At 42.8% G+C, this 60,948-nt stretch overlaps 1 protein-coding gene across 1 annotated transcript; it reads right to left on the reverse strand.

Annotated features, from left to right (window-relative positions):
* Positions 1–10,257: 10,257 nt before the first annotated feature.
* LOC124553894 (immunoglobulin domain-containing protein oig-4-like) lies at positions 10,258–45,394 on the reverse strand. The gene is made up of 4 exons (XM_047127910.1): positions 45,237–45,394; positions 23,851–24,043; positions 12,865–13,014; positions 10,258–10,710 (listed from the first exon to the last, which is right to left on the reverse strand). The coding sequence occupies exons 2-4, from the start codon at positions 24,025–24,027 to the stop codon at positions 10,552–10,554; spliced, it is 486 nt and encodes a 161-aa protein (XP_046983866.1). The 5' UTR covers positions 24,028–24,043; positions 45,237–45,394; the 3' UTR covers positions 10,258–10,551.
* Between the last annotated feature and the right edge of the window lie 15,554 nt (positions 45,395–60,948).

Genomic DNA, 60,948 nt, shown 5'->3' on the forward strand with positions numbered 1-60,948 from the left:
ACAACAGATGTAAATCGAAATTTGTCAAAAGAAAGAAAAGTTACTCTTCATCTGTACGTTATACAAAAATCTGATCATAGTTATTGCTTTTCTGGCTCAAACGTGGCAAACAAGTCGTATCGATATCAGAACATTAAACAGTTTTTACCACTTACGGAAAATAAGAGACAAGACTCGCATTACTCCCTGCACATTCTTTTGTCTTCTTCGCTTCGAAGGCGGAGACGATGCCAGAGAAGTTATTTCTGGTTCGTCATGGAGAAGAGAAAGACTTTTTTGCTGGCAGGTCCGCCATTATCTGATGCCCAACATTACAATGCGTCATAATCAACATAATGTGACGTACTTAACATTAATATGAAAGAATGAAATATAATGCATTTTATTACCAGAACACATTCGCCATACTTCAAAGGACAGTAAACAAACAAAAGGTATTATCATCTTATGGATGTTGTAGCTCTTGTTATGTTTGTGCTTGCTAAGAAAAACTGTACAAGATTTCTGTCTTATGTAAGACACAGTTTTAGCTTTGTTTTAGTCAGACATGTTTCAGCTCTATATGTGCTGCCTTAAGTGTGATTAGTGTTCATTTTCTTTCTCACATGACGGTGTTACTTTTGTATGAGGGGAGCTTTAATTCTACAACACATTCTGTCACGCTTTTCGGTATTGAGGTGTTTCACTTGCTTGTGTTGTGTTGAAGTACTTATTTCTTCCTGTAACACATGCATTATGTATAGTTTGCCAGTCAAGCGCAAAGTATCCGCCACGATTTCACATGTTGTTGTCAGCAACACGGTACATAATCGCTAAATTTTATACGGGACAGAAGAGGAAAAAGAAGTACATTAAAAAGGCGTAAGAAAATGAAACGCTCATAAGGAAAACCTTAAGAAATGCTTCAGCTGGTGGTCTTTGCGAAAGGACTTGTAACTGTCGGTGAAAGGGGAGAATAATTTTTAGTTATTTGAAGTATATATGTGCAAATAATAGTGAAATAAGTCAACCATTGTTATATATTTTGTTAAATGAACCATACTGACCCGGACGAGATAAGGAATACTATATTATGTTGCTAGTAGGAGCTTTATGTCTTCAACAAGATCGAGACATAGTGTAATGAAGGCATAAAATCGTAGGATTAATTTATGTTGCCGTATGCTCAAATATTTACAAGTGCTGGATAAATTCCGTAGCGCGAGAGTTTTTTTTTTTTTTCACTATGGGACTTAACTGCCGAGGTCATCAGTCTCCTAGAACTTAGAACTACTTAAACCTAAATAACCTAAGGACATCAACACATCCATGCCCGAGGCAGGATTCGAACCTGCGATCGTAGCGGTCACGCGGTTCCAGACTGTAGCACCTAGAACCGCTCGGCCACTCCGGCCGGCTAGCGCGAAAGTGTACTTCCGATCGACACACTGGACACATACAAATCCCGAGCAGTGTTCGCCTATAAAGTTCTTATACAGTGCCCTGAGTCATTTCCTTCGTATTATGCAATTCTCCAAGGCACTGCGCTTTTATTTTACAATGGTCATAAAGTTCAGTGTGACTGACATTTTAGTTTCCCTAAGGATGAACAAATATTGTGCTAGAAAGTAAAAGCGGGAGAATTTCGTCTGTAAAAATATTTCAGGGTGTGGCCGATTTCCTACACGTTGCAGCTCCAAATTGGATTCGTATTTTTCGGGACACTTCCACTTTGGCGCGCCAGGAGACCATTTCGCAATGACGGAGCAGCATAGTTTGTGAATACAGAGACTTGGAAATGCGATCAAGTGTAGTACAAAACGCAAACAATAATGGTGGTCATTTTTACTTTTCTTGTAACGAGCAATACTGGGTAATTCTACAATGAAAGATTCCCAGTAGTGGACTGGACTCTTCCAAACCAGCTATACGCCGGCAATACCTCGTCTGCAAGAAATTGATAAGAGAAGTGTCAGAATTTCTTGTGATATAGTAGGGTCTTAAAAAAGCACTGCTTTCAAAACGGTGTTCCAGCGTAGCAGGTAAATTGTATGGCTGCTTTGTTAAGGTTGTCGGTTCGAATCGTGTTGGGTGCATTTTCTGTCTTTATCGAAACGACTATGTTCATTATTATTATTATTAATTATTATTATTAAATTAACTGGTTTGAAGATTCTTCTGACTGTTTTGATGCGTGTCGCCACGAATTCCCCACTTCTGCCAACCTCTTCATCTCAGAGTAGCACATGAAACATACGTCCTCAATTATTTGCTAGACGTATTCAACTCTCTGTGTTCCTCTACAGTTTTTGCCCTCTACAGCTCCCTCTATTACCATGGAAGTCATTCCCTGATTCTTAACAGATGTCCTGTTATCCTGTCCCTTGTCAGTGTCTTCCATATATTCCTTTTTTCTCCGATTCTGCGCAGAACCTCCTCATTCCTTACCCTATCAGTCTAGCTAATTTTGAACATTTGTCTGTAGTACCACGTCTGCAGTGCTTCGATTCTCTTCTGTTCCGGTTTTCCCACAATCCATGTTTCGCTACCATTCAAAACTGTGCTCCAGACGTACATTGTCAGAAATTTTTTCCTCAAATGTCCTTTTTGTCAGGCCTAGTCTGCTTTTGATGTTCTCCCTGCTCCGCCAGTTATGGGTCATTTTGCTGCCTATCTAGTAGAATTCCTTAACTTCATCTACTTCATAACCATCAATCCTGATGTTAAGTTTCTCGCTGTTTTCATTTCTGCTACTTCTCATTACTTTCGTCTTCCTTCGTTTTACTCCCAATCCATAATTCTTCTTCACTTTCACCCAGGATAGCAATGTCATCAGTGAATCGTATCATTGATATCTTTTCGTCCTGCATTTTAAGATTTGCTTTGATTTAATTTCTTCTTTTTCTTCATTTTATATTATTGTCCATGGTATTGTAATTTTGATTCCTACTGTTCATTTGTGTTACGACGATGCATAAATTTTTGGCACCTCTGCACAGCCAAAACAGACTATTTCGTATTTTGTTTTTTATAGATAGATCGGTACTTTCACCAACTGCGACATAATCGCGTGTACAAACAGTGATCCAATACTGTAAAATGCTTTTTTATTCCAGTCTCTGATCACAAATGAATTCTTTAGACGATGACAGGTTTCAGTCTGTAATGACCATCTTCAGATCTTTTTTACACCTTGTCCTAAAGTGATACGGTCATAATGCCATCGTCAAAACATATAAATATAATCAGCATAGTATGAATCTATGCGACGTTGCTATGCTGATTATATTTATATGTTTTGACAATGCCATTATGGCCGTATCACTTTAGGACATGGTGTAAAAAGATCCGAAGATGGTCATTACAGATTGAAACCGGTTATCGTCTAAAGAATTCATTTGTGATCAGACACTGGAATAAAAACGCAGATCGGTCGGTACTTGTTTGAAATTACATGGATAAAAATTTCAAATAAAAAAGGTTAATACCATGGTTAAAATAACATATGCAGTATGCACTCCGTCTTCAGGCTAGAAATGGCCCATCGGAACCATCCGACCGCCGTGTCATCCTTAGTTGAGGATGCGGATAGGAGGGGCTTGGGGTCAGAACACTGCTCTCCCGGTCATTATGATGGTTTTCTTTGACCGGAGCCGCTACTATTCGGTCGAGTAGCTCCTCAATTGGCATCGCGAGGCTGAGTACACCCCGAAAAATGGCAACAGCGCATGGCGGCCCGGATGGTCACCCATCCAAGTACCGACCACGCCCGACAGCGCTTAACTTCGGTGATCTCTCGGGAACCGGTGCATCTACTGGCCGTTGCGCACAAAATAACATAGCAAAGAATTTAAAAAAAAATTAAACCAGTTAGTTGGATAAATATAAAGACCGCAGATACTTCGGTAAAGATGTAAAAACCGATTTCTATCACGCGATTCGAATTCACAAGCCTCAGCATATCAGTGGAATTCCTTGACCACTGCACTATAACGCGATTGTAATACCGGTACTATTTTCAAGGCTTTAGCGTATCAGAAGAAATTCCGAATTTCTGATCGATTACTTGCAAATGAGGACCTACCACGGTGAATGGTTGCATGATTTGATACCTGGGACCTTCAACAACGCTACCGTATAGTCGATTTTAAAAAGGCAATCCCACCCTTGAAGACCTCACCTTGTTAGGAGGGAGACCTATCACATATGAGCGAAATGCCCTCACGTTTATGCCTTCCAAGCCTTACACCAGTCTCAAAGCGGAAATAGAGTGCAGTTCGATTAGACACCTATAAAAGTTGCAGCAGAAAGTAAAAACGGAATAATACAGTCTGTAACAACTTCTCAATGTGTGTTAAATCCTGATGTACTGAACGACGTAGACCCAAATTCCAATTTTTCAGAATATTTTCACTTTGCTGTACTAGGAAGCAATTTCTAAATACAGGGCTATTACAAATGACTGAAGCGATTTCATAAATTCACTGTAGCTCCATTCATTGACATATGGTCACAACACACTACAGATAACATAGAAAAACTCATAAAGTTTTGTTCGGCTGAAGCCGCACTTCAGGTTTCGGCCGCCAGAGCGCTCGAGAGCGCAGTGGGACAAAATGGCGACAGGAGCTGAGAAAGCGTATGTCGTGCTTGAAATGCACTCACATCAGTCAGTCATAACAGTGCAACGACACTTCAGGACGAAGTTCAGCAAAGATCCACCAACTGCCAACTCCATTCGGCGATGGTATGCGCAGTTTAAAGCTTCTGGATGCCTCTGTAAGGGGAAATCAACGGGTCGGCCTGCAGTGAGCGAAGAAACGGTTGAACGCGTGCGGGCAAGTTTCACACGTAGCCCGCGGAAGTCGACGAATAAATCAAGCAGGGAGCTAAACGTACCACAGCCGACGGTTTGGAAAATCTTACGGAAAAGGCTTAAGCAGAAGCCCTACCGTTTACAATTGCTACAAGCCCTGACACCCGATGACAAAGTCAAACGCTTTGAATTTTCGGCGCGGTTGCAACAGCTCGTGGAAGAGGATGCGTTCAGCGCGAAACTTGTTTTCAGTGATGAAGCAACATTTTTTCTTAATGGTGAAGTGAACAGACACAATGTGCGAATCTGGGCGGTAGAGAATCCTCACGCATTCGTGCAGCAAATTCGCAATTCACCAAAAGTTAGCGTGTTTTTGTGCGATCTCACGGTTTAAAGTTTACGGCCCCTTTTTTTTCTGCGAAAAAAAACGTTACAGGACACGTGTATCTGGACATGCTGGAAAATTGGCTCTTGCCACAACTGGAGACCGACAGCGCCGACTTCATCTTTCAACAGGATGGTGCTCCACCGCACTTCCATCGTGATGTTCGGCATTTCTTAAACAGGAGATTGGAAAACCGATGGATCGGTTGTGGTGGAGATCATGATCAGCAATTCATGTCATGGCCTCCACGTTCTCCCGACTTAACCCCATGCGATTTCTTTCTGTGGGGTTATGTGAAAGATTCAGTGTTTAAACCTCCTCTACCAAGAAACGTGCCAGAACTGCGAGCTCGCATCAACGATGCTTTCGAACTCATTGATGGGGACATACTGCGCCGAGTGTGGGAGGGACTTGATTATCGGCTTGATGTCTGCCGAATCACTAAAGGGGCACATATCGAACATTTGTGAATGCCTAAAATAACTTTTTGAGTTTTTGTATGTGTGTGCAAAGCATTGTGAAAATATCTCAAATAATAAAGTTATTGTAGAGCTGTGAAATCGCTACAATCATTTGTAATAACCCTGTATTGCTGTAGAATAATTTATAAAAACTCGAGCTCAAAAATAAAACAGATGTAGGATAAAACCTTAAAGAATAGTGGTGGTTGTTCTTTCTTCTCCCTACAAGATGTGACGCTTGTCGCAAGCAAATGAAACGCCTCTGCGTTTATCTCTCCAAAGTTTTCAGCTACATCCAGTCCAGATCTCCAACACAATTTAAGCTTTTTTTATGAATCAGGTGTACAAAATCCACTCTACTTTTGCGCAGGATCTGTTTGTACTGTCGACAGTCACATTCAGAATCTGCAGGGTTTTCTGGATAAACCTTTCTCTGCGGCATATTCACGTAACTTTTGGAGTTGATGTCTATTGACATCAGAAGTTATTTTCTGTGCATCCTAATGCTTGCTCCATGGTAATTCCTACGCTATGTTAATGGCTGTCAAAGAAAACTCACCGTCAGCTATCTGTTCTGTGATAGGCTGATGGAAGCAAACGGTGCAGTCGCCGATTTGGATTAAATATTAGTCGAACAAAAGTGCAGTATTTGGTGGTTTCAACGTGATTGCAACGTAAATACAGTCAATACCGTTTATAGCGATATCGGTTATAACGAGATACTGGCTATAACAGCGAAATCTAACGGTCCCATATAAATCCTACGTAAATACTGTATCTAAAAAAAATCGCTTAGTACGGCATCGCATATTGCACATTTATTTTCAGAAAAATATATCGGCTATAGCGTCCAGTGTTCGTTTTTGTTTCTTATGTATTACCAACTACAATGGAACGCTTATTTTCAAAATTGTGTTTTCTGTAGATTGTTGGTTTGAAATTAATATGCATATTAAACAGATATCGATGTTTCAAAGGTGGGAAGTATTTAATATTGAAGAAAATATGGCGATTAGGAAATGGGGAAGCAAACGATACCATCGCGGAGGAATTGGATGCCTCACAGTCAACGATTTCTACGATCTGGCAGGACAGAGGGGAAATGCGGTTTCTTTTCAAACACAATTCCTTGGAAATCAAGCGGGTGAGGTCATCTGCGCACAATGGTATAATAGAAAAATACTGTAATATTTTACAGAGCTGCTGTGGATCGTCAGCAAGTGTGTTACTTCAGACATGCATAAGGATCGTTGTATAATGTGGATTGTAAACATAGAGTAAATATATCTGGAGTGAGCGATGGGTTCTGCGCATGTTGTAAACATTAAACCAGGATTGTCACGTGTTTTCGGGACTTCGCTGCGCGTGTGTGCTTTCCGCAGAGTTTGAAGTTAATAATACCAAGAGTTTTTGTTGTCTTTCACCGTTTGTTGAGTCGTTTTGCAAGACTATCACCGCAAAAATGTACATCAGGCTCTGTAATACTATAACGGAGGACATCGAAAGGGTGCAAAAAAGGGCAGCTCGTTTTGTATTATCACGTAATAGGGCAGATATGATACGCGAATTGGGATGGAAGTCATTAATGCAAAGACGTTTTTCGTCGCGGCGAGATCTGTTTATGAAATTTCAGTCACCAACTCTCTCTTCCGAATGCGAAAATATTTTGTTGAGCCCAACCTACATAGGTAGGAATGATGACCAAAATAAAATAAGAGAAATCAGAGCTCGAACAGAAAGGTTTAGGTGTTCGTTTTTCCCGCGCGCTGTTCGGGATTGGAATGGTAGAGAGATACACTATGATTGTGGTTCGATGAACCCTCTGCCATGCACTTAAATGTGAATTGCAGAGTAGTCATGTAGATGTAGATGTAGATGTAGTATAATAGCGATGGTGAATTACTGTTGTTGCTACGGATGCAAAGAAAAATATGTGAAAGGAGGGATAGTAACTTTTCATGGGTACTATGTTTAAAAATTTCGAGACCCATTATAATTAAGGCTTGGTTCTGTAGACCTATTTTTCTACGATTTTATGACTATATAATAGATGTTACGGCTCGTACAAAAGGTTACAAACAATCGCTTCCTCTCGTAAATTTGCTAGTGGAACAGGAAAGGGAATGGTTAGTTATTTCAGCAAATACTGTCCTCCATGCATTTATCAGTGACTTGTCGATTATGTATATAGATTTGAAAGATGGGAGACAGATAAATTCAACAGAGTGGGAGTCTGTAATTGTCTTCGTATAATATGTGTGTCCAAACCTTTTTGTTTACTGTAAAGTTACTGTAGGAGACCGTGTATAGTGTGTCTAGGCCATGGAGAGTGATTATGTGTGATTTATATTTTAGTTTCCTGGAGGATGAACAAGGAGTAAAGATATGGCTCCAGAAAATAAGGAGGAGTAATTTTGTCCCCATAAAATATTCCGAAGTATGTTCAAAACACTTTGAAGAGGAATGTTTAGACAGAGAAAAATTTGCACGTGTGTGGCTGAAGGTAGATGCTTTATACCAACCATTTCTCATTTTCCACAGCAACTACTACCAATTTCTGCATCACCTTAAATACATTTCCTGCACAAATCAAATAAAAAAACACAATAATGTAGCTAATCAAAGTACACATTCATCTTCTTTGGTGTATTTTGCCTTCAATTTATTTTCTTCACCATTTGATTAAGAAGCGTAAAATATTAGTAAACATGTCCCCAAACTCTTTCAGTTGTGTCGCTCTCCACCTCCCTTAAGGGTGTTATATGGGTTGACTGTTAGATGAGCAACTGTATTTGCTTTACAGTACATTTATTCTCTGATCATCTTTTTTTCCCCTTCTTACTCAGTCTACTATTTATTTAATAAACTGGGAGCAAGTATGTAAAATGCGTTAAACAAACACTTCAAAGTGTCACCAGTAAGAAAAATTGTGTTTTAGGTCGCAAAAACGAGAAAATAAATACGCAGAAACAGCAAAAAAAAGGACGAATTAGCAGGGATATAATCGCTAATGTGTGGCAAATTCGGTGTTTTTCGGACACTTGCAAAAGTACTAGCGTACTGTCAAGTCTTTTTGCAAGACTATCACTGCAAAAATGTACGTCAGGCTCTGTAATACTACAAAGTGCCGTATCATACCGAAAACTACAAAAAATCGAGTGCATCCGAACTGTGACACCTATCGCAAAGAAGCACAATGAAAGATCACTTGCCCTTAAAAGATACGTAGCTGGTTTATTCCCGATATCAAATGGATACTGTTAAAATGTCTGCGCAACGTATATAAATAATCCACGACAATTACGAAAAGAATCCGTCTGTACTAGGGATGTAGTGACATTTCTAAATGTACAGGGCGCTATACGGACAAACACACGACGTCCCGAGATCACGTGACCAGGCCGGCAATGTATGTTGACAACATAAAATATGTTCTGCGCATGTGAATGCTCACTCCAGAGATATTTACTCTATAATTGTAAACAGAGACATTGTACAATAAAACAATAAGGGACGAAGTTGTCATTCACTACTATTACACTAAACAGCAGTTACAGTAAGTTTTAAACATGCTTAATATTTTATCTCATTCATTATCCAAGGCTATGTTCGACATTATTGAACAGTTTACATCGTTGCCACTTATTTCTCCATTTATTGGCTGTTTTTACATTTTGCTGGAATGTTATTGCTGCATGTATCCTAAGAAAAGTTCCTCTTCTGTGCCTCTCCATAAATACTCAATTGTTAATACCGTAGGTGCAGTGTATTTCTACTACTTTTTGATGTTCTAACTATATAGCAGCCTAAAATTTACAGATACGAAATTTTTATTAAAAAACAAAACAAAAATCTGGTTTGCGCGAGATTCTGCAATAAAGAGCGTAAATCGCAGGTCCCTTTGACGACGTTGTAAGCGGTTTCGACTTAACCCTGTTCGTTGCAGTGGCGCACTAACGTGTAGCCAGAAACTAGTGTTTTTTTTTTTTTTTTTGCAGGAATTGCTGTACAAAAGTGTCATAAGCTGATGAAATTATTACTGCGTAATTCTTGAGAATGTGAGAAGAAACTCAGATTTCGATTACTCTCAACTTCACGCATATTTTGCACAATGGTGTAAGTAGGCTGTTTAGGTTTTTATGTTGGTAACCCCACGTAGTGCTCTGTATGAAAATCACTGACTGTGCTGTGTGCATTCTGTGGCTGGTTGGCATTGTTGTAATAGTCACTATTGTAGTGTTGGGCAGTTGGCTGTTAACAGCGCGTAGCATTGCGCAGTTGGAGGTGAGCCGCCAGCAGTGGTGGATGTGGGGAGAGAGATGGCGGAGTTATATATATATATAATGTCTTTTGAACACTATTGAGGTAAATACATTGTTTGTTCTCTACTAAAATCTTTCATTTGCTAACTATGCCTATCAGTAGTTAGTGCCTTCTGTAGTTTGAATCTTTTATTTAGCTGGCAGTAGTGGCGCTCGCTGTATTGCAGTAGTTCGAGTAACGAAGATTTTTGTGAGGTAAGTGATTTGTGAAACGTATAGGTTAATGTTAGTGAGGGCCATTCTTTTGTAGGGATTTTTGAAAGTCAGATTGCGTTGCGCAAAAAATATTGTGTGTCAGTTTAAGCACAGTCATGTATAATTGTTCTAAGGGGACGTTTCAATGGTTACACTTGTTGACATTGAAGGACAGCATTCTGCCGTACTGATTAGTATTACGTGACCGTTGAAGGAAAAAATTACACTTTGTACTTGCGGTAATTGCTCTCGTGCGCTAACAACGCTTTTTCAGCGCAGTGTTGTTGTTGTTTTTTTTTAAGGAAAACAAATGCTTAACAGCTTGTCGGGAGGCTGTATCGCGACAAAAGCGCTACTTCCGGGCATCGACCCCTTTTGCACGTGGAGGCGTGGCTAGTCGAAGGCGATGCTGAAGTCGGTCTTGAAGCTCCGCCGGTCTATGGAGTACATGTTGTCGGCTGAACACTCGTACACGCCCGCGTCCATCTGCGTTGCGGGATCGATCTCCAGTTTCGACTTTATCTGGTCCTTGCCGATTGCCCACTCGTGAACCTGCGAAAAAAAATTAAATACGGCAGTCGTAAGAAGAAATTGTCATTAAAATCTACATCTACATCCATACTCTGCAAGCCACGGTGTGTGGCGGAGGGTACCTTGAGTACCTCTATCGGTTCTCCCTTCTACTCCAGTGTCGTATTGTTCGTGGAAGGAAGGATTGTCGGTATGCTTCTGTGTGGGCTCTAATCTCTCTTCACGAGATATACGTAGGAGGGAGCAATATACTGGTCGACTCTTCGGTGAAGGTATGTTCTCGAAACTTTAACAAAAGCCCGTACCGAGCTACTGAGCGTCTCTCCTGCAGAGTCTTCCACTGGAGTTTATCTATCATCTCCGTTCCGCTTTCCCGATTGCTAAATGACCCTGTAACGAAGCGCGCTGCTCTCCGTTGGATCTTCTCTATCTCTTCTATCAACCCTATCCGGAACAGATCCCACACCGGTTAGCAGTATTCGAGCAGTGGGCGAACAAGTCTACTGTAACCTACTTCCTTTGTTTTCAGACTGCATTTCCTTAGGATTCTTCCAGTGAATCTCAGTCTGGCATCTGCTTTACCGACGGTTAATTTTATATGATCATTCCATTTTAAATCACTCCTAATGCCTACTCCCAGATAATTTATGGAATTAACTGCTTCTAGCTGCTGACCTGCTATATTGTAGCTAAATGATAAAGGATCTTTCTTTGAGATTCAATTGTCATCCCCTGCACCATACGTCAATTCGCTACAGATCCTCCTGCATTTCAGTACAATTTTCCATTGTTACAACCTCTCGATACACCACAGCATCATCCGCAAAAAGCCTCAGTGAACTTCCGATGTTATCCACAACGTCATTTATGTATATTGTGAATAGCAACGGTCCTACGACACTCCCCTGCGGCACACCTGAAATCACTCTTACTTCGGAAGACTTCTCTCCATTGAGAATGACATGCTGCGTTCTGTTATTTAGGAACTCTTCAATCCAATCGCACAATTGCTCTGATAGTCCATATGCTCTTACTTTGTTAATTAAACGACTGTAGGGAACTGTATCGAACGCCTTGCGGAAGTCCAGAAACACGGCATCTACCTGGGAACCCGTGTCTATGGCCCTCTGAGTCTCGTGGACGAATAGCGCGAGCTGGGTTTCACACGATCGTCTTTTTCGAAACCCATGCTGATTCCTACAGAGTAGATTTCTAGACTCCTGCACATCTGTTCGACGTCCCTTCTTGAAAACGAGGATGACCTGTGCACTTTTCCAATCTTTTCGAACGCTACGCTCTTCTAGAGACCTACAGTACACCGTTGCAAGAAGGGGGTAAGTTCCTTCGCGTACTCTGTGCAAAATCGAACTGGTATCCCATCAGGTCCAGCGGCCTTTCCTCTTTTGAGCGATTTTGTCTTTCTATCCCTCTGTCATCTATTTCGATATCTACCATTTTGTCATCTGTGCGACAATCTAGAGAAGGAACTACAGTGCAGTCTTCCTCTGTGATACAGCTTTGGAAAAAGACATTTAGTATTTCGGACTTTAGTTTGTCATCCTCTGTTTCAGTACCATTTTGGTCACAGAGTGTCTCGACGTTTTGTTTCGATCCACCTACCGCTTTGACATAATACCAAAATTTCTTAGAATTTTCTGCCAAGTCAGTACATAGAACTTTACTTTCGTATTCGTTGAACGCCTCTCGCATAGCCCTCCTCACACTACATTTCGCTTCGTGTAATTTTTGTTCGCCTGCAAGACTGGCTATGTTTATGTTTGCTGCGAAGTGCCCTTTGCTTCCGTAGCAGTTTTGTAACTCATCTTCAACTTTTGTAGTCCTGTCTTCCACAATTGTGAGTAAAATTACGGTAGATTGATAATTTTTACTTTTGGACCGTCTAGCTAAAACTGAAAGAAGCACAATTTTCGTGGCATAGACGTTTCGCCATTATTCTCTGCAAGTGCTCTTCAGTGGCCTGGAATATTTACTTAGTTTTACTATTTAGTTTACATTTTGGGGCAGTGTATTTATAGATTATAAACAGTTCTGGTTTTCTATGGCGTAGTAATATTTTAAATTGTGTGTGTGTGTTTGTGTGAGTGAGGTAACTGTATGTGAAAGAAACACCTTTTATGAGGAAGCTGTCGGTTACGTGTGGGGTTGGCTACTCACATGCAGGTAGGTGTGCGCGTACAACTCTGTCCCGTCCTTGAACCACGTGATGGCGGGCCTGGGGTTGCCCTTGGCGACGCACATGAAGACGATCTTCTGGCCCAGTGTGTACTCATAGTCAAAGTGCGACCAGTTCACGATCTTGGCGCCCTGCAAACACAAAAGGCCACAGCCTGTGAGCAGCACCATCATCATCATCATCACCACCACCACCATCATCATTATCATCATCATCATCAACATCACCATCACAGTCATAATCATCATACAGAGGCTGCGAAAACGTTTGGCACTCCTAGCTGTGTGAGATGTCCAAAGCCTGTGACATGCTACCTATCGTTTGTACCTTTTTTTTTTTTTACACTACTGGCCATTAAAATTGCTACATTAAAATGAAATGCACATGATAAACGGATATTCAGTGGACAAATATATAATACTAGAACTGACATGTGATTACATTTTCACGCAATTTGGGTGCATAGATCCTGAGAAATCAGTAACCAGAACAACCACCTCTGGCCGTAAAAACGGCCTCGATACGCCTGGGCATTGAGTCAAACAGAGCTCGGATGGCGTGTACAGGTACAGCTGCCCGTGCAGTTTCAACACGATACCACAGTTCATCGAGAGTAGTGACTGGCGTATTGTGACGAGCCAGTTGCTCGGCCACCATTGACTAGACGTTTTCAATTGGTGAGAGATCTGGAGAATGTGCTGGCCATGGCAGCAGTCGAACATTTTCTGTATCCAGAGAGGCCCGTACAGGACCTGCAACATGCGGTCGTGCATTATCCTGCTGAAATGTATGGTTTCGCAGGGATCGAATGAAGGGTAGAGCCACGGGTCGTAACACACCTGAAATGTAACGTCCGCTGTTCAAAGTGCCGTCAATGCGAACAAGAGGTGACCGAGACGTGTAACCAATGGCATCCCATACCATCACGCCGGGTGATACGCCAGTATCGCGATGACGAATACACGCTTCCAATCTGTGTTCGCCGCGATGTCGCCAGACTCGGATGCGACCATCGTGATGCTGTAAACAGAACCTGGATTCATCCGAAAAAATGATGGTTCCCCATTCGTGCACCCAGATTCATCGTCGAGTACACCATCGCAGGCGCTCCTGTCTGTTATGCAGCGTCAAGGGTAACCGCAGCAACAGTCTCCGAGCTGATAGTCCGTGCTGCTGCAAACGTCGTCGAACTGTTGTAAGTAGGCTGTTTACGTTTTCTTATTGGCAACGTTACGTAGCGCTCTGTATGAAAATCACTGGCTGTTCTGTGTGCAGTCTGTGGCTGGTTGGCATTGTTGAAATATCCGCTATTGTAGTGTTGGGCAGCTGGATGTGAACAGCGCATAGCATTGCGCAGTTGGAGGTGAGCCGCCAGCAGTGGTGGATGTGGGGAGAGAGATGGCGGAGTTTGGACATTTGTAAGACTGGATGTCATGAACTGATATATATAATATGACTTTTGAATAATATTAAGGTAAATACATTTTTTGTTAGCTATCTAAATCTTTCTTTTTCTAACTGTGCCTATCAGTAGTTAGTGCCTTCAGTAGTTTGAATCTTTTATTTAGCTGGCAGTAGTGTGCTCGCTGTATTGCAGTAGTTCGAATAACGAAGATTTTTGTAAGGTAAGTGATTTGTGAAACGTATAGGTTAATTTAGTCAGGGCCGTTCTCTTGTAGGGATTACTGAAAGTCAGGTTGCGTTGCGCTAAAAAGAATATTGTGTGTCAGTTTAAGGACAGTCATGTATAATTGTTCTAAGGGGACGTTTCATATGGGGGAAAAATAACATAGACATTAACCTTGAGAAAAATTTTGGCATTCCTTACCAACGTATGCAACATGATAATTGCTTTGAAGCTGAAACTCTGCGCACTAGAAAGGGTAAAAGATTGCACCACATTTCACATGTAAAACCGTTTATTGAAAGATAATCTGCTTTTTAACTTAGTCTTTGCCATATAATTTTTCACTTCATGCTACTAGTTCAATTTGTCACACTTAGAAACTGTTAACATGCCACAATGTTTGAAGTTAAATATCCAGTCAAGAACCAAGAGAACTTATTTGAACAGAAATTACAAATGCATTGTTATAGTGAACAGACGACACAGTGTTGTTATTTGTACATTCTTGCTTGTTAGCTGCTCGATCACATAACGACTATAAGGCTCACATTCTTAGAACATATACCGGCACTGCTAATGAGATTTTCATGCAACATTTTGGTTTACTTGAAAAGATATTCTTTATTTGAGGTACATTCTGTGGGATTAAAGATGACTTAGCATTTGGTGTCTTTGACAGTTACTCGATTGTATCACGCTACTAATGTGTGACATAATTTACATTGTTGCTTTTGTGCTGTATCTGCTTTATATCTGCACAGTTTTTCTGAATTCTTCTGGAAAGTAAAACATGTTTTAGTAGTAACTTTGTGGTATAGCTACAATAAGACAGCTTTTATTGTAGCACAACAATACGTTACAGTGTAGTACTTTCTTGATCACGGTACTGTATGTAATAACTACAATATCTATACGCATAGCATTTCGCTTTTGTTTATTACGAGGTAAGTACATTGACTTCCACAGACCTTTGCTTACGGACGACGATAATTACGACACTTGGCACATTTTTACCCTTAAGTAATGACAGAGATTATGTTACAACATGACGCACAATTTATCACTACAGGACACGCATTTGAGTGATTAATCTTGTACTTAAAACACTTATCTTTAAAGATTTTTAAATTACAAAGAAAGTTTTCCGTGATACATTTTATTCCATTGCTGTAATCTGTAACACCTGAGGGTATAATTACATTAATCCTCAGGAGGGTACATGCTTACTTTGTGTACCATGTGTTTGGCAAGCACAAGTAGCCCTAGCTAGTATGGTATTTGCTTATACAACTTTACACATCAGTACCATATTTCTGTAACACAGAATTACACAGCTATCTGATCATTTAACTGAGAGATAAACATTTTTTTTACTACATCAGTGACACATGTTTACGCAATTACACAGTTGGGTAACTTCACACTTATGAAATTGTATTTTGTCTGTACTTTGTGAACTGTTCATATTTTTTCGGAACCATTGTGATACTATGAGAGCTTTGAATGATGTATTTGGTAATGGAGCGTGATTTTAAAGTACGTTTGAGGTAGATGACACTATTGAAATGAGCAGAGAATTTTTTTTAGGTTTTGACATTATTGCAGAAAACTACGCGTTTTTGAGATTTGACTGAGGTGTTATGATGTTATTTTTACGACGATGTGTATTATGCTGTTGAGGTGTATTTATGATCAACAAGCAGATGTTATATGAGGAATTTGATTATGCTACGTATTTATTAAGATGAAATATTGAAGAAGTGTCGACGAATATGTATATGTGTGATAAGGTAAGGGATAATGAGTAGTGGTTAGGGACTCTGATTTGTGGAAAAGGATGTTGGAAACCAAGAATCGTACTTTAAGAGTTATGAATTGTGTGCAAATGCGCAAATGTATCACAATGGCGATGAAAACTTTTTGAACACTGTTATATTCATAGGATTTTGTTTCTACACATTTGCAACGCAAATTCTCGACCTGTGAAATTTTTTATATGGGACTGTCACTGTAGTGCAAACTAGTGTCGTAAATATTTCGGTAAGAAAGTTAAGTGACCACCTGCACGTAATGCGTCGTGGGCACCCACCTGCGTGACAGTCGCTTGGAAAAAAAGCCATTAGTGTGTGCCTTTCAGAGGCACAGGTGAAAAAAAAGGAGGCCATTATCCTCACTATTGACATTCCTTTGTAGAAAGAATCGCAAATACGACACGCTCGTACTTGAAAACATATGATAACACTGTGGAGCTCTTAATTTATGAAATTTACTAAAATGCCTAATGAAATGACGAGAAATATTTTTATGTCGATACACCTGACTATGACTACTGTCTTTCTAGTTGAGAGATTTTTTTACCATCTTATGAAATGTCATATTGCTAATGAATGATGTTTCATGCCTTCCTTTGTACATATTTGCTCATTTTCTGAAATATCTAGTTTCTAGCTGCACTGCAGCATTGGTTATTATAAAATTTAATAGATGTACTAATATCACTATTTTCTGTCTACAGACCCAGTAAAGAATACGTTTATGATGCACTTTCTTAGAAAATAGAGCACAAATAGACATTTCTCTTCACAGGAATTGCATAAATAATTTTTTTAATGACTTGGTAACTTTCTTGCAGAGTAAGTTTTTGTGATGAATCACTCTAGTGTTAAGATGTGACATAGGTATTAAACATGGCCATTTTTACTGTAATATTTTTTCTGCTTGAGCTATGTCATGTTTAGATATAAGTTATTGCATTTGCTGCTGCTGTTTGCCAGGCATAGTGCTACTAAATTTCACTTTACATTACTCTGTTAAGCCAGTTTTACTACTGATTTATTTTTCTTGTTTGCTGCCCATTGCCTTATATTAGTTGTAATATTGCTGCTTGCTTCGCCAATTTGCATTTTTTTGTCATTGCTGTTTGTGTTAATTGTTTTGTGTTGCTGCATTGCCTCGTCCCTTAGTTTAGCATCTGAGCTCAGTAGATTTAAGTTAGCTTAAGATGGGGTAGGCCATATAAGAGAACAAGTTGTGATGAATCGGAAGAAATGAATTGAGAAGCTATAAGAAAATGGTTTGGCCAAAAAAGTATTTTGAAAGAGGATATGAACCAAAAAAGTAGGGTTTAGGGACAACAGGTTTAGGTAGGATTTTCTTGGAAATAAATGATGAGGTAAGATAATGGAAAATAAATAATGAGGTAAGGAATGTGTGAACATATAAATACAGAAAGCATGCTTGGATAGAATTTTTTTGGTGAAAATAAATGTTGAAATAAGAGGAAAGATATATGGAATGAAGTTTTGGGGTGGACTGCAGTACCAAATGTCACACTGAAAACAAACCCTGTCCTGTATTTTTGTGTTATTACACTATGTGAATTTGTGTTTTTCCTGTCTTTATGTGTTTAGCTAATAAGAGTTATGTTGTAGAATTTTTCTAATACTATATTATTTACTTTGTAAAGATGTTTATACATTATTTATGTGTTCTGTTTTGTTACTCATGTGTGAAGTTGATGTTTCATAAGTTAGTCTGATCTTTATGTATGTACTTATGTCACAATTCTTGTAACACTGATGTATATGTTTATTTCTATTCTTTTGTAAAGCCTGTTTTACTACAAATGTTATCTATATTATTATGTTTTTAATGATGTTTTCTGTACCTTTGTAATTGTATTCTTATGTAAAAAATTGTAATTGACACCAGTTCATCATATTATTAACTAGTAAGTTCCGTTTCACTGCACACGTTTCTGTTGATCATAGTATATGGACAATGTGTGGGACATAGGGACTGTTAGTGTTTGCACGTGTGTTAATAATTCAGCAAGGGACTGGATAACAGCATTGCTGGTTCTAAGGACAATCCCAAAAACTTTGTGAGTGCACAAGTGGTGGTTATGGACTTGCTATATTATCCGCAAGACTCTTCAATGGTGATTGTGCACCTGCACAGTCACAACAGATGGCTGCTGGCCATCTCTACAAAGATGACAGTGGGTCTACACCTTCGCTGACTCACCAGTACCATTATTTCTACAAGGACTACAGTGGGTCTGCACCTCTGGTGGCCTACCAATACCATAATCTCTACCAGGACTACAGTTGATCTGCTCTGTGATGACCTACCTACCAACATTCTTCAAAACTTCGACTGACTCTGCTGTGGGTTTGCTCTGTTGTGGCCCATTACCTGTCTGCATGTGAAGAGTCAGCACTGTCTTTCCGTTGGAACGACAACACTACTTCTTCAAGACTGCATGGAAATCCACTACTTCCGTGTGCATTCTCTTTTACTGCTCAGACATTCAGAAAAACACTGCAATTTTACTGTGATGAATGATCAGGACTGTCTTTATGGACTGTGTGAAAATTTTAGCTTATGACCAACATTGTATCAATAAGTGTGTGCATTTGAAATCTTTGTTATTGTAATTATGAAAAATTTTATCAAATCATTATTGACCACTGCCCAAGACAATTTGTAAAATTTTTTGTGGGGAGCATGGGGGCTATGTAAGTAGGCTGTTTATGTTTTCTTATTGGCAACGTTACGTAGCGCTCTGTATGAAAATCACTGGCTGTGCTGTGTGCAGTCTGTGGATAATTTGCATTGTTGTCTGACGTAGTGTTGGGCAGCTGGATGTGAACAGCGCGTAGCGTTGCGCGGTTGGAGGTGAGCCGCCAGCAGTGGTGGATGTGGGGAGAGAGATGGCGGAGTTTGGACATTTGTAAGACTGGATGTCATGAATTGATATGTATAATATGACTTTTGAACAATATTAAGGTAAATACATTGTTTGTTCTCTATCTAAATCTTTCTTTTTCTAACTGTGCCTATTGCAATCCAAACGCCTATTTTCACACAATGCGATGGTTCCTCATGAATACACAATGGATTTGAAGTACTCCAAATAAGAAAATTTTGCGAGTTCATGTACCCGGATAAATGAAACCATGCCTCATCAATGAAAAACGTTTCATTAATAATATCCCTTCCATTTTGTTGAACGAAACAATAATGCAGTCTCTTGCCATGATCAGTATTTTTCAGTTCTTGCACGACTGTCATTTTGTATGGGAAAAGTTCAAATATTTTTCCTTACAGCTGTGTGGGACGTTCCGACACTAACATCGATTTCCTGGGCGAGTTTTCTTACTGACTTGTTCGGACTCGTGGACATTTTATCGGAAATATCGAGTAGTTTATCCTCAGACAAAACGCTAGGACGACCACTTCTCGGTGCATCTATCACTGAACTCGTACTTCCAAATCTGTAATCAAATCTCGCTCAGTATCGCGATGTGGGAGTGTTGTCTCGGGGAAAACTGAATTAAATGTTTGACGAACTGAAACTGTGTCTTTACCGCCAGCTTTGAACACTTGTTCGACTAAAAATACCCGTTTTTCAAAGGTTAGCATTTTAACAGTGACGAAAACGAAACAAACGAACAAAGGAACTAAACTTAAACGTTCACGTCAACACGTAACGACACACACCAACGATACTACTGACGCTGGCTGAGATAAGCGAAACAGTGGAATGTTGGGAGAGTCCACTTGAAGGGAAGTAACCCAGGCAGGCGAACAACCGTACGGGACTGCGGAGAGACTTTTTGAACACCCCGTACTACAAATTAAATGAACATACAGTGTGTCCGAAAAGTCTTTCCCTGATTACATAAATTGATAACTCAGGCTAGAAGAAAGATACAAATATGAAACTTGTGTCGGATTGCTTACAACTATCTATTATTATTATATTATTATAGAAGGGTTTTGTGGGCGCACGACAGCAAGGTCTTCAGCGTCCGTTCAGGATCATAGTGAGACGGGTCTCAAGAAAAAAACTCAGAACATTTACATATAACGGAACAGAGTTTTTTATGTTTTAGGTTCGCAGTAGGTGAGTAGTGGATAAGGTGCATTGCCCAAGAAGCCATGTTAACCAATCAGGAGAAGGCACAGTGTGTCCTGTGGTACCATGAGACACCATCACCGACCACAGTGCAGAGACACTTCCAGACAACATTTGGAAGGAATCCACCTCATGTCAAGAGCATAAAAGCCTGGTATGAGAAGTTCAAGAACAGAGGATTGGTTGCTGACCTTCCGACGTCTGGTCGACCGAGAACCTCAGCAGACTGGGTGGAAGCTGTAAGGCAGTCTTTTCTGCAAAGTCCGAAGAAATGGGTGCGCAGGGCCTCATGTAAATTACAGATGCCAAAAAGCTCTCTCCGTGACATTTTACACAAACGTTTATTGTTTCGTGCATACAAAGTGCAAATCGTTCAGGCGTTGTTGCCCAATGACAGTAGGTGTTGATATGACTTTGCGGTCAAAATGGTATCACTTATTGAGGATGGTGATGGTTATCTCAGACGAATTGCCTTTTCCGACTAAGCGACCTTTTTTGTCAGTGGAGTAGTCAATCGCCATAATGTGCGCATTTGGGGTTCACAACCCCCTGGCGAGGTCACTGAGTGCACCAGAGGCAGTCCAAAGGTGAATGTTTGGTGCGCGCTATTGCACGATCGAATTATCGGGCCATTCTTCTTCGCTGAGGCTACCATCACATCTGCAGTGTACGTGTTGAAACTGTATGCTGTTCCTCAGCTGCTTCAGTATCACCCCGATGTCTCGTTTCAGCAAAACGGTGCACCGCCTCATTGGGGTTTGGACGTCCGTGCCTATCTCGATACGACCTTTCCTGGGCGATGGATTGGTCGTGATGGGGCAACGGTTTGGCCTCCACGCTCTCCTGATGTAACCCCATTAGACTTCTTTTTGTGGGGTTATGTCAAGGACGAGGTCTACTGAACATGTGTACCAGATCTTGAAACCCTGCGGCAACGGATAACCACAGTCGTCGAATCGATCCCTCCAGTGATGTTGGCTAATGTGTGGACAGAAACTGAATATCGCCTAGATGTGCTACGTACTACCGAGGGTGCTCAAGTGGAAGTTTACTGATGTGTGAAAAAAACTTTGATGGTTTGTAAGCAATTAGACACCAGTTTCATATTTGTATCTTTCTTCTAGCCTTACCAATTTATTTAATCAGGGAAAGACTTCACACCCTGTATATTTGTACACACACAGTAGTGACTCATACAGAATACTCGTATTGCCCATAAACATAGTAATTACATCATGATATGTTTAACTGGTAAAAATTCGTATGTATACTTTTAGAGTGACACATGTGTTAAGAGCAGTGTCTTCATTCTGGTAGAGAGTTGTAATCTTCACAGTAGTGAACACTTCAGAAAATTGGTTCTCACGTGATATCACAGTGCGGGATGTGGTAGTTGTTCTCCATGCCATGATAACATAGGGATGTGTCAGTGAGTTCCACCTGATTAAGCTGCTGGCAGTACCATCTGTGGTTAAAGCAGAAGTCGAGTGTTTTGTGACCAGAGGAGGCGATAAAGTGGATCCTTGCGGCAAACTTTTGTTTGTGTAGCGAGGTTCTGTGTGTCCCTTGACTGGATTTACAGTATAATTAATGCTCCTATATTCAATAAACGTTATAGATTACAGATAAATATATACGGGTGGGTAAGTTAACTTTTCACTTGGTTTAAATTCAGTGTTCAGCATACCACCATCAAAAGGATATTGGTGACACTGCTCAGAGAAGAGACGATGATACTCCATTAACTGCAAGGAAAAAAGTTGTGGTCGCACTCATGTTGTTACTGTTCTAGTAAACACATTGGTCTTGTTCTGCAAGTCCCCATTTTTGTAATACTCCTGTTGTTGTTGTACTCATGTTGTCATTGCTGTAGTGCTCATGTGTTTTTCAAAGTGCTTATGTTGTTGTTCTTGTTCTGTTCTTGTGGCGTTGTTGCTGTTGTGTTCAAGTTGCTGCAGTACTCATGTTCTAGTATTTTTGCTGTTATTGTTGTTGTGCTCATCTTGTTATTGTAGTTATTCTTGTCATAATTGTGTTCATATTGTTATTGCTGCAGTTTTCATGTTGTTCTTGGTGTTTCCCCACATTGTTGTTGTACTGATCATTTTGTTGTTGTTGTTGGGCTTGTTTTGTTAATGTACTTATTCTTCTCATCACTGTCTTGATATTGCTATTGTAGTTTTCTTGTTGTTGCAGTACCTATGTTGTCGTTGTGTCCATGTTGTTGGTGGTGTTCCTCAAAATTGTTATTGTACTGATCATGTTGTTACTGTTGTTGCTGCAGTACTGATGTTGTAGTGATGTATTAATAATACTTGTTGTTGCAGTGCTCATCCTATTTTTGCATTATTGTGGTCGTTGTTGTCATTGATGTCCATGTTGTTATTACTGTAGTTTTCCTGTCATTGCATTGTTGTTGTACTGATGTAGTTGTTGTTGTTGGGCTCGTTTTGTTAATGTACTTATTCTTCTCATCACTGTCTTCATATTGCTATTATAGTTTTCTTGTTGTTGCAGTACCTATGTTGTCGTTGTGTCCATGTTGTTGGTGGTGTTCCTCAAAATTGTTATTGTACTGATCATGTTGTTACTGTTGTTGCTGCAGTACTGATGTTGTAGTGATGTATTAATAATACTTGTTGTTGCAGTGCTCATCTTATTTTTGCATTATTGTGGTTGTTGTCGTCATTGATGTCTATGTTGTTATTACTGTAGTTCTCCTGTCATTGCATTGTTGTTGTACTGATCATTTTGTTGTTGTTGTTGATTGGCTCATTTTGTTCTTGTAGTTATTCTTCTCATCACTGTCTTCGTATTGTTATTGTAGTTTTCTTGTTGTTGCAGTACCTATGTTGTTGTTCTGTCCATGTTGTTGGTGGTGTTCCTCAAAATTGTCATTGTACTGATCATGTTGTTACTGTTGTTGCTGCAGTATTGATGTTGTAGTGATGTATTAATAATACTTGTTGTTGCAGTGCTCATCTTATTTTTGCATTATTGTGGTCGTTGTTGTCATTGATGTCCATGTTGTTATTACTGTAGTTTTCCTGTCATTGCATTGTTGTTGTACTGATCATGTTGTTGTTCTTGTTGACGGGCTCATTTTGTTCCTGTAGTTATTCTTCTCATCACTGTCTTCGTATTGTTATTGTAGTTTTTTTGTTGTTGCAGTACCTAAGTTGTTGTTCTGTCCATGTTGTTGGTGGTGTTCCTCAAAATTGTTATTGTACTGATCACGTTGTTACTGTTGTTGCTGCGGTACTGATGTTGTAATGACGTATTAATAATACTTGTTGTTGCAGTGCTCATCTTATTTTTGCATTATTGCGGTCGTTGTCGTCCTTATCGTTCATGTTGTTATTGTTGTAGTTTTCTTGTTGTTGCAGTACAACATGTTGTTGTTGCTGTTCTACTCACGTTGTTGTTGTTGTAGTACTTGTCGGTCTCGGCGTCGCGGTACTGGCCGGTGACTGGGAGGCCGATCTGCGCGCGGGACTTGGTCCGCCCCCGCGTGCGCATCCGCCGCCCCTCCGCCCCCGGGGGCGGCGCCAGAGCCACCAGCAGCAGCAGCACGGCCGCGCCTGTCACTCGCATCCCCTGACCGACGGCTCTGCGGCAAACGTCAGGCGCATCAAATGAAATTAAATAACACAGCACAAGTAAACAACATTCAAACGAAACTGTAGGCTTCCAGAGACCATTTCAAGCCTAAAATATCTACGATGTATATATGCAGACTGAAGTGACGAATCCAAATTTGTAACGGGGCTGGGATGGGAGTTTGGAATGAGGTGGGAAGCCCGCTACGGTAGTCCGCGCAGTCGTGCAAAGCCACTGTGACTGGAGAGCAGGAAGGCGCAGATTCGAAACCCAGCACTGGTGCAAATTTTCTTTGTCGCTGCACTCTGCATGCATACATCATACTGGCAAATAATATTTGGCGGCGACATTTCTAACCCAATCATAAATATACACGGTGGTCCATTGACCGTCAAACGAAAAAAACTGCGAAGAACGAAACTTGTCTACCTTGAAGGGAGAAACCAGATGGCGCTATGGTTGTTGCACTAGATGGCCTTGCCATAGGTCCAACGGATATCACGTGCGTATTTTATAATAGGAACCCCCATTTTTATTACATATTCTTGTAGTACGTAAAGAAATAATTGGACCAATTTTTTCGCTTTGTGATAGATGGCACTGTAAGAGTCACAAACATATGGCTCATAATTTCAGATGAACAGTTGGTAACATGTAGGTTTTTTTAAATTAAAATACACAACTTAGGTACGTTTGAACATTTTATTTCGGTTGTTACAATGTGATACATGTACCTTTGTGAACTTATCATTTCTGAGAACGCATGCTGTTACGCGTTATTACCTGTAAATACCACATTAACGCAATAAATGCTCAAAATGATGTCCGTCAACCTCAATGCATTTGGCAATACGTGTAACGACATTCCTCTCAACAGCGAGTAGTTCGCCTTCCGTAATGTTCGCACATGCAGTGACAGTGCGCTGACGCATGTTGTCAGGCGTTGTCGGTGGATCACGATAGCAAATATCCTTCAACTTTCCCCACAGAAAGAAATCCGGGGACGTCAGATCCGGTGAACGTGCGGGCCACAGTATGGTGCTTCGACGACCAATCCACCTGTCATGAAATATGCTATTCAATACCGTTTCAACCGCACACGAGCTATGTGCCGGACATCCATCATGTTGGAAGTGCATCGCCATTCTGTCATGCAGGGAAACATCTTGTAGTAACATCGGCACAACATTACGTAGGAAATCGGCATACATTGCACCATTTAGATTGCCATCGATAAAATGGGGGCCAATTATCCTTCGTCCCATAACGCCGCACCATACATTAACCCGCCAAGGTCGCTGATGTTCCACTTGTCGCAGCCATCGTAGATTTTCCTTTGCCCAATAGTCGATATTATGCCGGTTTACGTTACCGCTGTTGGTGAATGCCGCTTCGTCGCTAAATAGAACGCGTGCAAAAAATCTGTCACCGTCCCGTAATTCCTCTTGTGCCCAGCGGCAGAACTGTACACGACGTTCAAAGTCGTCGCCATGCAGTTCCTGGTGCATAGAAATATGGTACGGGTGCAATCGATGGTGATGTAGCATTCTCAACACCGACGTTTTTGAGATTACCGATTCTCACGCAATTTGTCTGCTACTGATGTGCGAATTAGCCGCGACAGCAGCTAAAACACCTACTTGGGCATCATCATTTGTTGCAGGTCACGTAACTATCCGGCGAACGGTCCGGACACTTGGATGATGTCGTCCAGGATACCGAGCAGCATACATAGCACACGCCCGTTGGGCATTTTGATCACAATAGCCATACATCAACACGATATCGACCTTTTCCGCAGTTCGTAAACGGTCCATTTTAACACGGGTAATGCACCACGAAGCAAATACTGGTCGCACTGGCGGAATGTTGCGTGATAACGTGTACTTATACGTTTGTGACTATTACAGTGCCATCTGTCACAAAGCGAAAAAATTGATCCAACTAAAACACTCATATTTCTTTACGTACTACACGAATATGTAATAAAAAATGGGGGTTCTTATTTTAATAAACGCAGTTGATATCCGTTTGACCTGTCGCAGCGCCATATAGCGGGCCAACCACAGCGCCATCTGGTTTCACCTTTGAAGCTAGACAAGTTTCGTTCTTTGTAGTGTTTTCGTTCGACGCTTATTTCGTGAGATATTTGGGCCAGTTACGATCAATGGACCACCCTGCATAATAGTTTCGATCTGGGAATATTAGCAGAGGATGATACGACAGGCGTAAAATTGATAAGAACTATCAAAGAATGCTCTGAAAGAGCAATATTCTTCAAGAAAGCCGAATACAACTACTCTAAACAGCCTACTCAAAAAGTGACTGCAAGATATCGACAAACCCCCCCCCTCCTTCCCTCCTCTTTTTTCCCCACCTCCCCCCTCTCTGCCCCCTTCTCTCCCCCGAGTCCTTTTGCATTTCCCTCCTCTGCCTCTTCTCATTCCATCTTGCGTCTGCCCTGCCCCTCCCCACCCCCTTTATTAGTCCTCTCCCTCCTTGATTCCTCCACCCCCTTTTTCGTTGTTTCCTCTCCTCCCTCTTTGTTTTTCCCCCTCCTCCAGGTCCCCCCCCCCCATCTGCCTTGGCTCAGGAGTGCCACATTTGTGCCGCCATTTTCGTGCAGTGTTTTACACTGTGTGTTTTTCCAGTGAGTGTTCCGTGTTGTGTCTTTTGGGAAGTGTAGCGAACAGCCATCATACTGTCGCGGGGTGTGATTTTTTTATCTCTTGCGAACAGAAACCAGACTGTCGCCATGTTTTTTAATTGTGTGTCTACTATGTTACTTGTCTGATTCCTCTGTAGTTTATCAACATTGCCAACCCCTTTTGATTTCTGTTTTAACTTTCCGCACTTTTACGCCATTTTACACTATAAGTCACCATTTTATCTGTGGTGTCACCGCCAGACACCACACTTGCTAGGTGGTAGCTTAAATCGGCCGCGGTCCATTTAGTACATGTCGGACCCGCGTGTCGCCACTGTGTCATCGCAGACCGAGCACCACCACAAGGCAGGTCTCGAGATACGGACTAGCACTCGCCCCAGTTGTACGACGACTTTGCTAGCGACTACACTGACGAAGCCTTTCTCTCATTTGCCGAGAGACAGTTAGAATAGCCTTCAGCTCAGTCAATGGCTACGACCTAGCAAGGCGCCATTAGCCTTACATAGTTTGATAGTTATCGTATGAAATGTCTCATCAAGAATGCTGTATTCACAACAAGGATAAATAAAAGTTAAGTATTCGAGGAGCTGGATACTTTTCTTATTAGCATTCAATACTTATCCTGTTCCAGAATTCACGCCCGTCTGCATTAGATAGCGTGCATTTCGGCCTCCTCCATCTACAAGGTGTTGGCACATCTGCCAACACATCATTATCGCCTGTTTTTCCTTGTTTCTTTCTCCTTCCTATTTTTTTTTTTTAAAGTCTGTATGCTGTAGAGCAGCGTACCATGCTGCTGCCAGCCCGACCCCTTCGGGGGGAATTGAAAATAAATAAAGAAAAAAAAATCGACAAATTGAGAGAGTTCAATGCTTCAGGTATTTTGCCGAAATCCTTGAATCAAAAGGGGAAGACAAAATGGCACAGAAAATTTGGATGTAAGAACTTAGGACAGTTTACTGGTAGTTCTACAAAATCTACAAGGAAAATCGCATTTCCACACACCAAAATCAGGCACTAAAACATAAATTTCACGTCTGGAGGCTAGTAGCGAAACGCTTAAATTCGCAGAAAAGGTGATGTGGAACATATCCTAAACGCAAAAATCTGAGCAAGATACTTGGCCCAAGAAAATGGATGCAGACTAGAATTCTGAAAAACTATCGACTCTGGCATATTCACTCAATGAACTGCCTAGCAAACTAGTAAAGTTTTTCAGGAAAGAAACGATAAATTTAGCAAACCCCAATTAATATTAGTGGCATGTGATTTGTGATGTAATTCGTTAATTCATTGTGTCGTAAATTTCAGCAAGCTTAATTAGTTTTTACTTTACATTTTTATCGAAGTCTTTTCTTCTGTCTGTAGTCTTATGTTGAACGTTAATAAGTGTCATCTTTGACAGCCAGTTGAGACGTTCTTCGGATGGACCTAGTCTAAGAATCCTCGGTCTGACTAAATCGACAACAAAACATACTTGTCTTTGTACCGATTGTTGTCCTAAAAGACGAAAACCAGTTAATCAAATATTAACTATTCTAGAATGTTACACAAGTGCTATTTATTTTCATCCGTATTGTATCCTGTCGTCAAAGTCGCATAACATCTCTATCATAAAAGACGCTAACTGAGGATTTTTCAATGTAATTTATTACATCTTACTGATTAAAGTACTTACGTGCACGCTTTTAAATTTTGTTTACATATGTCAGTACTCCGTGAATAGTTAGTTTTTAGCCCACCAGGAGATCAGTTTAATACACAGACCCATCGTCATGTGTCTTCATGGACAATGTGGTTTTATAAGTGGATGAACTATGGCGCCAATCTCATAGTATGACATAACTTTATTTTACTGTAGTTTAATTCTGACGTAAATTGCCTAAGTTAACTTTTTAAGTAAGAAACTAATTTGTCTTGTTAATATGAAAATCGTCGGTGGCAGACAAAACCGGCAATTCCGTGCAGAAAGTACGTGTGATTTTGCCGAAAATAAATTATTCGCAAAACAAGCATTTCAACAACGGCTGTCGACACCGTTGCGGACTGAAATGTAATTCTTTCGTAAATTAGCTCCGGTTAATGGGGTGGGGCTTCGCTCCACGCGGATTGATTCAACAGGAATACTAAACATTTTAGGAGGCGCTAGCATAGACTAATTGGGCACAAAAGATTCCACACAGCACGTGTCCAGTTTTTATTCCTTGCAGAGATATTGTAGAGTACAGATCTATGTTCTAATTTCGCGTGTTTGGTACCCCAGTTGCTGTGGGATTTTTCATCGACTGTAATTTTTGTTTTCAATTTCAAGCTGCGAAGTTATGACTGCAGTTTAGGTAACTGAGCTTTTACCTCTGATGTTAATTTGTTGGCCAATTCTATGGTATCGTTTGATACTTTCAGAACTGAATTTTTTTCTAGAGAAAGGAAAGTTTTTTTCTTTCTGTTGTAATGCTCTTAGGTGACTTTTTTTTAATGATTTTAGACGCAAAATTTATACAAACACTTGGCTTCTTCTTCTTCTTCTTCTTCTTCTTCTTCTTCTTCTTCTCAGCGATCACAGGCCCTGTAGATCACGCGCTGAATCAACGATCTGCTTCCACCGCTTTCTACCTCTCGCCCTCTCCAACCTGCGGAAATTTCTAATCCTTCGATGTCCTCCTCTATGTCATCTTTCCATCTTGTACGAGGTCGACTCAATGGTCTTGTTGCCTGAAGAGTTCTGGTGATTCTGTTGTTTTCCATTCTAGCCACATGTCCAGCCCATCGCAGTCTCCTACTTTTTAACTTCTGGATGACAGTGGGTTGCTTCATTAACCGATAAATTTCATTGTTCTTTCGAATTCTCCATACGCCATTCTCCAACACAGGTACCCCGATTTTTCTCATTGCTTTCCTTTCGAAAAAATTCAGTTTTTCTCTTTCATTCTTTGTAAGCGTCCAGCTTTCTGAACCGTACAGTACTGTGGGGCAGATGATAGTGTTGTATATCTTCATCTTTGTGGTGATTGACAAAGCTTTACTTTTGAGTCGGTTGCTCAGTGGACTTCGAAGAGACCGTTCCACAACTGATAATTTGTTTACTATACGACAGATTTTTGAAAAATACTGGGAATTTAACAAAAACATCCACTGTCTCTTCATTGACTTCCAACGAGCCTATGACAGCATCCACAGAAGTAGCCTCTACAACACATTATGAGAAGTTAGTATACCCAGTAAAATCATTAGGATGATACAACTGTGCATTGATGCCTCCCAGCCGGCCGCTGTAACCGAACGGTTCTAGGCACTTCAGTCTGGAACCGCGTGACTGCTACGGTCGCAGGTTCGAATCCTGCCTCGGGCATGGATGTGTGTGGTGTGCTTAGGTTAGTTAGGTTTAAGTAGTTCTGAGTTCTAGGGGACTGATGACCTCAGATGTTAAGTCGCATAGTGCTCAGAGCCATTTGAACCATTTTGAGTGAAGTTCAGAGGAACCATATCCCTCACCCTCCCAATTAAAACAGGATTACGACAAGGAGACGCTCTTTCATGTTTCCTATCCAGTCCTGCATTAGAGAAAGTTATTCGGGAGAGTAATTTACATATATACAATAGTCCCCGATGCGAACACAGTGAAGTAAAACTCCTGGCTTGTGCAGATTATATAGCGTTGCTGGGTGAAACTGAAGAAGAACTGAAAGACATGTACAGACCTCTCAGGCACAGTGACAGCAATATGGGGCTTTTGATTGTCGAAGAGAAAACAGAACATATGGAAATATGTGGAGTCGTACACCCAAATCCTTACTTTGAAATCGTCCAACATTCTAAATTCAGAAAAGTTCTTCTGGTTAAATATCTTAGATCACGCTTTGACCAACATTCTAAATTCAGAAAAGTTCTTCTGGTTAAATACCTTAGATCACGCTTCAACGGTAAAAATATCATAACAATGGATATAAATGAAAGAATAGCCCTCACGGTCAAAATGTCTCGCCTTTTTTATGGTCTAAAACAACTAATTCTGAAATATTCACTATCGTAATAAACGAACTTTTCATTCAATAATTACAGCGCAATACAACAATAATAATGGTATTGATTTACACAGAGGGATTTAACTAACCAACCACTTCTGTGCTTCCTCGCTGTCACAAAATGCTTCTCACTGGCGCACTGACTATTGATATTTTCATAGTGAAACCTAACAGTACTTGTACACGATAAAAAGGCGGAACAGTCACAAATATGTACGGGGTTATTACAAATGATTGAAGCGATTTCACAGCTCTACAATAACTTTATTATTTGAGATATTTTCACAATGCTTTGCACACACATACAAAAACTCAAGAAGTTCTTTTAGGCATTCACAAATGTTCGATATGTGCCCTTTAGTGATTCAGCAATCAAGCCGACAATCAAATTCCTCCCACACTCGGCGCAGCATGTCCCCATCAATGAGTTCGAAAGCATCGTTGATGCGAGCTCGCAGTTCTGGCACGTTTCTTGGTAGAGGAGGTTTAAACACTGAATCTTTCACATAACCCCACAGAAAGAAATCGCACGGGGTTAAGTCGGAAGAGCGTGGAGGCCATGACATGAATTGCTGATCATGATCTCCACCACGACCGATCCATCGGTTTTCCAATCTCCTGTTTAAGAAATGCCGAACATCGTGATGGAAGTGCGTTGGAGCACCATCCTTTTGAAGGATGAAGTCGGCGCTGTCGGTCTCCAGTTGTGGCATGAGCCAATTTATTCGTCGACTTCCGTGGGCTACGCGTGAAACTTGCCCGCACGCGTTCAATCGTTTCTTCGCTCACTGCAGGCCGACCCGTTGATTTCCCCTTACAGAGGCATCCAGAAGCTTTAAACTGCGCATACCATCGCCGAATGGAGTTGGCAGTTGGTGGATCTTTGTTGAACTTCGTCCTGAAGTGTCGTTGCACTGTTATGACTGACTGATGTGAGTGCATTTCAAGCACGACATACGCTTTCTCGGCTCCTGTCGCCATTTTGTCTCACTGCGCTCTCGAGCGCTCTGGCGGCAGAAACCTGAAGTGCGGCTTCAGCCGAACAAAACTTTATGAGTTTTTCTACGTATCTGTAGTGTGTCGTGACCATATGCCAATGAATGGAGCTACAGTGAATTTATGAAATCGCTTCAATCATTTGTAATAGCCCTGTACATGAGGTTCCCACTGGGGAAAAATACTTCTGTTCCAACTAAGAGACAATAGAATTTAATGTACACATTTGTAGCCGATGGGACTGGAAGGGTCAAACATCCCACACTGAACAAGAGTCGTTCAATAAGTAATGCAACAGATTTTTTTTTCCTCAGCCGGTTTGGGTAAAAAAAAAAATGCAGAATTTGTTGCGGCACATCGTGGAATACTCATGCTTCAGCCCCTATCCTCTCATGTAATTCTTATGGATACTGGTGCTATACGCAGCCGTCGAAAAGGCGTCTGTAACGCAGGTGTGTTCCAGGGAGAGAGCTACACTGAAGAGCCAAAGAAACTGGTAGTCCAGCCTAATATCAAGCGAACGGAGAAGTGCCGCAACACGACATGGTATGGACTCGACTGATGTCTGAAGTAGCGCTGGAAGGAACTGACACCATGAATCCTGCAGGGCTGTCCATAAATCCGGAAGAGTGGGAGGGCATTGAGATGCCTTCTGAACAGCACGTTGCAAGGCATCCCAGATATGGTCAACAATGTTCATGTCTGGGGAGCTTGGTGGCCAGCGGAAGTGTTTAAACTTGGGAGAGTGTTCCTGGAGCTACTCTGTAGCCATTCTGGACGTGTGGGGTGTCGCATTGTCCTGCTGGAATTGCCCAAGTCCTTCGCAATGCACAATGGACACGAATGGATGCAGGCGATGAGACAGGATGCGTAGGTACGTGTCACCTGTCACAGTCGTATCTAGGCGTATCAAGGGTCCCATATCACTCCAACTGCACACGCCCCACACCATTACAGAGCCTCCACCAGCTTGAACAGTCCCCTGCTGACATGCAGGGTGGATGCCTTCAGGAAGTTGTCTCCATACCTGTACACATCCATCCGCTCGATATAATTTACAACGAGACCTGTCCGAGCAGGCAACACATTTCGAGTCATCAATGTCGGTGTCGACAGGCCCAGGCGAGGCGTAAGTCTTTGTATCATGCAATCATGAAGCGTACTTGAATGGGCCTCCGGCTCCGAAAGCCAATATCGATGATGGTTTATTGAATGATTCGCATGCTGACACTTGTTGATGGCTTTGAAATCTGCAGCAATTTGAAGAAGGGCTGCTCTTCTGTCACGTTGATCGATTCCCTTCAGTTGTAGTTGGTCCGTTCTCACGGTATCTTTTTCCGGCCACAGCGGTGTCAGAGATTTGATGTTTTAGCAGATTCCTCACATTCACGGTACACTCGTGAAATGGTACCATACTGGAAAATCTCCACTTCATTGCTACCTCGGAGATGCTGTGTCCCATCGGTCGTGCGCCCACTATAACACGTTCAAACTCACTCGATAACCTGCCATTGTAGCAGCGGTAGCCTATCTAACAACTGTGCCAGAGACTTGTTGTCTTATATACGCGTTGCCGATCGCAGCGCCATATTCTGCCTGGTTACATAACTCTGTATTTCAATACGCATGCCTGTACCAGTTTCTTTGGTGGCAACAAGGTCGGGCAAGTCTGTGGAGACCTGGGAGTGAACAAAAGCACGGCGAGTCGTTGGGCAAGACGTCGGAAATCCTGGCAACAAGGGGGGGCAAACCTGTCCAATCTGCCGCCTGCCGCACACAGCTGTGTTGCAGTGTTGGAACGTGCAGACACTCTCATTCGAGGTGATCGACAGATCGCAATGAAACACCTGGCTGTCCAGCTGGACATCCTGTTGTTAGTGCTGACTCATCCACCAGATGACGTACTGAAAGGTGTGTTCCTGCCGGGTTCCCCGCCCCTTAACAGAAGAACATAAAGAGTATGAAACTTCCTGGCAGATTAAAACTGTGTGCCCGACCGAGACTCGAACTCGGGACCTATGCCTTTCGAGGGCAAGTGCTCTACCATCTGAGCTACCGAAGCACGACTCACGCCCGGCCCTCACAGCTTTACTTCTGCCAGTATCTCGTCTCCTACCTTCCAAACTTTACAGCTCTCCTGGCAGAAGTAAAGCTGTGAGGGCCGGGCGTGAGTCATGCTTCGGTAGCTCAGATGGTAGAGCACTTGCCCGCGAAAGGCAAAGGTCCCGAATTCGAGTCTCGGTCGGGCACACAGTTTTAATCTGCCAGGAAGTTTCATATCAGCGCACACTCCGCTGCAGAGTGAAAATCTCATTCTGGAAACGTCCCCCAGGCTAAGGCTAAGCCATGTCTCCACAATATCCTTTCTTTCAGGAGTGCTAGTTCTGCAAGGTTCGCAGGAGAGCTTCTGTAAAGTTTGGAAGGTAGGAGACGAGATACTGGCAGAAGTGAAGCTGTGAGGGCCGGGCGTGAGTCGTGCTTCGGTAGCTCAGATGGTAGAGCACTTGCCCGCGAAAGGCAAAGGTCCCAAATTCGAGTCTCGGTCGGGCACACAGCTTTAATCTGCCAGGAAGTTTCATATCAGCGCACACTCCGCTGCAGAGTGAAAATCTCATTCTGGAAACGTCCCCCAGGCTAAGGCTAAGCCATGTCTCCACAATATCCTTTCTTTCAGGAGTGCTAGTTCTGCAAGGTTCGCAGGAGAGCTTCTGTAAAGTTTGGAAGGTAGGAGACGAGGTACTGGCAGAAGTGAACCTGTGAGGACGGGGTGTGAGTCGTGCTTCGGTAGCTCAGATGGTAGAGCACTTGCCCTCGAAAGGCAAAGTTCCCGAATTCGAGTCTCGGTCGGGCACACAGTTTTAATCTGCCAGGAAGTTTCATATCAGCGCACACTCCACTGCAGAGTGAAAATCTCATTCTGGAAACATAAAGAGTAATTACGACCTGAGCGGAGTTGCTTGAGAGCTTGAGGCTGATCGTGACAATTATTTGTCGACCATCGGCGCAGGCGATGAAACTTGTGTTCATCTCTTCGAACCGGAAACAAAACGACAACCATTGAGTGGCGCTGCAACACATGTCCTCTGAAGAAAAAGTTTAAAGCCACACCCTCAGCTGCTAAAATCACACCGATGGTCTTCTGGGAATCTGTAGACGTTGTTTTGATTGATGTCCTCCCGCATGGTACAAGGATCAAGTGTGAAGTGTATTGTGTTACCATCAGGAAATTGAAGAATCGACTTCAAGGTGTTTGTTGTCACAAAAGTATAAACTAACTTCTCCGTGACAACGTAAGCTCTCACCCAAGTCTGTGCACCCGAGAGGAGCTCACAAGATTTGACTGGACTGTTCTGACTCATCCACCCTGCGGCCTCGCATTTCGCACCTTCTGACTTCCATGTTTTCGGCCCAAAACAGGATGCACTCCGCGGGAAGCGGTACGTGGGTGATGGGGAGGTTATAAATGTGGGAAAATGTTGGTTTCGACATCGACCAGTGGAGTGGTACCATGAGAACGTACATAACCTGCCAGTAAGGTGGCATTAGGTCATAGCATTGAACAGAGATTATGATGAAAACTAGTGTTTTGCAGACAAGGAAGAGGTGAATAGTATCGTGTATCATAGTTTTGAAAGAAATCAACCTGCTTTTAGAAAAAATAAGCTGTTGTATTACTTATTGACTGGTCCTTGTATTTACAAACGCTGAGTATGCCGATATGGTGTTCGTGAACGCTTTGTGTGATGGAAACGCTACTGTTGGGTGTGGAGAATAAGGCAGACAATTTCCTGAACACAGAGTACCATATTATGTTGTGTTTCGTTGTCTTTACTGCGTAACAGTTCACAACAGTCGTTCATATCTTGCTAAACATGCAGGTGAACACGATGTGGATTAGATACAAGATATTATGCAACTGGTACGGCGTAGGCCTTGAAAAACCGAGTGAGGTGGCGCAGTCGTTGGCACACTGGACTCGCGTTTGGGAGGACGACGGTTCAATCCCGCATCTGGCCATCCTGATTTATGTGCATCTTCAGGTTTTGCCGGCGCAAAGACTGTTCCATTAAGTTTTGGGTGTGCAGCCGCAAGAAATCTCCTTCTTCTTCTTCTAATATTTCGGCTGTAAAACGTTCAGCCATCGTCAGAGTGAGCCGCAAGACTGCCGCTCCAGTGCTCGCTTCGTTTTTTTTTTTTTTATTGTATTTCAATTCCCCATTGGGGCGGGCTGGCAGCAGCATATGCGGTGCTCTTCAGCCGAAAGACATAGAACAAACAAGAGAAGACATTTAAAAATAACAAAGGAGAGAATATGGTGAACATAGATAAAAAAAGGGGGAACATCATGGAAGGCAATAGACAAAAAACAAAAAAAAAACGGGGTGACCGTAAAATGGAGACAAAAACTGTGAAAACTGTTTAAAAGTAGCACACACAAAAGGCCACACACTGCGACAATTAAAAGAACACAAGGCACAGTATGACTGGAGCATAAAAGGTATCGGCGGATGGCGTAGCACATCACAAACACTGACGGTGAACCTCAAGGCAGTACACAATTAAAATCACACCTCTTGACGCACAGGAGAAACAGCACTAAACACAACACTGATGTGGCACACTGATGATGAGCAAAACAGAGGATCTGCCAGGCGCTAGGAGATGAGAGAGACCGGAAGAAGGGAGGGAGGGGAAGGGAGGGTGGAGGGGAGCGGGGGACGCGCGGAAGAAGGCCAGGTAGGGAGGGATGTGGGAAGGAGACAGGCAAGTATGGGGTGCAGGGTCTCAGGGGAGGGGGGGAAGGAGGAAAATCCGGTCTGGGAGAACGAGGGAAGAGGAAGAAGGGGGCCCTGGGGAGGGGGGGGGGAATTATGCCAGGTTACAGTTGGAAGGAAGGGTAGATGTCACAGCGAAGTTCTTCATTCGGGAAGGGGCGGCGTTGGAATTTGCCCTGATGAAGGAGATGGAGGGTGTGGAGGTGGAGAGAGGGAGGGATACAGCGATAGAGGCGCGGCAACGGGCGGGGGTGGAGAGGAAGGAGGAAACCAGAGGGTGGGGGGATCAAGCTGCGGACAATGTAAAGGATCTCGCTTCGTCCCTTTATACTCGTGTACCGCGCGACTGCGCATGCTGCCACAGATGCAAATGCGCCAGAGACGTTGGTCGGCAGCAGAGACGTGCATAATGCGCGAGTTGTATCTATGACTCCGCAGTTGATCTGTGTTGGCATGTCGATATATCATTGTGAGCTGCACTGTGACGACGTCTTTGTGAGTTGATTACAGCAAGTGCCGGATTCCATGATTTATCAAGATTGAAACCACTATCTCTATTAATTAAATTCGTCGTCCTTCCTCTCCAACCCCCACCCGTTGCTGCGCCTCTATCGCTGTATCCCTCCCTCTCTCCACCTCCACACCCTCTATCTCCTTCATCAGGGCAATTTCCAACGCCTCCCCCTCCCAGATGACGAACTTCGCTGTGACATCTTCCCTTCCTTCCAACTATAACCTGGCCTTGTTCCTCCCCCCCTCCCCAGGGCCCCCTCTTTTCCTCTTCCCTCCTTCTCCCAGAGCGGATTTTCCTCCTTCCCCCCCCTACCATGAGACCCTGCACCCCATCCTTGCCTCTTTCCTTCCCACATCCCTCCCTACCTGCCCCTCTTCAGCGCGCCCCCCGCCCATCTCCCCCCTCTCTTCCCCTTCCTCCCTTCTTCCGGTCACCCTCATCTCCTTGCGTCTGGCAGATCCTCTGTTATCGTCAGTGTGCCACATCAGTGTTGTGCTTAGTGCTGTTTCTCCTGTGTGTCAAGAGGTGTGATTTTAATTGTGTACTACCTTGAGGTTCGCCGTCAGTGTTACGTTACGTGCTACGCCATCCGTCGATACCTTTTATGCTCCAGTCATACTGTGCCTTGTGTTCTTTTAATTGTCACAGTGTGTGGCCTTTTGTGTGTGCTACTTTTAAACAGTTTTCACAGTTTTTTATCTCCATTTTACAGTCACCCAGTTTTTTTTTTTGTCTATTGCCTTCCATGATGTTCCCCCTTTTTTTTATCTATGTTCACCATATTCTCTCCTTTGTTATTTTTAAATGTCTTCTCCTGTTTGTTCTATGTCTTTCGGCTGAAGAGCACCGCATATGCTGCTGCCAGCCCGCCCCGATGGGGAATTGAAATACAATAAAGAAAAAAGAAAAAACGAAGCGAGTACTGGAGCGGCAGTCTTGCGGCTCACTCTGAAGATGGCTGAACGTTATACAGCCGAAATAGTAGAAGAAGAAGGAGATTTCTTGTGGCTGCACACCCGAAACTTAATGGAACATCCTGATTTCTGTTTTCCGTGATTTCCCTAAATTGCTCCAGGCAAATGCCAGGATGGTTGCTTTGAAGGGGCACCGCCGACTTCCTTCCCCATCCTTCCATGATCCGCTGAGACCCATGACCTTGATGTTTGGTTAAAAAGATGGTTCAAATGGCTCTGAGCACTATGGGACTTAACATCTGAAGTCATCAGTGCCCTAGACCTAGAACTACTTAAACCTAACTAACCTAAGGACACCACACACATCCATGCCCGAGGCAGGATTCGAACCTGCGACCGTAGCAGGAGCGCGGTTCCGGACTGAAGCGCCTACAACCGCTCGGGCACAGCGGGCGGCGCTGCTTGGTCTCCTCCCCCCCCCCCCTCCCCCCTCCCAAGCAACCCAACCCAACTCCTTCAACAAGCACACGCAGAATTTCTAGACGCATCATTGTTCCACATATAAGATTATGGCGGACATTACATAAGCACATCCTCTCTCAATCTATGTCAGATTCAACACCATCGACAAGATGAAGGTAGAAGGTCGAAATTATGTCGTTTGGTAATTGCAAAATGCCGACTTATCCCGTCAGTACTGTTTAGTGATGAAGCCACTTTCATCCGTGGGGGCGGTGCTAATACTCGTATTGGTCGCCGGATGAAAACTCCCATGCCTTTGCGGAGACACATTTTCAAGAACACATCTCTGCAAATGTTTGGTGTGCTAAGATAGACAATCAGTTGATTGGGCCGCTCGTGTTACATCATCGTATTATAGGGCTCCCATTATACAGACTTCATTGGAAACGAGATTTAAGCATAGTTAGAAAGAGATTCCTTTCTCTACAAGGATGAATACAGGGTGTTACAAAAAGGTACGGCCAAACTTTCAGGAAACATTCCTCACACACGAAGAAAGAAAATATGTTATGTGGACATGTGTCCGCAAACGCTTATTTTACATGTTAGAGCTCATTTTATTACTTCTCTTCAAATCACATTAATCATGGAATGGAAACACACAGCAACAGAACGTACCAGCGAGACTTCAAACACTTTGTTACAGGAAATGTTAAAAATGTCCTCCGTTAGCGAGGATACATGCATCCACCCTCCGTCGCACGGAATCCCTGATGCGCTGATGCAGCCCTGGAGAATGGCGTATTGTATCACAGCCGTCCACAATACGAGCACGAAGAGTCTCTACATTTGTTACCGGGGTTGCGTAGACGAGAGCTTTCAAATGCCCCCACAAATGAAAGTCAAGACGGTTGAGGTCAGGAGAGCGTGGAGGCCACGGAATTGGTCCGCCTCTACCAATCCGTCGGTCACCGAATCTGTAGTTGAGAAGCGTACGAGCACTTCGACTGAAATGTGCAGGAGCTCCATCGTGCATGAACCACATGTTGTGTCGTACTTGTAAAGGCACATGTTCTAGCAGCACAGCTAGAGTATCCCGTATGAAATCATGGCGGTGAATCGAGGAAGTACAGTACATACTGACGAAACTAAAATGAGCTCTAACATGGAAATTATGCGTTTCCGGACACGTCCACATAACATCTTTTCTTCATTTGTGTGTGAGGAATGTTTCCTGAAAGTTTGGCCGTACCTTTTTGTAACACCTTGTATAATGTTCTAGCTGCAGCTGCTGAAAATTTATCGATATATTGATATAACTATATTTATTCCCAAAAATATCAATATATCTCGGCGATATAGTTCTGCAGACTGTATCGATATATCGATACTTAAATAGCTGTGTCGACTGCCGGCAATTTTATTTTATATTATATTTATTTCACAGTTTTCGGTAAATTTTGTTCTTTTGGCATTGTAGTAGAACATAACTTTACTTTCACCGTGTAAAGGAGTCTTACTACTCTTTCAGCCGTCATGACGTCCAGTCTTTCTCTTTCATTGTGCGAAGCAAGTATAGATGGCACAAAGGAGGAGTCCGGTTGCAGCAGGGATTGGCGGTGTGAATGGAATAACAAGATTTCCGATGTGAAGAAACATCACTACAGTTGCGTTGAAAAACAATTTTTAGCGCGACTTGGGTGCCATTTCTTCACACTGGCATCTTCGAAAACGGTTGCTGAAAGTGGTGAACGAAAACGTAAATTGCGAGATTGGTCTTTGCGGTCGGAGGGCAGAGACGTGTGAGGGGAAATGCTGACGTATTAGGCGCTCGGCTCTACCAACAGAAAGTGAAACGTTTAACAAAAAAAATGGTTCAAATGGCTCTGAGCACTATGGGACTCAACTGCTGAGGTCATTAGTCCCCTAGAACTTAGAACTAGTTAAACCTAACTAACCTAAGGACATCACAAACATCCATGCCCGAGGCAGGATTCGAACCTGCGACCGTAGCGGTCTCGCGGTTCCAGACTGCAGCGCCTTTAACCGCACGGCCACTTCGGCCGGCAAACGTTTAACATCACCACGCAATTTTGCCACTGCATCTGCCAGGTCGCTGGTGTTGGCGGAAACGAAACGGGAAAAAATACCAGCCAAGTCCACATGAAGTATTCCGGACAAATCCGATATGTGCCGAAACCTAACGATGGACCCATCCGACGCCTTTAGTTGTGCCACTTACGTGCAGTTACCATTGTTAGCAAACTGGTTATCGCCAAGCATCAACGTGCATCCTTTTCCGTTCAGTTCTTGCTCTGAGGGGGATAAGCAGGTTGATAGCTTGTTGATGCGCAGAATATCTAATAGTAAATCAATGAACTGTAGATTAAAACTGAAGAAACCGCAAAAAGGTGCGAATTTAAGGAGATGGGACCGTGATAAACTGACTAAACCAGAGGTTGTACAGAGTTTCACGGAGAGCACAAGGGAACAATTGATAGGAATGAGGGAAAGAAATACGGTAGAAGAAGAATGGGTGGCTTTGAGAGATAAAGTAGTGAAGGCAGCAGAGGACCAAGTAGGTGAAAAGACGAGGGCTAGTAGAAATCATTGGGTAACAGAAGATATATTTAACTGATGAAAGGAGAAAATATAAAAATGCAGTAAAAGAAGCAGGCAAAAAGGAATAGAAACGTCTCAAAAATGAGATCGACAGGAAGTGCAAAATGGCTAAGCAGGGATGGCTAGTGGACAAATGTTATTATTTAGAGGCTTATCTCGCTAGGGGAAAGATAGATACTGCCTACAGGAAAATTAAAGAGACCTTTGGAGAAAAGACAACACCTTGTATGAATATCAAGAGCTCAGATGGAAACCCAGTTCTAAGCAAAGAAGGGAAAGCAGAAAGGTGGAAGGAGTATATAGAGGGACTCTACAAGGGCGATGTACTTGAGGGCAATGTTGTAGAAAAGAAAGAGGATGTAGATGAAGATGAAATGGGAGATATGATACTGGGTGAAGAATTTGATACAGCACTGAAATACCTAAGTCGAAACAAGGCCCCAGGAGTAGACAACATTGCATTGGAACTACTGACGGCCTTGGGAGAACCAATCCTGGCAAAACTCTACCATCTGGTGGGCAATATGTATCAGACAGGCGAAATACCCTCAGACTTCAAGAAGAATATAATAATTCCAATCCCAAAGAAAGCAGGTGTTGACAGATGTTCAATAAGTCACGGATGCAAAATACTAATGCGAATTCTTTACAGACGAATGGAAAAACTGGTAGAAGCCGACCTTGGGGAAGATCAGTTTGGATTCCTTAGAAATATTGGAACACGTGAGGCAATGCTGACCCTACGACATATCTTAGAAGCTAGATTAAGAAAAGGCAAACCTACGTTTCTAGCATTTGTAGACTTAGAGAAAGCTTTTGACAATGTTGACTGGAATACTCTTTTTCAAATTCTGAAGGTGGCAGGGGTAAAATACAGGGAGCGAAAGGCTATTTACAATTTGTACAGAAACCAGATGGCAGTTATGTCGAGGGACATGAAAGGGAAGCAGTGGTTGGGAAGGGAGTGAGACAGGGTTGTAGCCTCTCCCCGATGTTATCCAGTCTGTATATTGAGCAAGCAGTGAAGGAAACAAAAGAAAAATTCGGAGTAAGAATCAAAATCCATGGAGAAGATATAAAAACTTTGAGGTTCGCCGATGACATTGTAATTCTGTCAGAGACAGCAAAGGACTTGGAAGAGTAGTTGAATGGAATGGACAGTATCTTGAAAGGAGGATATAAGATGAACATCAACAAAAGCAAAACGAGGATAATGAAATGTAGTCGAATTAAGTCGGGTGATGCTGAGGGAATTATATTAGGAAATGAGACTCTTAAAGTTGTAAAGGAGTTTTGCTATTTGGGGAGCAAAATAACTGATGATGGTCGAAGTAGAGAGGATATAAAATGTAGACCGGCAATGGCAAGGAAAGCGTTTCTGAAGAAGAGAAATTTGTTTACATCGAGTATAGATTTAAGTGTCAGGAAGTCGTTTCTGAAAGTGTTTGTATGGAGTGTAGCCATGTATGAAAGTGAAACATGGACAATAAATAGTTTGGAAAAGAAGAGAATAGAGGCTTTCGAAATGTGGTGCTACAGAAGAATGCTGAAGATTAGATGGGTAGATCATATAACTAATGAGGAGGCATTGAATAGAATTGGGGAGAAGAGAAGTTTGTGGCACAACTTGACAAGAAGAAGGGATCGGTTGGTAGGACATGTTCTGAGACATCAAGGGATCACCAATTTAGTATTGGAGGGCAGCGTGGAGGGTAAAAACCGTAGAAGTTGACGAAGAGATTAATACACTAAACAGATACAGAAGGATGTAGGCTGCAGTAGTTACTGGGAGATGACGAAGCTTGAACAGGATAGAGTAGCATGGAGAGCTGCATCAAACCAGTCTCAGGACTGAAGACAACAACAACATCAAAGGCCAAAAAATCCGAGAATTGTTAACTGGTAATTATATCACATTAAAATTTTTTTTTGTTATTTGTCATCAGACTGTCTCTCCATCTGTCTATTCAACCGTTTTCTCTCAGGAGAGGTGTTAAGTTGAAATTTGCCACATATTGAGGTCTATGGTCCTTTGGGGGTATAACAAACGATAGCTTCTGAGTCAATGCAATCAAAAGATAAGGTCCTGTATGTCACATATTTTGTTGCTCACACACTCACTCATTAAAAGCTATAGGGTTCCTTTCCTTGTAGGATCACGAAATTAGGGTAGAATAGAGGTTTCACACTAAATAAAGGAAAAAAAATCAGAGAATTTTAATTTGTAGTTATATCACACGAAAAAAATATTTCTTTTGTCGTTTGTTATCCGACTTCAAACATGAAATTAAAACGTTCTCGTAAGCCTTGGAATCTATATGATCGATATATTCCTAGTATCAATGTTGGCAACAGGCAAAAATTGCCGCGATCCTCGTTTTCCAGAATGGGTAAACTCTTTGTAAACATGTAATTAAGTTTGTACAGTACCCACAGTGCGTCAGACCTAATCGCACCTGCCCAATTTCTTAATAATTTTGTTCTAATGTAGGTAATGGTTGGAGAATGATCGAAAATTTTCGAACATGTCGGCAATAAAAATGTATGCAACTGTGATGGAAGCCTTATTTAATGAATTATAAATAAATTGAGTTACTGATGCTATTACTAAAGTGCGCGTCATTTACGACAGCGGCCGAGTTTAGGTTCGTTCTGCGCATCTGACGTCACAAAACACAGTCAGCCAATGAACAGAGAGCGACGTTGCCAGAGCTCGACTGCAGTGCAGAGCACGGACGAGTGGCTTCAGTTTGGGAAACGTTCAGTCATAAATAAAGTAATTGAACAAAAGCAATGTCTTGATAGCAGGCTTTCTTTTATGGAATGTTTGGAAAAAGCATTCTTTATACCAATTGCTTCATATTCTATTAATTAATTATACCAAACAATCAATAAGCCTCCTAATTCAGACCATAGCAAGGAAAGGTGTTTGTATCATTCTCACGAACCGCTTTTTCGCAATAAAGAACAGTGGTAATTGTTTATTTCCTATTGTACTTCGACGAAACGTGAGTAATTCATAGTCGTTCCAACAGTGTTTGTCGGTATTTTGCGTGATATTTTAAAGTCCTGTGGGAGATTATTTAATCAATGAGCTGCATTAGCGTAATGGTTAAGGTGTCGCCGGCACGGTAGCTCAGCGTGTTCGGTCAGAGGGTTAGCAGCCCTCAGTAAAAAAAAATATATATATATATATATATATATATATATATATATATATATATAATAATAAGAAACTGAGTTATCGATCAACAACGAACTTAAACGGATGTCTTACGACGTCCGCCCCTAGCAGATGCAACGAACGAAAGCGATCAAAATCAGATTAAAAAAAAAAGTAAAAGCGTGTTCGGTGAGAGGGCTGGTCGGCCTCTGTAATAAAAAAACTTGCTGGAAGGATCGACAATGCGAACTTTACCGGTTGTCATGTGACGCCCGCAACGACCAAACTCAACGCTCAACAACGAACACGAAAAAAAAAAAAAAAAAGTGTTGGGATGCTGAGCGAAGAGTTCTGAGTTCAAACCTTGTTTGGTGCTTTATATTTTCTTTATTTAAAAACATTATAGAAGTGTCTTACTTCATGAATTTTATTCGTTTGCATGTATTTTTTTGAAATTTCTAGTGGCAACTAAAATCGACCATACGGAAAGTATGCGCTATGGACTTTTACCACTGCAAACTCTTCAAAATTTTCTACTTTTAATGCTGCACAATAACTGCGTTTAACATCGAAACAAAATTAAGTCATTTATCGGGGGGGGGGGGGGGGGGGGGGGGAGGAATCAGTCAAGAAGATGTGTAAAAATCGAATTTTTGGGCCAAATAGTTTTTGTGAAATCGAATGATAAAGTGTGTCAAAGCAGTCGAAACACGATGTGTCTGCACAGGCGAGCAGTGCAGTGACGACAAAATGCGGGGAGCACGTCTCTGTAGCAGCGAAAGGGTTAATGCGGCCGTGGTGGCTTTACTTCATTAACTGCGCGCTCCCCCCCTAAACATAAGTTTGCGAACTATGCTATACTATGGCGCTGCTTCTCTTGGCGTGTACAATTGGCAACGCAGCAATCTCCCGCGTCTGGGGCGGGCATGCGCGAGCCGCCAAGATAAAAGAACTGAACTATAGGACCTCCTAAAAATCTCGTATTTCCTATCCCTGCCGAAGCGCCATGTACACGGGTGCCTACGATGGTTTCGAGGCGTCCGTTGGACACGAGACCTGGCGTTTACCTTCTGCAGATGTCGCGCCCAGCAGCGACCGGCGTGGTTATATGGGGCAGGCGGCGCGCGCGTCCGGTGGTTGGCGGTTGACCAGGTGGTTGGACGGATGGGCGCCTTTAAGCCTGCGCAGCTGGCGGTGGGCGTGCAGTGATACTCGGGCCCCTGACCCGGCTGCAACTGAGGCCGCTTACCCCCTCCACCCGGCCCACGGCGCGTCGCACACACAGCCGCAGTAGCGCCTGTGGAGGGGTGGGGCCAGGTGCGCTGGTGGTGGGGGAACCGCCAACCCCCCCCCCCCCCCACACACACACACACACCTCGCCCATCACGTGTTGCTCAACCTCCAGCACTTCCCTTCCCACCGAATCTGCCCTTGCGCTACTGGGACGAGATGAAAATTGTTCGGCCTATCCTGCGAGAGAGAGAGAACGTGGTTTCGTTTTTACCCAGGTTACATGCAACCACTTAGCACATAACTGCAATATACGATACCAGTACTTATTGTAGATCGCGATACGCTTATATTTTTTTGATCATATATCTTTTCTGTCCAGGTTTTTGGCATTAACATGTAATTTTCAGTTGGCAAAGGTCCCGAGTTCGAGCTCCTGTCCGGCACACATTTTTAATCCGCCAGGAAGTTTCATATCAGCGCACACTCCGGTGTAGGGTGAAAATTTCATTCTAGGAACATCCCCCAGGCTGTGGCTAAGCCATGTCTCCGCAATATCCTTTCTTTCAGGAGTGCTAGTTCTGCAAGGTTCGCAGGAGAGCTTCTGTGAAGTTGGAAGGTAGGAGACGAGGTACTGGCAGAAGTAAAGCTGTGAGGACAGGCGGTGAGTGGTGCTTGAGTAGCTCACTTGGTAGAGCACTTGCCTGCGAAAGACAAAGGTCCCGAGTTCGAGTCTCGGTCCGGCACACAGTTTTAATCTGCCAGGAAGTTTCATATCGGCGCACACTCCGCTGCAGAGTGAAAATCTCATTCTGGAAGATGAAAATTGTTCGGCCTATCTTGCGAGAGAGAGAGAATGTGGTTTCGCTTTTATCCAGGTCACATGTAACCACTTAGCTTATAACTGCAATATACGATACCAGTACTTAATGTAGATCGCGATACGCTTATATTTTTTGATCATATTCCTTTTTTTTTTTTTTTTGCAGGTTTTTGGCGTTAACATGTAATTCATAGGTGGCACTTGAAACGTTTGGTTAGTAATTTGAGGATATTGTTTCGATATGTCACTTATTTAAACATTTACACTAATAGAACCGAGCGAGGTGGTGCAGTGGTAGCACTCTGGACTCGCATTCGGGAGGACGACGGTTCAATCCCGCGCCCAGCATCCTGATTTAGGTTCTCCGTGATATCCGTAAATCGCTTCTGGCAAATGCTGGGATGGTTCCTTTGAAAGGCCACGGCCAACTTCCTTCCCCATCCTTCCCTAATCCGATGAGACCGAGGACTAGCTGTTTGGTCTCTTCCCCCAAACAACCCAACCCGACACAATAGATAAAATAATAGAATAATGTTCACAAAAGGGATAAATATAATAATACTGTCCAATGTAATAATAACAGAACCCAACATCTTTACACTTACTCATCCATGACCCCCTCCCCAGAATATTGAAACGTAAAGTCAAAACAGCTGTCACCAAAATTTTCAGCCACTCGCTGACAGCTAGTACAACCTTCACCCCCCCCCCCCCCCCAACAAAAATAAAAAATCGGCCCTATCCCCCCCTCTCTCTCACTCATACACACACACGAGGTATAAACATCATAAATAGAAAAAAAATGGTTCAAATGGCTCTGAGCACTATGGGACTTAACATCTGAGGTCATCAGTCCCCTAGATCTTAAGAACTACTTAAACCTAACCAACCTAAGGACATCACACACATCCATGCCCGAGGCAGGATTCGAACCTGCGACCGTAGCGGTCACGTGGTTCCAGACTGAAGCGCCTAGAACCGCTTTTTTTTTATCTATTAACTCAGTTTTTCTTTTATTACAGAGGGCAGCGCGCCCTCTGACCGAACACGCTGAGCTACGGTGCCGGCCGAAGCGGTCGACCCCATCGGCCGGCCATTAATAGAAGTTAGTAACGAACATATACTTCGTTAGGTTGGCAACAAATAGGTAAACATACCAAAGAAGACGAAACATGTGCTGGAGTCGCAATATTTACGCTGTGAAAAGAAGTGTACGACGAAATAGTTGCATCGAGTGACAAAAGAAAGATAGTGCAACACAAAAAAGAGTGAGAAACATGGTGAAGAGTATGTGGATGGCGATTACACAAAGATGTGATTATACGAGGTGCATTCATGTTCTAAGGCCTCAGATTTTTTTTCTAATTAACTACTCACCCGAAATCGATGAAACTGACGTAATCTCCCTGCAGACGTACACATTTTTCACAACGCTGACGCCACGGTTCCATGGCAGCGGCGAAGGCTTCGTTAGGAGTCTGTCTTGACCACTGGAAAATCGCTGAGGCAATAGCAGCACGGCAGGTGAATGTGCGGCCACAGAGAGTGTCTTTCATTGTTGGAAAAAGCCAAAAGTCACTAGGAGCCAGGTCAGGTGAGTAGGGTGCACCAGGAATCACTTCAAAGTTATTATCACGAAGAAACTGTTGCGTAACGTTAGCTCGATGTGCGGGTGCGCTGTCTCGGTGAAACAGCACACGCGCGCAGCCCTTCCCGGACGTTTTTGTTGCAGTGCAGGAAGGAATTTGTTCTACAAAACATTTTCGTAGGGTGCACCTGTTACCGTAGTGCCCTTTGGAACGCAATGGGCCAGGATTACGCCCTCGCTGTCCCAGAACGTGGACACCATCATTTTTTCAGTACTGGCGGTTACCCGAAATTTTTTTGGTGGCGGTGAATCTGTGTGCTTCCATTGAGCTGACTGGCGCTTTGTTTCTGGATTGAAAAATGGCATCCACGTCTCATCCATTCGTGCTGTCGTTGCGCGTCAACATTGCTCAGCAACGTGCCACACGGGCAGCTGTGTGGTCGTCTGTCAAAATTCGTGGCACCCACCTGGATGACACTTTTCGCATTTTCAGGTCGTCGTGCAGGATTGTGTGCACAGAACCCACAGAAATGCCAACTCTGGAGGCGATCTGTTCAACAGTCATTTGGCGATCCTCCAAAACAATTCTCTCCACTTTGTTGATCGTGTCATCAGACCGGCTTGTGCGAGCCCGAGGTTGTTTCGGTTTGTTGTCACACGATGTTCTGCCTTCATTAAACTGTCGCACCCATGAACCCACGTTCGACACATCCGTAACTCCATCACCACATGTCTCCTTCAACTGTCAATGAATTTCAATTGGTTGCACACCACGCAAATCCAGAAAACGAATGATTGCACGCTGTTCAAGTAAGGAAAACGGCGCCATTTTAAGTATTTAAAACATTTCTCATTCTCGCCGCTGGCGGTAAAATTCCATCTGCCGTACGGTGCTGCCATCTCTGGGATGTATTGACAATGAACGCGGCCTCATTTTAAAACAATGCGCACGTTTCTATCTCTTTTCAGTCCAGAGAAAAAAAATCGGAGGCCTTACAACTTGAATGCACCTTGTATGGCAGTGATAAAAGTGGTAGTGCGACCTCCAGACCAGATGTGAGGAAACGCAGATGAGCAAATTATAAGTAATTATTTTTTTAACAAATAATCGGAAGTGAACTGTTTGATAATCAATAACTACCAAAACTGTATCGTTATAGACCCCGCTGATGACCCCCTAGAGCCGGCCAGAGTGGCCGAGCGGTTCTAGGCGCTACAGTCTGGAACCGCGAGACCGCTATGGTCGCAGGTTCGAATCCTGCCTCGGGCACGGATGTGTGTGATGTCCTTAGGTTAGTTAGGTTTAAGTAGTTCTAAGTTCTAGGGGACTGATGACCTCAGAAGTTGAGTCCCATAGTGCTCAGAGCCATCTGAACCATTTGATGACGCCTTAGAACAGGAGAAGGCGAAACGCGTATGTGATACATAACGTAACTAGCAGCAGGAAAAGGCAGTTTGATTTGCAAAACAAGTATACATTGGAGGGTTGTGCTTAGACTGACTTTTATAACGTCCAGAACAAATTTTGATTTTCCAGTGTAGCGTGCATTGATTTGGAACTCCACGACAGATTCAAACTCTGTGCTGGACTGGTTCTCGAACTCGGGACCTTTGTCTTTTGCTCTACTACCTGAGCTATCTAAGGGCATTCCGATGAAAGGCAAAGATCCCAGATTTCATTCACTGTTCTAATTTGCTACGAATTTCCAATTCTGTTTATAGTGTAATATACTATCAAGGCAGTTATTGTGCTACCCGATACATTAGTACTTTCTTATCATAGCGATTGTCTTTTAAGCATTTCTTATGATTAATATGTTATTCTGAGGACACAACTGACACTTTTAGCCGGCCGGTGTGACCGAACGGTTTTAGGCGCTTCAGTCTGGTACCGCGGGACCGCTACCTTCGCAGGTTCGAATCCTGCCTGGGGCATGTATGTGTGTGATGTCCTTAGGTTCAAATGGTTCAAATGGCTCTGAGCACTATGGGACTTAACATCTGGGGTCATCAGTCCCCTAGAACTTAGAACTACTTAAACCTAACTAACCTAACGACATCACACACTTCCATGCCCGAGGCAGGATTCGAACCTGCGAGCGTAGCTGTCATGCGGTTCCAGACTGTAGCACCTAAAACCGCTCGTTCACCCCGGCTGGCTGTCCTTAGGTTAGTTAGGTTTAAGTAGTTCTGAGTCTATGGGACTGATGACCTCTGATGATAAGTCCCATAATGCTCAGAGCCATTTGATTTTTTTTTACACTTTTAGGTACAAATTTGAGTCTTTCATTTCATTGTGCAATTAATTGCTGTAATAGTCGAACTAAGACTGTGTAATCAAAACACCCAGGTATGGAGGACAACATTGTTTATGTGATATAAAATGTAAAATTTTTCGTAAACTGAAAGGCTATCACAGAAAACGAATGTAACTAAAAAATTAAAAAGATTTACAGTGTAATATAGAATCACAACATTTTGTGTCGCACACGGCATGCTCGTTATTTTTTGATCCTGTAGCTTGTCTTCTAATGTTTTTGCCATTAAAATCTCACTTTGGCTAGACAATTAATACTTTTGGTTACTAATGTGAGGACGTTGTTTCATTCTTCAATTAAATATCGTAACTGGCGAAATCTGAAAACGGCCTCACAGAAGTCGGACAGACAAATATAGGTACAAAACAGGTAATTGCTAAGGAATCTTGGGTAACAGAAAAAAGTACTTCAATTAGTCGACCAAAGAAGGAAAGACGAAAATGTTCCAGAAAAAGCAATACAGCGATCTAAGCCACTTAGGAATGAAATAAATAGAAAATCTGAGGAAGTCAAAGCGAAATGAGTGCAAGAAAAATATGAATGAATCTAAAAAGAAATGGCAGAAAAGTTAAAACAAACTTCAGTGAAACTCAAAGCAACGGCGTCACCATTTTGAGGAAAAGAGGAATTCCACTGTTAAATGCATAGGAGAGAACGTATGGGTGAAGAGAGTAAATTCAATGTCTCTACAACGTGGGTGACCTTTCGGAATAATATCACGACTACAGAATATGGATTGGGAGGAAATCGAAGAAAGACGAAAGTAATGAGAAATAGCAGGAATGAAAACAGTGAGAAACTTAACATAAGGATTGATGGTCACCAAGTAGATGAAGTTAAGGAATTCTGCTACTAGCCAGCAAAATAACAAATGACGGAGCAAGGAGTACATAAAAAGACTAGCTGTGGCAAAAAGGGCATTCGTGGCCAAGAGAAGTCTATTAGTATCAAACATAGGCCTTAATAAGAGGAAGACATTTTTCAAAACGTTCGTTTGGAGCACAGAATTGTATGGTAGTGAAACACGGAGTGCAGGAAAACCGGAACAGAAGAGAATCGAAGCACTGGAGATGTGGTGTTACAGGCGAATGTTGAAAATTAGGTGGACTGATAAGGTAAGGAATGAGGAGGTTCTGCGCAGAAGTGGCGAGGAGAGGATTGTGTGGAAAACACTGACAAGGAGAAGGGACAGGATGATAGGACAAATGTTGAGACATGAGGGAATGACTTCCATGGCACTAGAGGGAGCTGTAGAGGGCAAAAACTGTAGATGAAGACAGAGATTGGAATACATCCAGCAAATAACTGAGGACGTAGGTTGCAAGTTGTTGCTCTGAGATGAAGAGGTTGGCACAGGAGAGGAATTTGTGACAGGCCGCATCAAACCAGTCAGAAGACTGTGGACACCAAAAAAAAAAAAAAAAGTCGGAGATGGCGTGGAAAATAAGACCCAAAACTGCCACATAATAAACTTAAAAGCCCCTGCTTCCTAGCTGCTGACAAGAATAATATCAAAACAACACATTGGGAGAGCCAATCCTGGCAAAACTCTACCATCTGGTGAGCAATATGTATCAGACAGGCGAAATACCCTGAGACTTCAAGAAGAATTTAATAATTCCAGTTCCACAGAAGGCAGGTGCTGACAGGTGTGAAAATTGCCGAACTATCAGTTTAATAAGTCACGGCTACAAAATACTTACACAAGTTCTTTACAGACGAATGGGAAGATCAGTTAGGTTTCCATAGAAATACTGGAACACGTGAGGCAATACTGACCTTACGACTTATGTTAGAAAATAGATTAAGGAAAGGCAAACCTACGTTTCTAGCATTTGTAGACTTGGAGAAAGCTTTTGACAATGTTGATTGGAATACTCTCTTTCAAATTCTGAAGGTGGCAGGGCTAAAATACAGGGAGCGAAAGGCTATCTACAATTTGTACACAAAGCAGATGGCAGTTATAAGAGTCGAGGTAGATGAGAGGGAAGCAGTGGTTGGGAAGGGAGTGAGACAGGGTTGTAGCCTCCCCCCGATGTTATTCAATCTGTATATTGAGCAAGCAGTGAAGGAAACAAAAGAAAAATTCGGAGTGGGAATTAAAATCCAGGGAGAAGAAATAAAAACTTTGATGTTTGCCGATGACATTGTAATTGTGTCAGAGACAGCAAAGGACCTGGAAGAGCAGTTGAACGGAATATACAGTGTCTTGAAAGGAGGATATAAGATAAACACCAATAAAAGCAAAACAATGTAACCCCCCCACAAAATTATAAAAAATAAATAATATGAGTATGATTCTAATTTAGTGTAACCTCCCCACAAAATTCTTTCTCAATTGTAATCTCCCTACAAAATTCTTTCTCATTTAATCTAAGCTCAAAATTCATTCGCATTTAGCGTAACCTCAAAACAGAAAAAATCCTAAACCTCTCAACAGTAAAAATGGTAATTATGTCGTTCACATTCAGTATAACATCCCAATTTAAAAAAAATTCAGTAACCTGGTAATAAAACAATGTAACTAACCTCTCAATTAAATTGTCGCTCACTTATAATTTTTTTCAATAATTGACTGTCAATTTAACCTGGTAAATTTTGGACGACAGCAGTGCTGCGTCATGGCCCTGAAAGATCATTCTGAATAAAAAAAGGAAAAAATTCTTACCTCAATGAAGTCGCCGGATAACGCACATGTATCTGCTCTTACAATAAATTTTTCCGGCACAGCTCTGTGCAATGCTGGCCGGCCTATCTGTCATTTATGAAAGGGAGCAACTGATTTTTCTATTGCAATAATCGGGATGATCATGGACGGGAGAAATTAGTAAATTCTTTAAATTGAAATGAATGGTTGTTAAAAATTACTTTTTATGAGGAAGATTATTATTACGAGAGTTTTAAAACATTTACATGTGACTTGAGATAACATTACTAGATACGCGCGAGGCTGCTTTTTACCTTATACAATAATACTCAGGCTCCGACATCGCTGCACCGCGACCGGGCCAGCCAACACGATACACCAGACCAGACCAGAGCAGAGCAGACTCCAGACTAGCAACAACTTACTGCTGCAGCTACACAGTTCCTACTCCGTCAACACTGCTCTCTGGTCAGAGACCGTGCGTATCGCAGGCAGCGCGTGAGTAATACATTGAAATTACATCTGCTCGGACCTCTTACAACAAGGATAATGGAATGTAGTCGAATTAAGTCGGGTGATCCTGAGTGAATTAGATTAGGAAATGAGACACTTAAAGCAGTAAAGGAGTTTTTGCTATTTGGGGAGCAAAATAACTGATGATGGTCGAAGTAGAGAGGATATAAAATGTAGACTGGCAATGGCAAGGAAAGCATTTGTTAACATGGAGTATAGATTTAAGTGTCAGGAAGTCGTTTCTGAAAGTGTTTGTATGAAGTGTAGCCATGTATGGAAGTGAATCATGGACGATAAATAGTTTGGACAAGAAGAAAATAGAAGCTTTCGAAATGTGGTGCTACAGAAGAATGCAGAAGATTAGATGGGTAGATCACATAACTAATGAGGAGGTATTGAATAGGATTGGGGAGAAGAGAAGTTTGTGGCACAACTTGACTAGAAGAAGGGATCGGTTGGTAGGTCATGTTTTGAGGCATCAAGGGATCACAAATTTAGCATTGGAGGGCAGCGTGGAGGGTAAAAATGGTAGAGGGAGACCAAGAGATGAATACACTAAGCAGATTCAGAAGGATGTAGGCTGCAGTATGTACTGGGAGATGAAGAAGCTTGCACAGGATAGAGTAGCATGGAGAGCTGCATCAACCCAGTCTCTAGACCAGGCGCGGCTCGTAATTAAAGGCTCTGAGGCGGAGCCGTCCCAAAATATATGTTAAAGTAAATTTCGCAAGAACGTATTACATAATTTAAATTATCAGGACGAATTTCGCGTATTTCCCATTCCGATTAAAATAACGACGGTCAACGTTTTTGGAACTGTTTGTATCGATCGATGTTTTCAGAACGGTTAGTCGTGTTTAGGCTGCGCCTTCGAACGTCCGTAAGCTGCATGTAGTAGCGGTTTGGGGGCGTAGCATCTACATAGTACTGCTCTTTATGGGCGACCCGAAGGCTCAGAGCTTGCAGCCTAAGGGTGTCATACCAACCACCACACATTTTTCAGGTTCCACTATCTGTGTAATAAAGGAATGTAGAGCGGCCGAAACTTCGCTATCCAATCTCTGTCTCTGCACATCTCTACTACGGTTCGACGCGTCATTAATCGACATTTAGTATTAATGTTTTGATAATGTTTTACATACTTGTTTTGCTTCTGCTATTGGCTATTTTATCCACATTTATAATAAGTTTGCAAATATCCCGCCAGAGTGCACTACACTACAGTAACATACCAGTACTGCCATCTAGCGAGAGTTTCATAAGTGGTTAGAGGACAAAACGCGCTAAATTTGTCCCGTTACTTTACTTTCCTTGCTTGCTGATGCTGACTGCTTTTGTTGATACCGTGTGATATTAGCAAGTTTCTTTTTCGGAGTATATTTTGCAGGATTTTAGTGAGTTTTACTTGCTGGTGAATATCTGCGACATACCGCGAGTGTGAAACAAGCGCAATATGAATTCAGTGTGCAAATTAATAGGTAAAAACATGGAACACGGCCATAGGACGAAAGTGAAAGAACTTGGTGCTTCCAGACCCGCATTAAAGATCTCTCCGAAACGCGTCTTTTCATATGATTTGCTGCAAAGTGTCAGAAAATGTAATAATGACGTATAAAAACACTAACCAAAGATTTTAACTCGAAGTTAGCTTCTAATGATATTTAATACCTGATTATAGAAGATACAGTACGTAAAATTATGGGTAGAGAGTGATCTGGCCACCCCCTCCCCCTGAATTCTTATTTGTTTACGTCAGACTAATCTGTAGCGTAACCCGAGGTCTGTGTTGGCTCCGATCGATGAATGCCGCAGCCTTCCCCCGTATAGAAACCACGAGCCGCGCCTGCTCTAGACTGAAGACCACAACAACAACAAATATCCCAATGGATGGGGAAGGAAATGAGCCGTAGCCTTTCAAAGGAACCATCCCAGCATTTGCCTCAAGTGATTTAGGGAAATCACGCAAAACCTAAATCAGGAAGGTCGGCCGCGTTATCGAACCGTAGTCGTCTCGAATGTGAGTCCAGGGAGCTAAACATTGCGCCACCTCGCTCGGTAGGTGTAGGGAAAATATGGATAATACACAGTAAAGTAAATAAACAAAAAGGGAGCAACAAGAATGGAAGATCAAGAACGAAATGCCCAGATGGCAGCAAGAGAGGGAAAGAAAACCCATGTGCACTCCGTGTGCATACCGGGGGGAGTCATTCCAGATGTGGAAAGGGTCCTTCCGGATGCCATGAAGGGTACAGGGTGCACCCATCTGCAGGTGGTCGCTCATGTCGGCACCAATGATGTGTGTCGCTATGGATCGGAGGAAATCCTCTCTGGCTTCCGGCGGCTATCTGATTTGGTGAAGACTGCCAGTCTCGCTAGCGGGATGAGAGCAGAGCTCACCATCTGCAGCATCGTCGACAGGACTGACTGCGGACCTTTGGTACAGAGCCGAGTGGAGGGTCTGAATCAGAGGCTGAGACGGTTCTGCGACCGTGTGGGCTGCAGATTCCTCGACTTGCGCCATAGGGTGGTGGGGTTTCGGGTTCCGCTGGATAGGTCAGGAGTCCACTACACGCAACAAGCGGCTACACGGGTAGCAGGGGTTGTGTGGCGTGGGCTGGGCGGTTTTTTTAGGTTAGATGACCTCGGGCAAGTACAGAAAGGGCAACAGCCTCAAAGGGTGCGGGGCAAAGTCAGGACATGCGGGGACCGAGCAGCAATCGGTATTGTAATTGTCAACTGTCGAAGCTGCGTTGGTAAAGTACCAGAACTTCAAGCGCTGATAGAAAGCACCGAAGCTGAAATCGTTATAGGCACAGAAAGCTGGCTTAAGCCAGAGATAAATTCTGCTGAAATTTTTACAAAGGTACAGACGGTGTTTAGAAAGGATAGATTGCATGCAACCGGTGGTGGAGTGTTCGTCGCTGTTAGTAGTAGTTTATCCTGTAGTGAAGTAGAAGTGGACAGTTCCTGTGAATTATTATGGGTGGAGGTTACACTCAACAACCGAGCTAGGTTAATAATTGGCTCCTTTTACCGACCTCCCGACTCAGCAGCATTAGTGGCAGAACAACTGAGAGAAAATTTGGAATCCACTTCACATAAATTTTCTCAGCATGTTATAGTCTTAGGTGGAGATTTCAATTTACCAGATATAGACTGGAACACTCAGATGTTTAGGACGGGTGGTAGGGACAGAGCATCGAGTGACATTATACTGAGTGCACTATCCGAAAATTACCTCGAGCAGTTAAACAGAGAACCGACTCGTGGAGATAACATCTTGGACCTACTGATAACAAACAGACCCGAACTTTTCGACTCTGTAAGTGCAGAACAGGGAATCAGTGATCATAAGGCCGTTGCAGCATCCCTGAATATGGAAGTTAATAGGAATATAAGAAAGGGACGAAGGTTTATCTGTTTAGTAAGGGTAAGAGAAGGCAGATTTCAGACTACCTAACAGATCGAAACGAAAATTTCTGTTCCGACACTGACAATGTTGAGTGTTTATGGAAAATGTTCGAGGCAATCGTAAACTGCGTTTTAGACAGGTACGTGCCGAGTAAAACTGTGAGGGACGGGAAAAACCCACCGTGGTTCAACAACAAAGTTAGGAAATTACTGCGAAAACAAAGAGAGCTTCACTCCAAGTTTAAACGAAGCCAAAACCTCTCAGACAAACAGAAGCTAAACGATGTCAAAGTTAGCGTAAGGAGGGATTTGCGTCAAGCGTTCAGTGACTTAGAAAGTAAAATTCTATGTACCGACTTGACAGAAAATCCTAGGAAGTTCTGGTCTTATGTTAAATCAGTAAGTGGCTCGAAACAACATATCCAGACACTCCGGGATGATGATGGCATTGAAACAGAGGATGACACGCGTAAAGCTGAAATACTAAACACCTTTTTCCAAAGCTGTTTCACAGAGGAAGATCGCAATGCAGTTCCTTCTCTAAATCCTCGCACAAACGAAAAAATGGCTGACATCGAAATAAGTGTCCAAGGAATAGAAAAGCAACTGGAATCGCTCAACAGAGGAAAGTCCTCTGGACCTGACGGGATACCAATTCGATTCTACACAGAGTACGCGAAAGAACTTGCCCCCCTTCTAACAGCCGTGTACCGCAAGTCTCTGGAGGAACGGAAGGTTCCAAATGATTGGAAAAGAGCACAGGTAGTCCCAGTCTTCAAGAAGGGTCGTCGAGCAGATGCGCAAAACTATAGACCTATATCTCTGACGTCGATCTGTTGTAGAATTTTAGAACATGTTTTTTCTCGAGTATCATGTCGATTTTGGAAACCCAGAATCTACTCTGTAGGAATCAAGACGGATTCCGGTAACAGCGATCGTGTGAGACCCAACTCGCTTTATTTGTTCATGAGACCCAGAAAATATTAGATACAGGCTCCCAGGTAGATGCCATTTTCCTTGACTTCCGGAAGGCGTTCGATACAGTTCCGCACTGTCGCCTGATAAACAAAGTAAGAGCCTACGGAATATCAGACCAGGTGTGTGGCTGGATTGAAGAGTTTTTAGCAAACAGAACACAGCATGTTGTTATCAATGGAGAGACGTCTACAGACGTTAAAGTAACCTCTGGGGTGCCACAGGGGAGTGTTATGGGACCATTGCTTTTCACAATGTATATAAATGACCTAGTAGATAGTGTCGGAAGTTCCATGCGGATGATGCTGTAGTATACAGAGAAGTAGCAGCATTAGAAAATTGTAGCAAAATGCAGGAAGATCTGCAGCGGATAGGCACTTGGTGCAGGGAGTGGCAACTGACCCTTAACATAGACATATGTAATGTGTTGCGAATACATAGAAAGGAGGATCCATTATTGTGTGATTACATGATAGCGGAACAAACACTGGTAGCAGTTACTTCTGTAAAATATCTGGGAGTATGCGTGCGGAACGATTTGAAGTGGAATGATCATATAAAATTAATTGTTGGTAAGGCGGGTGCCAGGTCGAAAGTCATTGGGAGAGTCCTTAGAAAATGTAGTCCATCAACAAAGGAGGTGGCTTACAAAACACTCGTTCGACCTATACTTGAGTATTGCTCATCAGTGTGGGATCCATACCAGATCGAGTTGACGGAGGAGATAGAGAAGATCCAAAGAAGAGCGGCGCGTTTCGTCACAGGGTTATTTGGTAACCGTGATAGCGTTACGGAGATGTTCAGCAAACTCAAGTGGCAGACTCTGCAAGAGAGGTGCTCTGCATCGCGGTGTAGCTAGCTGCCCAGGTTTCGAGAGGGTGCGTTTCTGGATGAGGTATCGAATATATTGCTTCCCCCTACTTATACCTCCCTAGGAGATCACGAGTGTAAAATTAGAGAGATTCGAGCGCGCACGGAGGCTTTCAGACAGTCGTTATTCCCGCGAACGATACGCGACTGGAACAGAAGAGGGAGGTAATGACAGTGGCACGTAAAGTGCCCTCCGCCACACACCGTTGGGTGGCTTGCGGAGTATAAATGTAGATGTAGATGTAGATTGGAAAGGGTACACGTGGGCTTTTGTCTGTGCTATCCAATCTGTATGTCGAAGAAGTAATGAGGGAAATAAAGGAGTGGTTCAAGAGTAGGGTTAAAATTGAGAGTGGAATGATATTGTGAGAACGCCCCCCTAGTACTAAGCATACAGTAATGTCACAGTTTAGCCAGTGAGTCCGTGGATGGAGGTGTAAGGAGCGTTCAGTATTACTGTCGAAGCTTTCCCAGCCGAGTTTTGCGATAATTAAACCAGTCCGTCCTTGAGCTGATTTAGTGAGCCGCCGCATAGGAATTCCACCAGCCTGTTATGCGGAGGTCCTCCCCTTGCAGAACCGTAGCAGTGTCGTCGGATTCTGAAAGAGCAACACTACTGAATTCTTGATTTGTGTGGCCATAGTATCCTTGGTTGCTTTATAATTGACGACGGTGTTTGTGATCTAAAAAGCAAATCAAAATGAAAACAAATTTAATTACAGACCACTGATGATGCTTTACCTTAATAAAACGAAACACGTCTGGTGAAAAAACCACGCATTTTTTGTAGTTGCAACGATGGACCAAAAGTGCCCTCACGAATATAAACGTATACATGGTCCGTAGTAGGCTGTGAAGCTATATTTACTCGATCGTGCCAAACAAATTTTGTAACACCTCTTTTACGTGTCATTTTCAGATCACTCTTAATTATAGGTGAGAAGTAGCCATATTCCGTCATTTTACGAAATGATTCACACTGGGGGGCATCGAACGAATACGCTACTGGCCATTAAAATTGCTACACCAAGAAGAAATGCAGATGATAAACGGGTATTCACTGGACAAATGTATTATACTAAAACTGACATGTGATTACATTTTCAAGCAATTTGGGTGCATTGATCCTGAGAAATCAGTGCCCAAAACAACCACCTCTGGCCGTAATAACGGCCTCGATACGGCTGGGCATTGTGTCAAACAGAGCTCGGATGGCGTGTACAGGTACAGCTGCCCATGCAGCTTCAACACGATACCACAGTTCATCGAGAGTAGTGACTGGCGTATTGTGACGGGCCAGTTGTTCGGCCACCATTGACGAGACGTTTTCAATTGGTGACACATCTGGAGAATGTGCTGGCCAGGGCAGCAGTTGAAAATTTTCTGTATCCAGAAAGGCCCGTACAGGACTTGCAACATGCGGTCGTGCATTATCCTGCTGAAATGTAGGGTTTTGCAGGGATCGAATGAAGGGTAGAGCCACTGGTCGTAACACACCTGAAATGTAACGTCCACTGTTCAAAGTGCCGTCAGTGCGAACAAGACGTGACTGGGAGGTGTAACCAATGGCACCCCATACCATCACGCCGGGTGATACGCCAGTATGGCGATGACGAATACACGCTTCCAACGTGCGTTCACCGCGATGTCGCCAAACACGGATGCAACCACCGTGATGCTGTGAACAGAACGTGGATTCATCCGAAAAAATGACGTTTTGCCATTCGTGCACCCAGGTTCGTTGTCGAGTACACCATCGCAGGCGCTCCTGTCTGTGATGCAGCGTCAAGGGTAACCGCAGCCACGGTCTCCGAGCTGACAGTCCGTGCTGCTGCAGACGCGGTGGAACTGTTCGTGCAGATGGTTGTTGTGTTGCAAACGTCCCCATCTGTTGACTCACGGATCGAGACGTGGCTGTACAATCTGTTACAGCCGTGCGGATAAGATGCCTGTCATCTCGACTGCTAGTGATACGAGGCCGTCGGGATCCAGCACGGCGTTCCGTATTACTCTCCTGAACCAACCGGTTCCATATTCTGATAGCAGTCATTGGATCTCGACCAACGCGAGCAGCAATGTCGCGGTTCGATAAATCGCAATCGCGATAGGCTACAATCCGACCTTTATCAAAGGCGGAAATGTGACTGTACGCATTTCTCCCCCTTACACGAGGCATCACAATAACATTTGACTAGACAACGCCGATCAACTGCTGTTTGTGTATGAGAAATCGGTTGGAAACTTTCCTCCTGTCAGCACGTTGTAGGTGTCGCTACCGGCGCCAACCTTGTGTGAATGCTCTGAAAAGCTATTCATTTGCATATCACAGCATCTTCTTCCTGTCGGTTAAATTTCGCGTCTGTAGCACGTCATCTTCGTGGTGTAGCAATTTTAATGGCCAGTA

This window comes from Schistocerca americana, chromosome 11, assembly GCF_021461395.2.
Source record: "Schistocerca americana isolate TAMUIC-IGC-003095 chromosome 11, iqSchAmer2.1, whole genome shotgun sequence".
In the NCBI taxonomy this organism is placed as follows: Eukaryota; Metazoa; Arthropoda; class Insecta; order Orthoptera; family Acrididae; genus Schistocerca; species Schistocerca americana.

What these genes read in the sequence shown, in the direction of transcription:
- LOC124553894 (XM_047127910.1), bottom strand. Translation starts at nt 24,027, where the DNA reads ATGCGAGTGACAGGCGCGGCCGTGCTGCTGCTGCTGGTGGCTCTGGCG. An exon ending in AGTACTACAACAACAACAAC is followed by an intron (nt 13,015 to 23,850) that starts GTGAGTAGAACA and finishes TTGTGTTTGCAG; the next exon opens with GGCGCCAAGATCGTGAACTG. An exon ending in ACGCGCACACCTACCTGCAT is followed by an intron (nt 10,711 to 12,864) that starts GTGAGTAGCCAA and finishes TTTTTTTCGCAG; the next exon opens with GTTCACGAGTGGGCAATCGG.